The 69,343-nt window shown below is 48.9% G+C and overlaps 3 protein-coding genes across 4 annotated transcripts; 2 read left to right on the forward strand and 1 right to left on the reverse strand.

Annotated features, from left to right (window-relative positions):
• Positions 1 to 9,996: 9,996 nt before the first annotated feature.
• MFAP3 (microfibril associated protein 3) lies at positions 9,997 to 20,746 on the reverse strand. The gene is made up of 3 exons (XM_021552215.2): positions 20,663 to 20,746; positions 15,833 to 16,305; positions 9,997 to 14,494 (listed from the first exon to the last, which is right to left on the reverse strand). The coding sequence occupies exons 2-3, from the start codon at positions 16,110 to 16,112 to the stop codon at positions 13,749 to 13,751; spliced, it is 1,026 nt and encodes a 341-aa protein (XP_021407890.1). The 5' UTR covers positions 16,113 to 16,305; positions 20,663 to 20,746; the 3' UTR covers positions 9,997 to 13,748.
• A 17-nt stretch (positions 20,747 to 20,763) lies between these two features.
• On the forward strand, positions 20,764 to 30,893 carry FAM114A2 (family with sequence similarity 114 member A2). The gene is made up of 14 exons (XM_021552225.2): positions 20,764 to 20,838; positions 21,653 to 21,858; positions 22,072 to 22,168; positions 22,610 to 22,705; positions 23,014 to 23,126; positions 24,078 to 24,212; positions 24,379 to 24,537; positions 24,892 to 25,015; positions 25,978 to 26,057; positions 26,661 to 26,789; positions 27,005 to 27,144; positions 27,872 to 27,944; positions 28,487 to 28,540; positions 29,268 to 30,893. The coding sequence occupies exons 2-14, from the start codon at positions 21,655 to 21,657 to the stop codon at positions 29,364 to 29,366; spliced, it is 1,503 nt and encodes a 500-aa protein (XP_021407900.1). The 5' UTR covers positions 20,764 to 20,838; positions 21,653 to 21,654; the 3' UTR covers positions 29,367 to 30,893.
• A 15,137-nt stretch (positions 30,894 to 46,030) lies between these two features.
• LOC110482747 (LON peptidase N-terminal domain and RING finger protein 1) lies at positions 46,031 to 59,507 on the forward strand. 2 transcript variants are annotated; one of them, XM_021552211.2, is made up of 12 exons: positions 46,031 to 46,457; positions 50,086 to 50,204; positions 50,627 to 50,749; positions 50,958 to 51,083; positions 51,725 to 51,860; positions 52,640 to 52,733; positions 53,868 to 53,982; positions 54,614 to 54,735; positions 55,134 to 55,292; positions 55,770 to 55,932; positions 56,015 to 56,161; positions 57,273 to 59,507. In XM_021552211.2, exons 1-12 carry the CDS (start codon positions 46,094 to 46,096, stop codon positions 57,456 to 57,458), a joined length of 1,854 nt encoding a protein of 617 aa, XP_021407886.1. In that variant the 5' UTR covers positions 46,031 to 46,093; the 3' UTR covers positions 57,459 to 59,507. The 2 variants fall into 2 exon arrangements, with proteins under 2 accessions (XP_021407886.1, XP_021407887.1); XM_021552212.2 differs by having other exon boundaries at positions 56,078 to 56,161.
• Positions 59,508 to 69,343: the final 9,836 nt, after the last annotated feature.

The raw sequence follows: 69,343 nt of genomic DNA on the forward strand, positions 1-69,343 counted from the left end.
CCTTTCTGTTGCAGAATCATATTTTTAAAAAATCCCTTTCTTTTTCCTCTAAAAGCCAGCTGTTCATGCCTTTTTCCTTGTCTTCCAACCTCCCCAGAAATCCTCTGGTTTCAGTTGTGTTCAAGGGGTGCAAGGCTGGCACACAACCAACTCTAAATCAATGCTGATGGGAAAGAGGTGAGAGCAGCCCAATGAGCTGGGGAAAGGTGCAAATTCCAGTCAGCAAAACACAGCTGTTGGGTTCAGTGACCCTTTTGGAGGCAAGCTGCATGCAGGAGTGGAGTTTGCTTCAGCTGCATGTGAACCTGCCAGGGCCTGCACGCTATTTCATGGCTTTTGGAAAAACCGACTGCAATTTTCCATCATAACACAGCAGGGGAAAAGGGAAAAACCACAGACCGTGTGATTTACGAGATGCTTCTCTTGGATTTCCATCTGTGATCTGAAATTACCAAGCAATGTAGAAACCCCAAATTGTTGCTCCAACTGCTCCCATCGTGGGTGCTTTTGCCATGATTTTTCATGCAGCTCTGGCTTCTCCTTCCCCGTGCCCAGCAGTGCTGGCTCTGGCCCCTTGCCCAGCAGCAGGTTGGTTTTGTGGTTCACGATGGTCAGAGCATTTTGGGTTGTTACTGATGGCCAGTGGAGCTGAAACCATCTGCACCCATCAGGGACTCTTGGTCGGTCTTTTTAGAGCTTAGCAGGACCTGGAACATCTGTTGAGTGAAGGCTGTGCTGGAGACCAACATTTTCTGCTCTGGCAAATAGCTCCTTGCAAACTCAGGCTCATTTGGCTGAGCAACAGGGTCTTGGCAATCACTGGAGCTGTGAGTTAGTGCAGGCACCACCCTGGGCTCATCCTCCTGGCCCTGCACACGTGGGCATTGCCTGGCTTGTCATGAATGCAGGCTCAGGGGTGACCACAGAGGGGTCAGGGGGTTTTGTCCAGCTCCCCCATTCCTCCTCTCATCCCTTCTGCTGAGGGGCTAGGCCAAAGCCAGGCTTGTAATGTGGTTTTCTCAGTCTTCCTGGAGGGGCTTGCATTTTCAGCCTGGAGCTAGCTCAGATCAGCAGCCCTGCTCCTGCTGCTGCTGGATTCATTTGGGCTTTTCCAGAGCTCCTGTTTGGCCTCATCTAAGGAAAACCAGAGCCTGCCAGGCATGCACCATCAGGAAACTCCAGCCCTGCTGTGCAGCTCAAACTGTTCCTGGCTTTGGCAGAGCTGGAAATCAGGCTGAGAGCACCTGAGCTGCAGAGGTGGCTGGGCAGGGGCTGGGTGGGGGACAGGCACGGGGCACAGGGTCACTGTGACTCGTGCAGGTGCCTCACTTGGCACCCAGCACCAGGCATTGCCTGCACCTCTGGGATCCAAGAGGCTCATCAGGGGGAAGAACTGTCACTGGGGCATGGAGAAGGGAGGTGGGAGTGGGAAAGCTTGAAAATACCACAGCACCTGCTGGCAGTTCAGCCCAAGAGCTCCTCCCCAGAGAGGGTCTTGCTTGCATTTTCCAGGTGATGGATTGAAATGTGCCCTCCAGTCCTCTGTTTCCAGAGATGCCAGAGGCTGGGGGGAGCCCATGATGAGAGCATGAGAGCAGAAAATCCCTTGTGGGATCCCTGCAGGGTGTGTGAACTGCCCTTGGTCCTCCAAAAAGCACTGTGGGAGTGAGTTGTTGCTCATGCTGCTTCACAGCACTGCAAGGGGTTGGGACAAAAACCTCACAGGAATTGGATTTTAAAGGCAAGTTCAAAGTTCAAAAGTAGCTGTAATAGGAACAGAAATCTGCTCTTTGCAGCCAATTAGCAAGGCTGTGAAAGCAGCAGGAGCATCTCATGTTTTGACAGCATTAAAAAGGCAACAAAACTAAACAGTGTGGATTGAGCGTGGCACCCACAAGAGCTGCTCAGAGCCCATCTGGTGGTGGCTGCAGCAGCACAGCAGGTCCTGGGACCAGCAGGGTCCCAGCAAGGTCCCAGCAAGGTCCCAGCAAGGTCCCAGACTGCCCACCAGAACCAGCACCCCTGCCCTGCCCTGGCCTGCCCTGCCTGGCTGCTGTTGGCAGGAGAAAATAACACATTTTTTGTTGACTCCACCCAGAGCAGTTTTGTGTGCAAGGGTCTGTGTTTGCTCCACGTTGTCACTTCTTTATTCTTTTTGGGTTGGAAAATTTCTTGGGTGGAAAGGACTGGTTTTGGGCTGTCTCTGTGCAGGGCAAGCAGCATAAGGGGATGTTCTGTCTGCCTGGCTGTGCTTGCATGAACAGATGAGTATGCAGCTGTTTCACTGTCCCAGCAGGGTGAATCAATGAGTCTTTAATTAATTTATTAATAAAATAATTTTAATTAGTTTACATTAATTATTTTAGCAGGCTTGGGGAATCACACAGGTCTGGCACAGTATCCAGGGTGTCACCTAGGGAGGACAGAGGAGGGGGATTCTTCCTGAGAGGGGCTTCCCTGTGTGTAGGGTGAGGGATGCTCCATTGTCCTGAGGATGCAGGAGACAGGTCCTCAGGTGATTCCTTTAGGGCCTGTGAGACACTGAGGCTCCCAAAGAGACACATTTTGCTTCTCTCTTGCCTGACAAATAGTGAAAGAGTCCACTTTTGCTGTCTGGGGCTCACACACACAGAGTGCCTCTGGGACCTGCTCATATCAAGAACCTCTAGATGCAATCCTGTGGCAGCCCATTTCTCTCTCTCTCAGGATTTTTTATAGAGGTGCACAGAGAGAAATGAAAGAGAAAACAATTTCTATTTCTGCTCCTTGTTTTTCTTGTGTGGGATGTGTTTGGAGAATTGTTTACCTGGGGTGAGTGCTTGGTTGGATTCTGGTGAGGATTGTTTGAGCCTGGTGGCCAATCCAACCCACCTGGGGCTGGACTTTCAGAGAGGGTCACGAGTTGTGTTAGAGATACAGAGTTAGAGAAAGTAGTGTGCAGTTTTAATATCTTCCTTTATATAGTATATTAATGTATTTTAGCATAGTGATAATAAAGAAATCACTCAGCCTTCTGAATTGAGTCAGACATAGCAATTTCTTCCCATTGGGTTCGCCTTCATTTACAACACAATCCCCTATGTCATTTTTCTGAAAAGGGGCTGATGTGACCACCACCGTGGCCAAGCCAGAGGCTTTGGGAGCGGCACTCGGAGGCAGCTCCGGGGCCAGGCGGAGCCGGGCTGGGAGCGCAGCCCCGCAGCAGCCGCGGCTCCGGGGCGGATGAACGGGGAGCACCGGGAGCGGGCGGGGAGGATGCTCTCGGCGGCTCAGCGACCCGCTCCCTGCCCAGGGCTTCTGTTCTGGAGGTGAGCACTGGAAAGCAGCTCCCTCCTTCCCTCCTTCCCTCCCTCTACCATCCAAGCCAAAAAAAAAAAAAAAAAAAAAAAAAAAAAAAAAAAAAAAAAAAGCGGTGACAGCTTGATTTAGGGCTGGATAATGAGACAATTGTGAGGAGGATGGGTACAGCGGGAGCCGTCGCTTGCCAAATCGTTTGGCTTAATTGATCAAATATTTTTATGCATCGTTTATTCCTTTAAGGTGACCACAAGCCGCTTCTCCTGCAGCTCCGAAATGAAAAGAGCGAGGCTGGAATTCACCCAGGCTGAGCCCGGTGCGACAGGGAGGGCTGGGTGGCCCCGGGGACCCCCCGGCCACCGAGGGCTCGCCTGGCAGCGGAGCTGGGCGAGCGGACCCGGCCTCCCCAGGGCTCCGGGGCAGCTCCGCGGGTACCACCGGCCCGGCAGGGCTTGTGCCAGCCGGGCTGGGGCCGCCCGTGAGCCGTGCCCGCCGCTCCTGCATCCTCCGTGCCAGGGAAACACCCGGCGAGCCGGGGCGGGCACGGAGGAATGGCCAGGAAACGCGTTCCCCCTGCAATTAAGGCGCTGTGATCGCTAAATACTTCAGTCAGAGCTGGAGCGACGGAGGAAAAAAAAAGGACAAATGGAATCCGGTGCTTGGCGGCTGTGAGCTCCCACCCGCCCGGTGCGGGATGCCAGGGTGGGGATTGCTCTCGGTGCGGGCAGGAGGGGGGCACACACACAAATTCCAACCTTCTCCCTCGGGTATCGCTGCTCCCTTCAGCCCCCGGAGCCCCCATGTCCCTGCAACCCCTCCTCCTTCTCCTCCTTCGGGTTCAGGCTGGCTCCCGCGGGGGTTTCTTCGCCCACCCAGGCTTTAACACGCGGGGTGTGGAGAAAAGCGGCTGCTGAGGGTGCCTGGGAGCCCTGAGAGCTGGGCTGTGGCTCCCGGCGGAGGAAGGGCCGGCAGGAGCAGCCCCATCGCTCCGGGCACAGCGCTCGGCTCCGTGCTCGCAGCAAACCAAGAGCTGCCTCTAGCGGGGCTCCAGGCGAGGAGCTCCTGCCCGGCCCGGCCCTGGGGATGTGCCTGGCTGAGGTGTGTCCCCATCACCCAACAACGGCACGGAGAGGGATCCCATCCCCATCCCCATCCCCATCCCCATCCCCATCCCCATCCCCATCCCCATCCCCATCCCATCCCATCCCATCCCATCCCATCCCCATCCCCATCCCCATCCCCATCCCCATCCCCATCCCATCCCATCCCATCCCATCCCATCCCATCCCATCCCATCCCATCCCATCCCATCCCCATCCCCATCCCCATCCCCATCCCCATCCCCATCCCATCCCATCCCATCCCATCCCATCCCATCCCATCCCCATCCCCATCCCCATCCCCATCCCCATCCCATCTCCACCTGCATCTCCCTTTGTTATCCATGTTTCCCTGGTCTCTGGCACGGTGCTGCCCCTCCTGCCACTGTCAGCCCAGATCCTGGCTCCAAGCTCACCTGTGTGTTCTCATGTTTGGATTCTGCATGGCACATAAAAACCTTGGCCCAGGCTCCCTTTCAGCTGAACAAAAGAAAGCCTTGGCTGCTGAGATGAGAGCGGCAGCAAAGGTACACCTGGCACTTTGCTGCGTCACTCCAAGGACAGTCTGAGGGAAGAAAAGCACAGGTGCTCCCAGGAAAAGGAGAGAGCAGCAGGGATGGCTGGCAAAGTATAAACACGTGGAACACGTGTTCTCCTTTCCAGGGGTGGGTTCACTTGGTGGCCTGGGACTGAGGAGAATTGGTCTGTCCAGTTGTCCCCATGCCTGAGGGATCCTGCTCAGCCCTCAGCACTGTCCCCTCACACCCTGTGTCCTGCACTAAGTGTTGCTTGTAGGTAAAACCTTACAAAGAAACCTTCCAAACCTTGTAAAACCATGGCTCAGGCCTGCTGCTTTGGCTAAACAGAAAAGGATTCTGGGAAAGTGGCTCAGCTGAATTAGAGGGAGGAAAACAAGTCACGTAACCATCGTGTGTTCACATCGTGGTGTGTGGTGGTTAGATTAATGATGTTTGTTATGATTTAAAACCATGTAGCTGATAACAGCTAGTTGCTTTAAAGGTGGGTTTTTGCAGTATAGCAGCTCTCCTTTGCACCTGCCTGGGGACCCTGTGTCACTATGGACCCTCACCTCACATCTAAGGACACCTTTCCAAGCCAGGGGATGCTGGAACATGCTCTGGCTGAGGGCTAAGAGATGGGTCAGCTCATGAGTGCAACATCCCCAGGTGCTAATTTGGACTCTCACAGCCACCAAATTTTGTTTTCTCTTAGTCAAAAACCTCCCCATGACAAACCTCCCCTAACTGTCCTCTTGCTTCACCTAGAGAATCAGCAGGCAGAAAACCTCCTTGTCCTTCTGGAGCTCCTGGCCAGGTGAGCTCCACCAGCACCCATGGGAAGCAGAGATGTCCTCTCCCACATGCTGCTGATCCTCTGCACTTCCATCTTTGTTCAGAGCAAGTCAAGTGACATAAGATTGCCTTGATCACACACCCAGGGGTGCTACTCTAAACTTCTGTGCTTGAGGAATGAGCAACTAGACTGTGGGGCTTCAGAAGAAGGCTGGAAATCCTGGAAACATTGGAATTGAAATGCAGGGAAGAAGACAAAGAGATAGAGGTGAATTGGCAGCTGGGGCTGACACTCCCAGCCCAAAATCACAGGAGGAAGAGGAGTTGGCCTGTGCTCCCTGCTGACAGTCAAGGAAGGTCACTGTGGTTGAGGCATGTCAAGAGAGTTGCCATCCTCTATGACCACTAATGGTATTTGCAGTTCTGCATTTAAAGATGATGATAAAGGTCATCAAACTGTCAGGAACAAAGACAGATGGGGAGCTCCCTGGAGGCAGGGAGGGATTCCCTGCTTCCAGTGAGCAGCAGTCATTTATATTTCACTTGCACTATGGACTCAGAGCAAGGAGCAGAGCAGAAGTCCTTTGCAAAAACACAGTAGGAAGGAGCACAAAGATGTGCTCCGACTGAATTCAGAGACTGAATTTGTCTCTGTTTGAGCTTCTAGACCTTTTAATGCCATCTTTAGACATCACCAGGAGGTATTGCAGGGGTTATAAACTTTTCCCAGAAATTATTTTGATGAGCAGAAGTCTCTGATGGGATAACAACAGGTAACTTCCTGCAGCCAGGTGCATTCTTCCCTTCCTTGTCCTCCCTCTCAAGGCTTTGATGAGGTCCTTGCCAGCAGCAACTTTAGATCTATCTGAGCTACAAGGTTCAAGGTTCTTTCAGAAATACAGTCTGCAACAGCAGTGATGGAGATGAAGGAAGGGGGGAGAGGTGTGAGGACTCCCAGGTGCAGAGCCATTGACCTTGGCTTGCCAGCCAGATCCACAGCTCAGGTCTTTGATCCAGGCTGTGGATCCAGAGCTGTAGAGTGGAGACCTCTCTTGCTATTCTCTGAATTCTCCCTTTGTCACAGCTATGGCACCCCTCCTGTCTTCTGCCTTCAGATGTTGTCTCTTTTCTCCTCTTACTTTTGTGTGCTGTCACGCTGGCAGCAGGGACAGCTGGCAGTGGGGACAGCTGGCAGCCTTTCTTCCTCTGTGACACAGAGTGATCCAGCATGGGGCTGTGTCTGTGCTGATACCACATCCATGCAACCCTGTGTTTGCTTTATTTCTGTGGATTTAAAAAAAAAAAACCAAGATGCAGTAAGAAAACAGCCTTGCTCAGAAGAGTTCTAGCAGTTAATTAGTTTCAGCATTGCAAGGCCCACTGCCCAGCAGCTAAAAATCATCGTGTTTGAATGGTGAATTAAGTCAGCCAAGCAATAAATCAGAGCAACAAAACAGTCCCTTTAGCTCAGAGAAGTTCTCTTTCCCCAAAACACTGAGAAATGGCTTTTTCTGAGAGCTCACAAGGTCATCGAATTAATAAAGCATTTCAAGTAATCTGTGGAAGTGAAGTGACACCCTGCTGCAAAAGATTTGCTGTTAAGGCCAACTTTCTGTAACAGAGTGTGATGCATATAGGATTTCCAAAGCAAACCTGTCCTCTAATTTAGGACAGTTGTCCAAACTCCTTCATGTCTGTTCTGGTCCATCGTCTCCCTCCCTAGTCATTATTAGGAGAGTTAAGCTTGAGAAAAACTCAGAAGAGAAAAGAAAACTTGGGATTCTCCCATTGACCAGGCAGGATACTCTGAATATTTTTGTGCATTAAAGTGAAGACACCAAGGAGAGAAAGTGAATGAAATGCTAAGAATCTCTTGAGATAATGGTGGGACAGGCTCATGTGCTTTGCAGTGGCTGCTTTCCATTCCCCTACCACATATAAATACAAAGCTGCACCCAGAATACTGGAGCTACTCCTTTGATATGAACAGCTCTGGTGCCAGGGACATTTCCATCACCCAGCACAGACAGCAAGAAAGTCCAAAGCCCAAGAAGCATCACTCAGACATCCAGGTATTAAATAAACAAAAGGAGTTTGACTTTCAGTTAAATTCTGCCAGCTTAGGCTGAACACAGAAGGATCTCTCCAGGCAAGGCAGGCACATGGAGCCAAGTATGATTTGTGCTGCCCTCCAATTCCTTTCCTGCATGTTTGGGGTGGCCCTGATTTGGGCTGCAGATGTAGCAGCAGTAGGCATGGAAATGATGAGATGGATGATGCATTAAGAGATGCTTTGTGGCAGATATTAGGGAAATCTTTCCAGTAGTCTGGAGGGTTTAGCAGAACAGATTGCCTGGGACATGCCAGCAGCTGTTTTTAAGCCAGGATGGACATCTGTGGCTGAGAACATGTCCTAGGTGGCCTCTCATGCTCCCTTCAAACCCAGGGCTGTTCTCAGTGTCCTGATCTTTAGAGCAAGAGAAAGTAGGACAGGACAGAATTTTCACTTTCAGCTGTCACAGATTGCCCATAACAGGTCTTACAGGAGAGCAGGGAGCTCTCCTCATAGGAAGGCAGGAGCAAGGCAGGTTATCTCCAACCCCTTCAGTGTAAGTTTGTGTAATGGCAGCCTCTGCCTTGCACTTAGAGCCGAGTATGTCCCTTCACTTTCCACTGAAATGGCTTTTTGCACATTTGTAGAACCATTTAACATGAAATATATACTTAATAATATGGTAGCACAAAGAGGCACTGAATAGGACAAACATAAAGAAGAGATAGCAATAGCCCCTGCAATGTTGTGTCCACTGGGTCCCTTCTCCACGAAACCCTAGCTCAGGTTCCATTTGCCTTGGATCCACTCAGTACAAACCCCTCCAGAGAGTGGCCAGTGGCAGAGCTCTGCCCTCCCAGCACCACAGCTCACAATGCCCTGCAGGCAGCTGAAATCTGAGGGATGCTCATCCCTTCATCCTGACAGCGCTGGCATCCAAACCCTGCAGCAGCAGGACGTGGCTGCAGCCTCTGCACGCTCGTTGCCATGCAGCAGGACCCCAGTCCCATCTGGCTGCAGATGGATGGACACACGTGCATGTGCTCACATCTCCACTGATGGAGACATCCTCACTGATGGAGACATCCCCACTGATGGAGACGTCCCCACTGATGGAGACATTCTCACTGATGGAGACATCCCCACTGATGGAGACATCCTCACTGATGGAGACATCCTCACTGATGGAGACATCCCCACTGATGGAGACATCCCCACTGATGGAGACATCCCCACTGATGGAGACATCCTCACTGATGGAGACGTCCCCCAGCAGCCCTGACGCTCGAGTGTGTGCTCCGCGTTTGGGGCAACAGAGGATTTTTCTCCCATTAAATAAATAAAAGACGTTCAGTGCAACTTGGGATAAAGCCATTCTAATCCTTTTATTCTTTCCAAAAGGAAAATGATTCCATATTCAGGGCACTGTGCAAACAATTAATTAGCCTAACGCAAATGAAAGGCCTAATTGCTTGGCATTATTGCGCTCATTGGCAGCCAGGCATGACCAAAGAATAGGTACTGTTTTACCAGGGATAAAGAACAACTTCCCAGCTTTTAGGGCTTTTTTGAAATTTCAACATCTAGCAGAACCATTTTTATTTTTTTTTTTTTTGAATGATGGTGTAATTCTCACTTCCACATGCAAAAAAGCTGGCAGTATTTGGAGACATCTGAATGAGCTGCTATCCAATTAAAAAAACAGAAGAGAAAAGAGACTCAGCTGGTGTGAAATGACCTGGCTGAAGGGAAGTCGATAAAGCTGTAACTTGCCTGAGTTGAATGACACCATGGCGTCTCCAGCTGGAGACTTCACTCATAGAAATGCTGTAACATTGAGAAAAAAACCCGTGTTTTTTAAGGCGTGCACCTAAAATTAAAGTACAATCATCCTTAATGCAGTTCCCTTTGCAATGATCTGTTGTTACCAGATGGAAAAGTGCTCTAAATGGATGCAGATGAATTTGTTCACTGTGGATAGGATCATGAAGGATCAGATTACAGGAGCTTTAAAAAACTGAACTGTTATCATTAATGCATCTCTCACAACAAGGAGATAGAAAGCAGATGCTGACTGAGTACTGACCTAGTCTGAGGAGTATGGGTCCAATAATTCTTCCTTTAGGCAGCTGATTCTCATGGGAAAATCCCCAAATATTCAGCTGTAATGCCATTCTCTGCCCTGTGCAGAGACTGGCAACCAGAGGGTCTTCTTTAAAAGCAATCTGGGTGAATTCTACTCTCATTCACATTTGCACACCCCCATGGAAGGCACTTCAGAGAGCTCCTCAGCAAGGTGGATTTTTGGAGTTTGGGGTGAGGGATTACAAAAAGAAAGGTGCTTACAATATGGAATAGTACGAGCATGTGAAAAAGGTAAAAACAAGTAAAACAGATTTCTGGTTGAAGGTCACACACACAATGTGAAACAAAGAAGTAAAGGTTTGAGGGCCTTCCTGAAACCATTTCAGGTTTGTACCTGTTTGTATATGCAGCTGGGAACAATTATTAGATGCTGTTGAAGACTGTGAGACAAAAAAAAAAAAAAAAAAAAAAAAAATCCAAAGATGTCATAGCAGGAATGGTCCATGGTCCTTCAGATGACTGAATATCCCAATAACCTCTGTCAGGCTGATTAACAACATTCTGCTGAGCTCAATACAGCTGCTATGTAATCTTAGGGAGACAGGCACTCCTCACTTGTAAAACAGAAAATTCCAGCAGAACAATTTTTTTTTTTTCAGTTTATTTTGTAAATCTACCAATTCATTTTATGAAAGTATGAAATCCCATGTGGTTACATTAAACAGTTACATTACAATCCAGGTAATACAAACAATCACTACAAAGTTAGTTTTGAGTACTCTTGGATAACAAGTAGATTTTATATTTTTTAAAATAAGTCACAAAGAAGAGATAGACTAGCCTTGTGATTGTCAGAGACTTTAGTTTAAAGCAAGGAAACCACTGTAGATTCTCCTCATCCTACAAAAAGCCAAGAAACACTTTCAATGTTAATGTTCAATTAAATTCATCAAAGACATTAAGTGCACACATCTACTCTCAGGGTAACAAGAATAGTTCACAACTTGTTTGGAAACTGGTGTCAAATTTCATTCTCTGGAAATCACTTTTACCATTTAACATCACCTTCGTCCTTGCTTTCAGGTCCATAAAAATCCTGTAAAATGCACAGAGCCCCAAATCCTCCCTAATTGAATTCAGTGGGAGTAGGATCAGTTCCTCCATTCAGAAAGTATTCCTGATATACTGAAATCCTTACAAAACAACCTCCTTCCCAGGAATGAAATTCATGTAAGGAACAAAACACTGTGGTAATTTAGGAAAACTTTCAGCTTTGCCATCCAGCAATTGGCACTGCAACTGCATTTCTGAGGACTTTATGCATGGTCACTCTTTCCTCTCAGCCAGCAATAGGATGTATGAAGACACCAGGTAACTGTGCTCAGTAAGAACTTGGAGCTACGTAAATAAAGTATAAAATCAAAAAAGAGGTCAAATCAAGTCTTGAAACTGCTCTCCTGGCACTCATCTGACACACCTCCAGTGTCATTCTGCTGCCTGTAAGCTGCCACTTCTGATGTGACATCTGTCAATCACAACGGCTTCTTAGGAAGCAATTAAATACTTTAGATATTGTAGTGGCATCTCACACTCTGTGTGTATTTAGGGGTAACACATCCATATGTTGCATATCATGCAACAGTTCCAGAAGCAAGGAGAGCTGTTTATAGGGAAATAAGGCAGGTGCAGCTACATTCTGATGGTCTGTGGCACAAAGGAGATTGAAGCAGATCATTCTCTCTTGTAGCCTTCACCTCTTTGGACCAGCGCATCCTAAAGGGTGCAGCCTCCCAAATCTCCCCTCACACATGTGCAACAAACCTGCAGAACCCACTGCAGCACAGAAGTGAAGCCAGCAGCTTCCTTCTTCTAAGAGAAATAGATATTTATCCACAGAGTATCTTTTAACACTGATAACATCAAAAAACTTTAAAGAAACCAGACAGGTTGCACAAAACAACAAAATTTTCACCCGGGCATAAAGTGCCATCAAACTATGGAAGCAAAAAAAAGAAGTCACTGTTGAGGCAGCTACTCGAAGTATGTACAGAAGGTTTTATTCCCCTGAAACAAAGTTTGCTACAGTCTTGTAAATGGCACCAAGCTGGTGGGAATGTTACTGTAATAAAGGCTAGCAATTTCCTTCCTGACTAACACTACTCTTACCTGACAGGCCAAAGGCAACTAGGGTGATTTAACTGGTGGCTGACTGCAGGAATTTCCCCAGAAGGTAGTTTAGAATGGTAATAGATGCTGTCATTTCCCTGTCTCTGATATGGTAACTATAATTCATTCAGCCCCTTCTTTCTGGGCATGTATTACCACAGACAGCCCCACCCTGCTATTACCACTGTGCCTGCTTGTTTTCCACCTCTACTCATGTAAATGTAATGTCAAATCCTCTTAATCCTGAGCAGTTCTCCAGAATCACTTGTTAAACTGACATTTCCGTAATAATAAGGAAAGAAAAAAGAGTTGTGTGAAATTAAATGGCACTCCTGTTGCCAAGCTGTTAAAATTATATGGCAATATGCTTCCAGTAGTTGTAAGAAATTAATATGTGGAGTGCTTACAAGCTTTACATCTACTAAATCTCAACAGGATATAAAATGCTATTTAAGTCATACAAATGTTAAGGAGGAAAAAAACACAGCACCAAAGAGTGGAAGAAGAAAGTAGATTCTTGTCTGCACTCTGATTCCTGAAGGCTGGATCTCTACAGCTGAGGAAGCCAGGTGGGAGATCCTTGGTGAAGTACTTGTGTACATATGCCAGCAGCTGCAGCTCTCCCTTCTGCCACCTCTGCAGCCACCAGGCTGGGCTCCATCAGTGAGTCACTCCCCTCCTGCAAACAGTGGCTGCCAACAGCTCAGCCAGCCCCCACTCTGCCACTGCCTTCTGACAGGACCAGCTGGAGCAGAGCGACTCAGTGTCACTGCTTTTCACCTGCTTTATTATAATGCTGTTCAGGAAGATGTGCCTGAGACACCTGTCTGTAGATGATGAATTCATTTCTTAGTTTTGCCACGATGTGATTACTGTCATCCTTTTCTCACCACAACGTCAAATACAATATAAAACTTTGGATTTTCTACAGTGACTGAAATCAGCATAATGAAAAGCCAGGCAGTGCCAGAAGTGCTGTCACTGCTCCTTTCTGTGGGACAGGACCAGGGTAAGGCGCTTTGGCAATCAGCACCAAGTTTAAGCAACAAGTTTTTAAAATACCCACAAGTTTCCTGTAGATGCACAGAAAACTGAGACCTCCTGGTTGTTCTCTAAGCTGCTTTGAAACTACAACAATTCATTTAATCCAGCAGCAGATCCTGGTACTATTTTTTTCTAAGTACAGTACATTTTGATAGCAACACAAGCATGTGACACAAAACAGATTTGTTCAAGCTCACTGTGGTTCTGATGAGCTACACGCACCAAGAGGCAACTCAAAAAGAGCACAGAACTCAATTCATCAGGACAACAACACCGACTCAAAGGAATTTCAGCACAACTTTGTGAAGAAAGAGGGAGCTCACAAAAGAAAAGTTCTTATTGCAAGTTGTACTTACTGCTCAGCTTGGTCACTTCTCACTCAGATCTGAAGTATCAAAAGCTACCAAGGAGCCAAGGACAAAGAATTCCTGTTTTGCAACTATTTTAAATATAGCAAACCTGCTTTAGAAAGAAAAGCCCCTGCACAATATTCCAAAGGGCTTTTTCTAAGCAGACTGGAATTGTTAAATCAACACTGACAGAAAATACACACTTCAGAACTACTTCTGGCACCTTGCAATTTGGAAAACTCTTGTGCACACGGGATGAGGCAGCTTGTTTGCAGACCCTTTTCCCACAGTACCCTCGGATCCCCCGAGCTTCCTTCCCCCGCTCCGTGCATCACCGGGCTCAGCAGGCGCCTTCCTCAGCAGGCACAGAGTGGCAGCTGCCGTGAGACACGGTGTCGATGCTCTGCCCCTGGGACTGGGGGTGGATGGAGACCTGCACGGCGATCTCCTGGCCCTGCTCGCTCAGGGAGCCATCGTCCGAGTCCGCGGCCGGGGAATCGCTGCGCTTCATCTCGGCGCTGCCGGGGAACAGCGCGGCCTGGGCCCCGCAGCCGGGCGGCTGCTTCTCCTCCTTGCCCACCTCGTCGGGGTCGTCCACCCGCACGGCCTCGAAGATCTCCTCCATGAACGCCCTGCAGTTAAGGATCAGAGGCGGCAGGGGAATGCTCCTGGCGAGCTCTTCGATGTAGCGAGCAAACTCCATGGTTTTAAACTGAGTGACTTTGGCCAGCTCGAGCGTTTTGGCAGACGTGATGATGGGGATACGCTTGGCTATCTCGAAAGCCTTCTGCAGCTTCTCAGCCCCTTCTGTCCGGAAGAACTCGTTGATGGCCTTCTCCGTTTTGCGGAGGTGGCTGCTCATCATGCACAGGCGGGTGATGTTCAAAATGAGGGTGATGGCAAAGGCAACGAGGCACACAATCATGTAGTAGATGCTCATGTCCCCCGAGGTGAAGATAACCCTCAGGGTGACTGTGTAGTGCAAGGTCTCGTTATGATTAATGCCTGCACACGTGTACCGGCCCCGGTCAGCAAAGCTGACCTTTGTGATGTTGAGGGAATTATCAGCAATCCTCCACCGGTCATCTGCAGAGGGGCAAGAAATAAACAGAGCTCATGAAACAAAAATCCCAGGGTAAACATCATCAGGAGTCAAAGCTTGGCAGCGAGCAGTCCACTTCTAGCATAGTAACAGTACACCAAGGACTGAAATGTCCTTTTCACGCTTGTGACACAGAAGTCATAACCCACTTACCCATCCTACTGCTTAATGGTAAATTATTCTGCATGCTTGCTACACTGCTTTTACTTCCTTCTCTCATTTGCACTTTCCAGTGTGCTTCTGTTTTTTTCTGATAGGGATCCTAATTCTTAACTAGGGCTTCTAGCCCTATGTTGAAAGACTGTCCTCCATAAAGTCTAATTTTCCATACGTTCAGAGTCAAAAGTCAAGTGACCCATGAAAAAAATCAGTCTGTAAATGGCTCTGTTGGCAAAAGAATCCAGAATTTTCTTGAGACAGTTTTCTGCTGAGCATGCAGTGCTGACATGCAAAACCCAAGTAAAAGAGAAATCAATACAAGAAGCTTTATACAGCATTTGCTGTGCATTTATAACTTAGGGGGAAAACTGTTTTCATAACTCATTTCTTCTAATTACTCTGAACTGTTTTCATAACTTATTCTTCTAATTACTCTACTTTGAACTAATCTCTAGATGGTATTATAACTACAAAAAGGTTACTGAATACTTAAGGCAGAAAGATGGCCTCCAACAAGATCCTATCAATTAGTTCGATGACCTTCATTAATACTAATAGAGAAAACCACAAGTATCTCTAAAACATTTTTTTAAATTAAAAACTGCAGGGATAAAACTGTAAGAGCCAATAGCTAGGAAAATATATTCCCCTTCAGTTCAAAAGGGTTAAATAGCATGAATTCCATGCTATTGGCCATTATATATTGTGTTACTTTCCACAATCTCACTGGTGCATAAACCAAAAAATACATGTATTAAGTATGTTTTAAAACATATCCTGTAACAAAATTAAAGCACAACTGCCAGCTCAAAAAGGTCAAAAGCAAGTTGTGGAGAATTGTGCTTAATTTGTGCATTTGGAAAAATATAATTTCAACCAGAGCAATAATAAATAAACCCATCAGTTAGTATTGGGTAAGATGAAGACTCATTTCTTCTGTACACTGTGAACACTGGGATGACTCTTGAACAACATCATTCTGTGGGGCACCAAAGCAGGGTGGATGGGCTGGAAAAGAAGTACTCAGGTGTAATTCCCATGCAACATTTCAGAGGGCAAAGGACTTTGTTTTGCTCTCTCCTTATCTCCCAATTGTCAAAATGGTTTTCCAATACTGTTTAAAAGGGGAATAGTGATGGATAGAAAACAGCAGGAAAACTCACCTTCATCTTTTTGTTCAAGCAGGTGTCCTCTGGAGTTATACCAAAGGATATGTTCATACTGGCTGATGTTCAGTTTACATTCAATTAAAACACTGCTCCCCTCTTTGGCTATGATATCATGGTGTGCTGGAGAACTTATTAAAGCTTGAGACACTGCATGAAGTGATGCATTGAAAGACCTAAAAGCAACTGTCCTGTTAAAAGCTACATTTTCCACTGTGAATCCAACTGAAAGACCAGCACTAACAGTCAAAATTAACAGGCAATAGCTGAGCTTCATGGAAGGCTAGTGAAAATTCTTCTTTCATTTAATTTGAAGAAATGAGGTCGTACGATATTAAGCTGTCTGTATTGCCCTGAGATAGGAGAGGAGCTCTTGATTTGTTCTGTGATGGAAAATGTCTGGGATCCAAATGCACTTTCAAGACCAGCAATATTTGAAGTGGAAACTGGAAGTAAAACTGGAAGTAAAACTGGGAAAAAAAAAAAAAAAAGTCAGTAAGTTTATTAACGACAGCAAGGTTACCATGTATTTAAATTTAATTTCCAGTAAACAGATTTCAAATATCATAATATAAACTGTCAGCTGAGAGGTTCCAAATCAGAGCTTTGCTCAGAACACAGTGATAAAATGAGGGTAAGAAGGCATTAGCACAACCTCCGGTCCACTAGATGTTCATCTTCCCAACCAAATAATCTCTGGAACAATAATCATTAAGGGGGAAAAGGTTTTACAAAAAGAACAAATTGTTCAGACTACTCGAAATGCACAATTATCTTTAAAAGTGGATTCTGCATTTGTTACCAGAGAAAAAGTGCTTTCTTAATAGAGGAAGAAAAGCAAGAAAGAGGATGTAATTTCTGCCTCCCTCTCCACCAACATCTAAGTGCTTTTAAGCCCTGGTTTTCTAAAGCCAGTCTTTCATTTACTACCCAGAGAAAAAACAAAGGATACACACACACATCTGATTTTCAGCATTTACATCTATGATGTAGGGGCACAACTGGTATTAGATGTCTAAATACTACATAATATGATTTAATTACTTGGGAAAAGTCTCCTGGTTGTTATCTTATTGCCAGAAGAGGAAGTCCCTTTCTGAACAGCAGGACACTGATGTCTACACATATTTCCTTTTTAGCAATATCTCTTGCTGCTGCTGCATTTTCTAAGTCTGCTCTCTGTTATTCTTGTTTGTTTTACAATGAGCTCCTGTTGAAAATCTTATCGGCCACTTCATCCCAGCAGCCATACATTCTTCACTGTCTTCTCTACCCAAACTTCATAAACTGTGAAAAGATTGTTTTGTCTAGGGACTCTTCAAATTAATGTGCACAAAAGATATTTTAAGACATTAGGATACAGCCTTTATTTTACTGTCTTTTGCATGCAAGCCAGAATAAAACCAACTTGCAACAAAATGAGATGACACTGATAAGAGACAATCTGTAATCAATTTTCCTGGAAGCCTGATTCAAGAAAATTTCTAATCCAATATATGTTCCCTGAAGTTATGATTCCATCTAGACAGCTCCAGAGCCTTAAAAAACATTTACAAAGTACAGAAGCCACAAGCTTAAATATTATCCTAAAAAATATCTCACTTCATACCACTGACTGTGTGACTTCAAATTTATCATCTTTTCTTTTACAAATAACAGATGTTAGTGGAAGGGAATTTCAAAAATATCACAACACAAAGGGACCCATTTACTTAATAAATAATGCAGACACTTTTCATCCTTCTAGAATTACCAGTTAACACTAGCCAAAGCACTTCTGAGAAATAATGTAACATGCATAAAACTAGGTGATTTCTAGTAATTGTCTTTCATCAGAGACAAACTAAGCATATTCAAAAGGGGAATTCTGCTGATGCTATCCAGACTGGGAATTTTTTTCAGTGAAAGTTAATTTGTCGAAGGTCAAACCAGATTCCAGACTTGACATCTGATGAGAAATGTGTTATCTGACCCATTTCCATTTCTGTTGCAGCTATTGCCAAAACCAGTTTAACAAAGAAGGCAAAGAAGACAGCTGCGTCCAACTCTCCTTCAAGCTTGACTAACCAACTCACCCACTGAATCCTGCAAGAGAAACTGGAAAACAGGCTCCCTACTTGTTTCTCTGTAAACAGCAATCCCTTCATCTGCTGCCTCCTTCTTTTTTTTTTTAATCATTGGCCCCACTCTGTTTTCTATCATGCCTCTTGTTCTTTCATTTAAGATGAGACTAGTGCAGAGAACTCAATTATACCATTGTGCTGGAGGAGCTACTTTCCCACAGCTAAACAGTTAAAACCACTACCAAGGCCTCTTTCATTCCTGTTTTTCACCAGCTACAATTTAGGGAAAGTGTTACTGAGTCCTGCTGCCTCTGAAGAAGAGCATCCCATCCACAGCAACAGCACAGGTCTGAAAAAAAAAAATACTAAGGCTGCTGTTGATCAGCAACTATTCTTCTGTTTGAGGGAGTGGTTTTAACCTTCCATTTTTCAACCCCTGGTATTTTCAGAGTGTTTCAGAGCCTGCAAAAGGCTATCGACACTGACCTGCTTGTTTTATGCAGGCCCCACAGAGACAGGCTGTGGACTGGTAGTGGTTTGTGGACCACTGACATCTGGGTTGCTTTAAAGGTCTGTCACAGCTTGTGGTGGCAAGTGAGGTGCTGTGGTCCCAGACCTTCAGCAGACACCACCCTGTGACCCAGCTGCCTTCAGGCAAAAATGCACTTTTGCATGTAACAGACTTCACAGAGCCTGATGCAGTTAAAATTGACCACAGTCCTGCAGCAAACACAAACCCTCATCTTCACCCTTGAATCACAGGCACATTGTAACTTTCAGTCTTCTAAAACAATAACATCCCAACTCATACTTTAGATTTATTAGAGAATAATCCCAGTGCCTCTTGTACTTTGCCTGTGCTATTGTAATTTTAAATTATTAAATTTGAATTGTTAAGGTTTCCAAGCGTCTGTGACGTCTGTTCCTAAATGACATTAGGAATTTCACTCATTTATTTAACACAAGAAATACTCAGCAACATTTTCCCTCATAAGAATAATTATCTTCAGTAATTGCATATGCTCTCCACTATACTTGCACTGAGCCTGCATAATGCATAAAACATTGGTGACGGGTCATTTAATTTTACTATTAAATTCTTCGAGGTCTGATTTATTAGAAATTGTTTGTCTTTTGGAAAAGCCATTATTGCTAAGCAGACAATGATCTCTCACTGCCGAGTGCTGGGAACAATAAAATGATTTGCAAAATCCATATCCTTCATCCATTGCACTTATGCAAAACAGCTGCTAAAGGACCCAAAAAGGATAAAGCGTGATCAGTGCCAACATCACAATTCTTCAACAAAGTGTTAAGCTCAATCAAGATGAAATGTGCCAGAATAGAAACTGGCTGTTTTACAACTGAACTTGAAGCTGAACTCAACACATTTAACCTTTATTAAACCATAAGTTGCAACAACAAATATCAGTGGAAAGATAAAAATCTGTAATGCATGTGCTTGTATGAGTCATCCTTGGCTCCTACCCTGAAGAAGTGTATTTGTGTCCAACTTAGAGCACTCTAAGTAGTCCCACTGAGGTCACTGGAAGCACTGATAGTACTTAAAATTACACACATTTATATGGCACAGCAAAACTGGGGCCCAAGAGGTTGCAAGTTATATGGTTTTACATTCACTGCTTATAACATCACTTCATACCTGGAGGAACATGAGGCAATAAACCGAGACACACCTGACAGAGCACAGGCTGCTGATGTCTTGCAGAAATACCATTTGCAAGCCCCCTCTGACCCTCTGTCAAACCAGGGAGGCGCATTTTGGCAGAGCCCTGCAAACAGGAACTCTTGGGAAGTTTATGAACACAGACAGCATACAAGAGCCATTCCAGGTGCTCCCAGCATGGGAGAAGCTGCAGGGAGGACTCACCCATGGCCCAAAAACCAACCTAAGGGGCAAATCCACAGCACCCCAGGGCCAGCCTCGCCGCTGTCTGATGGGGTTTGTTGTTTTCCCTTGGCTGCGCGACAGGACACAGTGTTTTGCTGTGCTTATCCCTTGGCTGACACCTGTCACGGGCTAACTTGCCACGACATGGCATCAACTGTGCACCAAAACAGGCTTTTTTGTCTGGTCAGCTAAAAACGACCAGGCACAAAGTTTCACTTAACATTACCCTGTCCTCACAGCCCCTGAATGCTCCAAGTTCCCTGGTGGAAAAGCCCTGGTCGCACCTGGTGGCAGTGGGGCACAAGACACGCGACATGAGCGCACTGCAGCCGAGGGCACCACGAAGGGTGTGGTGCCACTGGGGCACGACGTCATGCCAGAAACACAAACAATATTCTGAATTGGAAGAAAAGCACAGGGATCATCCAGTCCAACTCCTGGCCCTGCTCAGGACACCCCTACAGTCCCACCCCGTGCTGGCAGCGCTGTCCAAACGCTCTGGCAGCCTCGGGCCCGGCCCGTTCCCTGGGCACTGCCAGCACCCTTTGGGGAAAACCTCTTCCCGATCGCCAATCTAACCCCCTGGCACAGCCCCAGCCGCTCCCAGGGCCGCACGAGCAGGGCTCGGAGCTGTCTCTCCGCTGCCCCTCGGGAGGAGCCGCAGACCCGCCGAGCTCTGCCCGCAGTCTCCGTCCTCCGGCCTGCCCAGAGTAACCGACCTCAGCCCGTGGCTTCCCCTCGAGACCCCCACGCCCTCGCTGCCCTCCAAACCTTCCCCTATTTCCAGGCCAAAACAGCGAGGCAGGCCGCGGCCCCGCGGCCTCCCCCTCCGCCCCGCCCTTGCCGGCGAACCTGGCGGTACCGCCGCTCTCCCCGGGACGAGGGCGCCCGGCCCGGCCCGCCGCTCCGCCGCCGGCCCCGCCGCCCGGACGCGCTTCCCCGAGCCGAGCCGCTTCCGGGGCAGCGCCGGGGCCGCTCTGCGCCGGCCTGGCTCGGCCCGGAGCGCGGGGCCGCGCCGAGCGCCGCCGGTGAGGGGCGGCGCGGGGACACGGCGGGGGGCTGTGGGCACCCGGCGGGTGCGGCAGGAGCCCCCGGGGAGGCTCAGAGAGCTTGGGGTGCCAGAGGGGCGGCCTCAGGGGGCTGTGGGGCGTCCCGGGGAGGCGGAGGCACAGAGGGGAGGTGGGGAGGGTGCCGGGGGTCGCGGCGCAGGGGCACGGCCCGCTCCCGGAGCTGTCGCGTTCCTTCCTTCCCTCGAGGCCATGGCACCCCTGAGCGCCCGGCCGGGCACACAGCGGTGCCACCCCGGCGTGCTCCCGGCGACCCTGCGCTTCTCGGCTCGGCCCTGCAGGTCGCTGAGCCGCAGGTGCCGCCGAGGCCGCTGGAGCTCATCGCAGCTCCCGGGGTGCCCTGCTCATCCCCACGTTCAGGAGTGACCCCGGCGCTGCCTCCCTGCCCGCTCAGCTCTCTGATGCTGGCCCCTACACTCCTCACACCAGCCATGCCAAGCGATGTGTTTTCACTTTTATTTTGGTGGGGCATGTAATGGATTTAATTATCTGAGGCCTTTTCTACCGTCTATTAGTTTTTCAGGGTTAGCAAACTGGTTTATTTTCCTGTGGAGAGGGTGTGTCAGTCAGATAAAGCCACGTGTTCCTGTGGGACTTTAAACTTCCAACTGTGCCATTTTGGAGTCAGACGTAATTTGGTGTACACACATGTGGGTACATATGGCAACATTGTTGTGTTTAATTATTTAAATCACCAACGTGATGCTCTTGAACTAACGTCAAAGTGCGAGGGAGTGATTATTTTATATACTTTGCTTTCTATGAATGTTTGTAGTCATGTCTGAGAAAGACAGTTGTGAAAATCTGAAAGATGAAACCTCTTACGAAGCTGAAAATGAACAGAAGACAGAAGAGCTTGGCTGCTCTGAGAGCAATGAAGGGAGAGAACAAGAGACTGTGCCTGTGACTCGGAAAAGACCTGAACCCAAGCCCCAAAGCCAACCTGCTGCCACAGAAAAGCCTGCAGGTGAAACCATCAAGGTATGTTCCTGTGCTTGCTCAGAGAAATGGGACTTCACATTTCATGGCTCTGAGCACAGGAGATCTCTGAGCATAAGCCCCACTCTTTTCTTAAAATTCACATTGCTGTTCTCTGAAATGAAAAAGCTGCACAAAAGTCACATGTCACAGATTGCTTGTGTTCCTTTCCTCACCATAATGCCTGCATCACTCTTCTGTTTTTCTTCATTAAAGGTCTCAGATCCTCCTGCAGTTCAGACAGGGTGGGGCTACTGGGGAAGCTGGGGGAAATCTCTTCTGTCAACTGCGTCTGCTACCGTAGCTACTGTAGGTAAGGCTCTTTCTGGTATTTGATAAATATTTTAATCATGTTTTGTGTCTCAAGCTGGTGCTTTAGAACTTGTTTGTAGAGAAGAGGATTTCAGTTATAGCAGCCATTATTGGAAAAATGTCAAGAGAATTGTTCAAGTAATGGGAAAAGCTTGTACCAAAAGGTACAGTGAGATTGAGGAGATATGCAGAGACAGAATTACTTTCAGGTTTTTAAGGTGTTTGTGTAATTTTCACCTGGTGTTTTAAACTAGTATTCTGCCAGTATTTACAGCCTTATTTAAAAGCTAAGATGAAATCTAGGTTCATTACATTGGTAGGTGAGCTTGATAGAAGGAGGTTTTAGTGCTGGTTAAACTGTTTTGAACAGAAGGAATCTGGAATAATAAAAAAGAATATGCAGTTCTAATCCTGTTTTTGTTCTGATTTCTCTCTTCTCTAGGTCAAGGTATTTCAAATGTCATAGAAAAAGCAGAAACAACCCTTGGGATCCCCAGTCCTAGTGAAATCTCATCAGAGTCTAAAGATGCTGCAAGAGGTCAGTTTTGTACTGCATAAGAGCAACCCTGGAATGTTTTTCACAACATAATGAGCCCCAAAATAACATCACCTTACTCTGCACTTTGCACCTTGAAACTGATAATAAAATCAGTTAAATAATACTCTCTTTATTAGTTCTGTTAGCTCTGAAAAGTAGAGAGGAAAATAATCTGAATTGTAGGTTGTAGGCTTGCTCCTAACTGATATTTGGTGTCTGTTGATATTCTTCACTCTGTGGCTGACAGGAGCTTTTTTTTTTGTTTGTTTTGTGAAGTCAGGAAGTTAATTTTCTACCTTCTACTGCAGGTAGTGAGAATCCTGCTGCCAGCAATGCTGATGCAGCTGATGACGGCAGCTCTTTCCCTATTGCTGGGGCACTTGAAGTTTTATCAACCATCTCTACTGCTGTCCAAAGCACAGTGAGTGAGTTGGGAATGCAGGAGAAAATGAGTTTAAGGGAGCTTTGGGGTTTTGGCCTTTGATCTGAAACATTGCAAGAAGAAACTTAATTTTGGCATTTGTGGGATGCATGGTGATTAACTCTTTCAGCCTTCAGACAACCATTATCCTGGGCCTTGCTTCTAACTGGCTCCCAATGTGCAGGATATTATGAATTTTGATATGTTGGTACCTACAAAATGAATGTTGGTACCTAACAAAAAAATCCTAACAGTGGATTGTGCAGAGCATGCATTTCTGTACGTGTCACCTCTGTACTCTGTCTTTCCTTTGGCATAGTCAGCTAAATGCAGGGTCAGACTCATTCCTGGAGTATTTCCACTGATTTCCACAGAACTAGAGGTGAAATCCATTCTCCTCTTCAAAAAACCTATGTGAAACTGGCTCAGTTCACTTGGAAATCAGCTTGCTCCTGTGACCATGAGAAATGCACTTCAAAGGAAGCCATTACCCTTAGAAACTGCTTTTGTGATCTGCTGTCTTGTCAGTTTGCCTGGGAATCTGAAAGAGCTGCAGATGGAAAGCTGGCTTCTGTTTCTGCTTTTAAGGCTCGAACAAAAGTTAGCAGTCAAAATCCACAGGTTTTTTCATTGGAAGGATGAGAACTGAATACTGCAATGTGCTGAGACACAGCTTGTTCACAAACTAAAAAAATGTATTTCCCATCAGATTGCTGCAGCTGTCTGGGTGCTGTAATAAGCTGTTGGGTGATAATGTGTTGTGGCTCTTTCCATGTCCTGCTGCTCTCTTTGTGACGATTAGGGTTGAATTTAGGGTGACAAGGACCAGTTTGGCTTTTATGTGAGTGCCCAGCGTAAGATTGCTGATAAAACCCTCCCAATTCAATTTCTTCCATTGTGTAATCTTCTCTGAGTTTTTATATGCTGTCTTTATCCAAATCTGATTCCTAGGGTAAAAGTGTTATTAGTGGAGGTCTGGATGCTTTGGAATTCATCGGGAAAAAGACAATGGATGTAATAGCTGAGGGAGACCCTGGATTCAAAAAAACAAAGGGGTTAATAAACAGAACCTCTACATTATCTCAGGTACAGCACTTCCCTATCAGCACCTCATTGATTTCTCTCATCTCTTCTCCCTTCTTTTGTGGTCCTGTCATTAAGCAACCATTTTTTTGCTATTGAGCCAAAAGCCTTCTCCTCCTGTATTCTCTATCTCCTGGCACTGTCACGAGGCCTCTGCTTTCTTTTTCAGGTCTTACGAGAGGCAAAGGAGAAAGAAGAGCAGCAGACAGCTACCGAGGTTACCATGGCTACTGAGAAGAAAGCCCATTATGGGTTACTGTTTGATGAGTTTCAGGGTCTTTCGCATCTGGAGGCCTTAGAGATGCTTTCCAGAGAGAGTGAATCAAAGGTAATGGCCTTGAGCATTTTGCTTTCTATTTTGAGTTCAGCTGAGCAGGGGGAAAAAGATTAGAAGTGTATGTGTATACGTGTAAAATCAAGTGCTCAGAACTTGCTGTAAAATGATTACAGACCTTCACTTTGATCCTTGTATTAGGATCTGGTGTTTACCTTGGGAGCAGTTCGTCCTGTCCTCAGCTCCTAAAGCCATTCCCTTTACTTCAGCCAGTCTCAGTTTCTGTAGCTCTCCAACTTCTCAAAAGTTACTCTCCTCACACCTGCTGGTTTGCTACCTTGGCCTGCATTTTCCATCCTGTTGGATGGATTTATTGATTCTCTCTTTGGCTGTACTGTCCCTAACCAGGTGAAAGCAGTTCTGAATGCCCTCTCTGGAGAGGAGTTGGACACACTGAAGGAGGAAATGGAACAACTCAAAGAAGCATTTTCTTTACCTGAATTCTTTGAAGAAGAAGAGGAAGAAAAGAAGGGTAAGAGAGCCCCAGATTTTGAGAAGAGATGCTGGTCCTTAGTGCAGAACCAGCCAGCCCTGATCAGTAGCAATGGGCATGAGGCCAAATTGAAATTATTCTTTAGCTGGGTGTTTAATCCTAAAGCCATTTCTGTCCAAGGGCATGACAGCAGCACCCTTCATCTCTGAGAAGCTGTGCAGTAATTCTGTAGCAGGAATGATTTCTTGCCAGACTAGGGTTAGAGTTGTTTGACTCATGGGCAGTTCATACAACTGACCCTGAGTCAAGATGCTAATTTAGAGAGAGAGTGGGTTTCCTTTACCAGGAAGGGAAAACTCTGAACAGAGTTGTCCAACATGTGGGAGAGCAAAAAGCCTTTTTATTTGTTTTTTAAATGAGAGTTAGCCACACAGAGCAAAAGATTCAAAGATACCTTTGCACACAAGAGCCCTGATTCTTGAGAATTACATGGATTTAAATGTAAATTTCTTGCATTGCTTTTACCTAAATGCTCATCAGGGAGGGCTTACACACCTGCACTTGCTATCATTCAACATTTAATGTATCTTTTATATTTGCACGTAATGGATCTCACATCTGCTGTGCCATATATAATAGGAGAACCATAGGCTCTAAGTGATATTTCAGACTCTCCAAGGTGATGTGCAAGTTGGTTGTAAAAGGCTGCCTCTAAAAAAATAAAAAATAAAAAATAGAAAAAGGCGGTACCTTAGCTACAAAACCAGAATTGAGAAAGCAGGAACTAACCTTCAGGCACTGATGTCTCCACCTTTGCAGAACTTACCTTAGAAATTGTGTTTGAAAAGACTGGGTTTGATGCATTCTTGCCTGAGGTGATGATTCAAAGAGAAATAAAGGAAACAGTTGACAGACTGGTGCAGAACTAGTTGTGCACTGAAGTGCTGCTTATTCCTGAATCTGTCGTTTGTGTGGATTCTTTAACCTTTCCTGTCCTTTAGGAGATGAAGAGTTCACAAAAGAAGTAACAGGGCTGTTTTCAGAACTGCACATCTCCTCCACACCAGACAAAGTGATCACGGTGAGTTATTTTCCATTTTCTAAAAGCTGGAGAGTTTCCTCACAGGAAGAGCTTCTCATCACCTGCTTTGCTTGTGAAAATATAAAATGCATGAAAACAAGTCATATTTTGCCTACCATTTTGGCAATGGTAGGCAAAAGAGATGGGCCTTTATGGGGCAGCATCATGTGAGCCTTCAGTTGCCACAGTGAAGAAACCTACAGTCATGAACTGAAGGCCTGCTCTTGGTACAAAGCACCTCATTTTACTATGTTCAGGAGCTGGTATGAGGAAGAGTCATCCTTTTTGCCATCATTTCACTACCCTTCAGATCCAGCAAGTGGCAGCAGCATTCTGCAGACACGTTTTTAAAGCACCTCTGGTAGTTCAGTCTTGTTGGTAAACTCCAGTCCCTGGTGCTAGAGCCTTCAACTACATCAGCCAAACTTCTGCAAAATTCTGAAGGCATTGGGATCGTTTGTCCTGGTTCTTCTCAGAAGCTCAAAAGGAGTTGTAGCTGCTTCTTTCCTCTGTAGCTTCTTCTTTCTGCTTCTTTCCATTGTCTTGGCGTGTGCATGGGGGCTTCATTTCAGTTATTAAATATTATGGCACATCTTGCTTCAGGTGAGGACATCTGCTCATGAGTGGATAGCACGATTCAACAGCAGTCTTGCTAAAGAGGAAAAAGAAAATGAAGAAAACCAAGAAGTAGAATCCAGAGATGGTGACCAGGATGCTAAGAAATCAGTAGAGGTAACTGGGTAATCAAGGAAAATAACATCTGCCTGCAGAGTGTTTTATCTGGCTGCTAAGTTACAGTTGTGACTCACAGGGTTTATGGGTTTCTATTTTTGTGTGGGTTCTGAGGTCTGAAAGGGCAGTGATAGTATGTTGTGTGATTGACTTGTTTTAAATAATAAAAGCTACTAGTTTTTGTGTTGTATGCAGAATTTTTGTCACTCTTGCAGGATATTCATGCATTTGCCATAAGAAGCCTGGCAGAACTGACAGCCTGCTCCATTGAAATGTTTCACAAAACTGCAGCCTTGTTTCTCTACGGTCAGAAACAGGAGGTGACAGTCACAGACAGAGCCAAGTCCCTGTCACAGTGAGTGCATCTCTCAGTCAATGGATAGCATATAATTACTGATTAAACTGTCTTATAATTCTTTGGAAATCCTTACAATGCAGGGCTCTTGAATTCTGCATAGGTGTTTAAATTTGGGAATTGGGCAAATCTGTGAATTTTTGATGGGTGGCATCATTATGTTCCAACAGAACTCAGCTGTCTCTTTGCAGCTTAAAGGCATTTCTTGATAAGAAAGAGGAAAGTCTTCTTGAAAGCTTTGTGTAGCCTAGAAGAACATTTGCATTAAGCTTGTGCTAGTCAGTAGGCAGAGATTTAAAGCATGACAAAACAGTTGTACAAAAGTGATTCCTGATTACCTCTTTAATAATTTAGTATGCTTGGTACAGGAGATGGCAAAATTACTACACAGGAGACAGTTGGCATGTATCTGAAATGTGCAGTACTTTCTAATTCAGAAAATGACACTTGCCAGTAAAAAAAGGCAAGTTAGTACTGTTCCTTCTGGAATGGATGTGTGTCCTCTGAGTGCTCTTTAAGATCTTCTGCTTTAATTATTTATTTCCCCACCTTTTCCCTCTCAGTTTTATTTGGGGAACTTCTGAATCTTCATACACGGTTTATATAAATTTTGGTTTAATTTAACTTAGTAAGCATAGAAGTAGAGTATTTATGTGTTAGAGGAATGCTGAAAGAAATTTAATCTTGAGGATTGTCTTTACTTCGTTGTTTTCCCTTTCTTCCACAGACTGACGATCATGCTCTGCAAAGAACTGTCAGCTTTCTCTAAAGAGTTCACGACATGCTTAACGACTGCAGGGGTAAGAGTTACACCACAGTTCTTAGGAATGAGATGTGGTTATTTGCTAACAGCCTTGGGATCTTTGCCAGGAACTGCTTTTTGTTTTTGCAAGTTTATATATGCAGTTTTTAACTTGTGAACTGATCTTTTAGGCCAGGGTTCTTCAAACTGTGGCATCTGAGCTTTTGAGAGCCTGGCACAGAGTAGGGGTGGGAATTGATGCTTACAGTGCTGAGGAGACAGAGGCAAATAAAGTTTGTGAGCCTTTTGTGGATTTTCCAAAGCACTCTGTTCCTGAAGATGCTATCTTCATCTCTGGATTCCTCACTTGTTCCCAGTTCATTTGAAGATGTGATGTGTACTCATACCTGACCTGTGGTGGGCATGTGCAGGTTACTTTGTTCTTATTTGCATGTTACAAGGCTGCTAAGCTTGTGGCTTAGCTTTCCTCTAGTTAAGGGAGCAGTGGTGGTTTTAAACTTGCTGAGGGTTTAGCTTTATTTTGCTTGAAGAAATGTGATCAAATTTTCAATCAGGATAATATATGTCTGATCTCTGCAGGTCAAAGAGAAAGCAGATGTGCTTAATCCCTTAATCACTGGAGTGTTTTTGGAGGTCAGTTATGCTAATGTTAAAACTTTAAGCTAATACTTTAAAAATAGATGTGTTGGTTCTTCCCACTTTAGGATCCTTATGCATGCCAAGTTCTCTAACCCATGGTCTAAAATTGTGCTTACCTATCTTAATAACTTGAAAGTTTTGATAAATGTCTGTAGATTTGCACAAAAGATGAGTTACGTAGTGAGGAGTTAGTGTCAGCTCACAGTTATGATGGGTCAGGAGACACATATTAAATTCAACAGTCTGCATTTTTAGAATTCAAACGTCCAAAGTCAAATCTTAGACAAGTTCAGAAATTGGCATACAAGAGTCCCAACACTTCCTTACTGTTAAATTGGTTCTCAAGCTTGCAGAGCTTGGAGGTGTGGTAGGAAGGGGGTGTTTCATGTTCATTTGTTCTTCCTTCCTGCCACAGCATGCTTCACTTAGAAGTAAACACTTTTCTTCTCTTGCTGAGAACAGTATCCTGCATTTGGATTGCAACTGATCTTGTTTGGCAGTCTTTAAGCTATTTGCTTTTTTTTTTTTGCCTACTGGCATAAAGCCCCTCAAAAACTTGACATAAAATTGATTTCTAGAATGAAGCCTTTAAAATCCAGCAAGCACTAGGCTTTTGTTTTTTCTGTGCAATAATCAATGCTGTTCGAAATGAGTATGTGGTGAGCAAAGCTGATTGGTAGCATGGCTATTTATGTGTGTATTCTGATTTTTGTTTTCACAGGCTTCAAACAGTGCTTCCTATATCCAAGATGCCTTCCAGCTCTTGCTGCCTGTACTGCAGATCTCTCTTATTGAGGCTAGAACGGAACTATCACAGTAATAAAAATCCTTCTAATTAAGAACTTTTTGACCTTCCCACTTCGTAGTTTCCATGCTGGAGAATGATGTAATGGCTCTTATTAAAGGGAAAAAGATGAACTCTGCTCACTGCTGCTGCAAGAATGGTGATTAAGTGCAGTCTGGCAATGACAGCTCTTACAGCACACTGAGAGATGTGATTAGCATAGTCCAGGCTGGTGGACAACGTGACAGACTTAAAGTGCAGATTGCTTCTCTGTTTCGTGGACTGTCTGTGTCTTTTCACTGAAATCTCTCTGCTGTATGTGTTAACAAGCTCTTTGTGTTCACAGTCCAGAGAGCTTCTCCATTGCTGAAGAGAGGAGTAGCAGCTGGCTAGTTAGTTAGCTAAAATCATGGTGTGATTTTTAAGTCAGACATAATTGGGTTCCTGATAGCTCTGCATTCGTGTTGGAGTGAATATTAGATAGGAGGTGTAAGAAAAGGTAAATTTTTGTGATTATGAACCTTGCAATTCCTAGACTGGGCAGAATAGAGCAGAGAGGATTCCTGATCCAGCTGGTGCTAAAGAGAAGCTCAGCTTCCTGAAGATGTCTGTACTGACTCAGGGATGTGGGACAGGGACTCTCACCAGGGTGCTGTTTCTCATTCTCTCACACTGTGCTTGCTTCAGCACGAGCTGGGAAAATGCTGATCTGGCCCTGAGAATGCAGGTACTTGCCTTTATAGCAATAAATGAGAACTGACTAAAAGGGATTGATTTGTCTTTGGGCACTTTAATGAGAGAATTCAGCAGGAGGATTCCAGTTTTTGAGTGCAGCTTGACATGTCAGCCACAGCCTGTTCACAGACTCGCATACTGCTTGTCTTCTCTTTCTGTGGAAAAACACTATAATGCAATGCTCCTTCTTGGAAGGTATCTATTAAAGTAGGGAGAGAGGCAGCAATTTGGTTCTGTTAGTAGGAGTCCTAATTTGCCTCAGAAGCTGCTCCACGTATGTTAACTGTTTCTTTGTGCTGTGCAAGTTCCCTGCTTTGTTCCTTTATCTTTTGAGCCTGCCCATGGGGAGGCAGCAGCCTCTGTTGGAATCACAAGAGCAGAAATGCACAGCTAAAATGGAATTTCAAGAAGTCCATAATAGCTAATCAGAGGTGACTGAGTGTCACACCTGCCTCTGCACTTGCTCATTGATAACAATGATGCTCAAATCCCCTTTTGAAAATCCTCTGGGTTTTAGCAGGTCTTGCACATCTCTGCTATACTGAAGGCTTAGAACATTCCTCTGCTCTAGTTGTGCAGTAGAGAAGCATTTTTTTTGTATTAGAATACCTTTTGGCTAATGCTCTGATTTTATATATATATGGAAAAAAATCTGCCTTAGTCATGGTTAGACTGATCAGATCTCAAAAGGGAAAGCTTTTTCTGGCATCTTAAAACTGGACTTGTAAGGAGTGTGTCCGGGCTAAAAAAATCTGCACTAAAATAAAATCTGTATTTTTTTCTTCTTTTGGTTGATAGCATTATTAAATAAAGGATTTGTTTTGACAACTGTTTCAGTTAAAAGCTATCAAGGTAGCAGTGGGCACAAATTAAATAAGAGAACTGTGGGTTTTTTTCCTCAGCCCTGATTGTGTGTTTTGGGACAGAGCTGGGTGCAGCTCTAGGGGCGGGACAGCTGGGATGTTTCTCATGGCAGCAAACAGTGCTCTGAACCCAGGCTGGGGAGTGAGAGCTCCCAAGATGAGCTCCCAGTTCCTGTGTCAGTGCAAAAAGGCATCTTTGCTCCTGCCAAAAAGCCAAAATGTACAGGAATGTCAGAAGAGAAGAAATAAAGGTAATAGAGTTTTATGAAGCAGCAGCTGCTTTTTTGCAGATAAATTCTACTGACCTGCAGTGCTTTAGTGTAGAGTAGTTTAATAATTAAAGGAAATGAGGTGATTTTTTTAAAGATGCAGACAGTAATTCCTTCAGTCATGTGCCCACCTGGATTTTGTTACAGCAGCCAATAATCAAACATGCACCAGCTTCATTTGTGTGCCAGTGTGAGGACTGCAATAGATGGACAACAAAAACAGTTCCATAGTTGCTGAAATCTTTCTACCCAAAGGATTCATCAGAATTCAGCATCCAGCTGTCTGGAGGTTTTCCTGCTTGGCCTTGCCTTCCATGTGAATCTAATGAGAGCTGACAGTAATTTGAACACTTCTGGTAGTGTTTGGGGAGGTGAGAGGTGGCTGAGAATAGATAAGAGTCAGCTAAGATGCTGGCAGTGACTTGGGCGAAAAACAAAAGCTTTCCACAATTGTTTTCTTTCCTTTGGAGTGATTTAGTTGCAGCTGTAAAAGCTGCTTCCTGGCAGCTGCTGTGGAAAGGTTCAAAACATAAAAAAGACTTGGGCTTCCCAATGGGCTTTGGGATGTGCTCTCAGGCCTTGCCAACCACCTTCCCAGGGACTCCATTTCCATTGTTAAAATGCTGGTCAGTAGCAGCAGACCCCCTGGCAATTGTCCTGGTGTGGAAGAAGCAGCAGCTATGCTGCCACTGGTGGCCCTGACTAAAGGGACACCTGTCCCATGTCACCCACAGGACAAATTAAAGGGTCTGACTCAGAGGCAGGAACAGGGGAGCTCATGGCAGGAGGAGGAGGGCTCTGGTATTTCCTTCTAGGGTGTGTTCATTGAATCCAAAATAAAGAGTGGTCTGTGAGGATGTGACCTAAGCAGAGATGGGTGTTCTGTACTCAAGGGCTCCTTGGCACAGAAACAGGACAAAAGTGGCCTGTACTGTGCTAGTCCATGTTTTTTGGGAGTCTCCTGTGACAGTAGGTCGAGGCTACCATGCACTGGTGCTTTGGGTGCTGGCTAGCAGGCTGCTTTCCCTCCTTCAAGGCCAGCTTTGTGCCTGCTGCAGGGTGAGAGCAGAGCCTGTGCAGTCTGTGGTCTGGGATCTAGAAGTGTCCCTGGCTGTCCTGCAGCAGGGAGATGCTGGTGGCTGCAGCCTGGCCTGCTGGTCAGGATGGTCCTGGTTCCCTGGGTGACACTTTGTGTCCCCGTGTCCAGAGAGCAATGGCAGGGCTGTCCCCTGGGCTGTTCTCACTGGAGGATGCTGGAGGCATCAGAGACTGAGAGCCCAGCTGGGGCTGGCAGGGAGTGAGCAGTTAAAATAAGTTAAAAATGAGTTTGAGTTTGGTGTTTTTTGGGGAGAATCCTCCTAAGGTGGCAGGAGCTGCTCAGAGGTGTTGGCTGCCTGTGCTGTTGCTTAGGGTTGAATGCCTGTGCTGGTCCCAACACCAAACAGATCCCAAACCCCTGGATCTGTTTTCAGGGTGCTCCATGTGTACATCTCCACCAAATTCCCTGGCTGCACCGACCTGGCAGCTGTGCCATGCTGGCACAGATGGGATTGCTGCCAGCATTTATCCCAAGACCAAGTGCTGGCAGCAGGAGTTCCCTGAGTGATTTGTGTGTGAGCTGAAGCATCTCTGTAAGAGACCAGGGCTACTGATTGTAAACTGGGCAGCAACAGAGACTCTGCTACCAGCTTGGCTGAGCTGCTCCAGGGTTTATCTGCCCTGGACGTTGAAACCCGTCCCTCATTTCTGACCTAGACCTGCCTTGCTCTGGGTTTGGGGCCAGTGCAGGCTGAGGTGGAGCAGGTCTGGGGCAGAAGCAGCCAGGTTGTTGGGACAAGTGACTCCTGCAGAGCTGCTTGCTCCCTGCATGGGTTACCCAGAGTTAGGTTCACGCTGTCGAGGGGGCTCCACACACCCTGCAATTACTCAAAAGGAAAGTCAAGTGATTGTGGGAGCAGCCTTGTTGTAGAGTTGAAGGCGTTAAATGGGACAAATCGCATGGGAGAGCTAATTCCTTTTATTTGGTATGGAAAACAAATTAGCTGGGTACACAAGCCCTTTCTGACACTATTGTTACTGTTATTATCCCTTACTGGTGCTGTTAGAAATGAGGGCATTGCATTAGAGGGAAGGCACATTATGCACGTGTTTAGATGTGCTGGTAACTGCTCTCTTCTGACAGGTATTTACTTAATGATATGTTGGAGTGAAAGCCAGCAGCAAGGACAAGATTTGGAGGGAGCTGGGAGTGCTGAGCTCTGCCTGGTCCAGCCTTGCCTGGACCTCCTGGAACTGCCTAACACCTCCCACTCACAGTAGACATCTCCCAAAGCCCCTTTTCTGTACTTCCAGCAGGGTCCTGACCAGACCACGTTCCCAGACTGCATCCTCAGTGCTCTCCCTGGTCCCAGGCCTGATTCCCATGGATGTCTGCAACCTCCAGAGCTGCCCTGACTTGCTTGCAAAAGGTCTTTCTGCTCCTGCCTGTGCTGGAGGCAATGCCTCCTGTGGGTTCCAGTGGGACTGGTCACGTTTCCGGTGTCATGTGCTGTCCATGACGGATGGCAGAGCCAGTTTTTCTGCTCCAAAAGTGGGACTGGGGAGGAGACCGCAACACTCAAAAACCCAGAGCCCTGGCTGCTGCCAGCTGTCGAGGAGATTGCTTCTTTTTCAGCTCCAGGTAAGGCTCTTCCCTATATCCCTTATGCCATGCAGGGAATTTTCAGACTCACCTGTGTGTTTTACAGGCTGGAGAAGCAGAGCAGGAGAGCAGGGTGAATGAGGGTGCAGCAGGAGCATCTCTGGGACAGCTCGTGCTCCATGTGGTCTTGGGGATGGCAGTGGGGGCCTGAGCTTTGTGGGAAGGACTTCAGTTCCCTGGCTGAGATGGGAGTGGGCTCACTGTGAGCCTGTTGTGCTTGGGAGGGTAAGGTCACACTAGAAGGGTGTGAATTCACAGGTTTGCTCCCTGATCCAGCTGCACCTCATGCCCAGCTTGGCTATGGACAATTGCAGCTGCTCCGTGGGGACCATCAGCTGGTCTCTGGGTTTTGCTGGTTTGTCTGCCTGGGCTTTAGGAAACCAGCTCATCTGGGGCAGGCAAACCTGCCTGTGTGAAATGCCAGGCTCCAGAGGAACAGGCAAAACCAGATCTGCTGCTCCGGGCTGGGATGGAAGGGGAGAAGCTGAGCCTTGGCAGCCATCAGGAGGCAGCACCATGGCAGGGGCTGCACAGGGTGCTGGGTGGCACCCCCAGACAGGAGCTTGGCAGAGCCCGCCCCATGTCTTGTAAATCAGCAGGGATAGAGGTTGCAGTGCAGGGGGGGCTTAAAGGGGTTTAACCCCCCATAGAGGCATTTCTTGGCATGGGTTGAGGTGGAGCTGTCCCTTCCCAGCCCTGGCTGCTGGACTTTGGTCTGGTTGTCCATCTCCTCGTGCAAAGCTCGATGTCCACCTCTGTGCCTTCCCTATCTGTACCCATCTGTACCTTGAGCCTTCCCTAACTGCTCCGCTCTGGCAGTGAAGACACAAGGCAGGGGGATCCTCATGGATTCGGGGCTGGGCACACCATGGGAGCCATGGGGCAGCTTTGGTGAGCAGGACCTGGGGCCAGAGCGTCACCTGCACCTTCTCCTATCCCTTCCCAGGGCTGCCTTTTCTTTTGTTAATGTTTGATTATTTTTAACGATTTTAGATTAAAATGTGATTATTTTCAATTAGTAGTTGCACTTCTTAATTACGGAGATGAATTAGATTGCTGTTCATTATTAATTAGATTTTAACTTTGCACTGATTACATCTTCTATCAATCACTTCCCACACTCCTTTCCTTCCCATCCAAACTCCCTCCCCTCCTGCTACCCCAAAACCCACTGCTTCCTGCTCCCTTGCAGCATCCTGGGGGTTTAAAAACCTTCCTAGAAAATACAAATCAATAATATCGGCTCAGAGGCTGCAATTGTCTCCTTCAGAAGGGCCAATAACACCAACCAGATGATGTCATTTTGTGGCTAAAAACCATTAAAAGGAAGCATTAATATTCTGCTTCTCTCCAACACTTGCTGGAAGAGAAACTATTTCCTAATTACCTGCTGCCACAGGGGCAGATCTGCTCTTTCCAGTGAGCAGAAGGGACCTGATCCCCTCACCCTTGCTGCCCTGTTTGTGTATGAGAGGGAGGGTTTGACCTGCCCAAGCTATTTCTTAGGCTTTGTTTGGGCCTCCTGTTTTTAAAGCAAGCTGTTTCCTTTCCTTTCTTTTCATCTGTCACCTTTCAGGCACCTAATCAATGCTTGGGAGTTTTCTTAACCTTGCTCTTGGCTTCTTTGCTTGCTGCTGTCTCCATCTCCCTCTCTGCCATCACCCTATCCCTCCGGGAAGGTGTCCTTTCTACTGGGGATTCTTAGGAGCCTGCTCTCTATTGTTTCTTCCTCATTTAATTTGAAATACTTCTGTAATTTGCACCTGCTCATGGTGGGAGGTTATGACATCTCCCTGCACATTTGCCCTGCAATTTCTCTGCCTCCATCCCTCTCTACTTGTTGCTGTCCTGGGCAGAGGGGGCTGCCTGGGTGGGCACAAAGTCTGGTCTTTCTGGTTTTTGTGTCGTCCACAGATTGTCCCTGCTGTTTGCGGGGGTAAGAATTACACAGGGAGGCATTTTCATCCCTGAAAAACTCATCTTCCTGCACTCTCTTGTTGCTCCTTCAGGTCCTCTCTGCTCCATAGGTGTGACTGTCTCGTGCCCCAGAGCTCTTTGGCTTTGGTGACATGTCGACAATCCTGAAATGTGAGTGTTTGGTGTGGGCCCAGGGCACCTGCAGGGTTTGTGTGTGCTGGATGCTCCACGCTGGCAATGAACCTTCCTCTGTGCCCTGCTGTAGGGTTTGGACGGGAAGATAAGGAGAGAGAGGAGGACAAAAAAGAGAAGGAAGAAAAGGAGAAGACTGAGGGAGAAAAAGAGAAGGAGAAGCAGAAGAGGAGGAAGAAGGAAGAAGAAAAGGTGGGGGAATGATGAAGTTTTCTGCAGAACCATTTACATCCTGGCTGTAAAGGGAGGCCAAATCTGACCCATGGCAAACCCACACCTGTAGTAGATGGAGCTATGCTGCCCACAGCCTAGAAATCACAGTGTCCATGGCTTTTCCACAAAGAGACAGCTGTCTCTTTGCTCCCAGCATTTCTAGTTAGATCTCCCTCCTTTTTCTCTCCAGATGGGATGCTGGTGTGGCAGCAATGCTGCCTGCACTGCACACACCATGCAATCCTTGCCCTTGGCTCTGGAAAACTCTGTGGTGCTGTGGTCACACGTGGCTCCACTGCAGCACCAGTGGTGCCAAGCCTGGCTCTAGATACCCACAGGACCAGGAGCCTTTCTGCCTCCTGACTCTGAACTGCCAGGGTTCCCAGGATTCCCAGTGATGCTTCTCCCTCTCTCTTCACCCCAGCAGGGAGATGGGGAAGAGGACAGGAGCAGCAGCAGCTCTGACAGTGACTTGGAGGAGGTAACCTCACCCCAGCTCCGTGCTGGGGCCTGGCTCCCCCTTGCACCCCACCCCTGTGGGGTTTGCACTACAAACCCTAGCATGGATGCTACCAAATACCTGGGATGGGACACTCAGCACTCCCCCCACATGCTGTCCCTTTTATTTCTGTTTCAGGACCAAGGCATTGCCAAGGATGATGAGAAGGAAGACAAGGATTAGTCTTTCCATGCTGGAGCAGCAGCACTCACCCTGGGCACACCAAGGAGGTGGAGATGGAAATAGCAGCTTGGGCTGGAGGGCAACTGGGCCACTCTTAGCCAAATAAAGATGTTGTGATCTCCAAAGAGAACTGCTATTCATTCACCCAGTCACACTGCCTACCCAATGCTATCTGTCCTTCTGCAAAAGGAAACACTCAAGGAAAGGCAATAATAGGTGGGGAGCTGGGACCTGGGTGAGCAGGTTTTGTACAAGACCGTCGGAGAGAAATGCAGGGGCTCTGTCTGCCTGGCTCTGCAGAGTCCCTCCAGATTTGGCATCACCAACATCCTCCTGTGCCCTCCACGCTGTTCGTTGTGGGATGGAGCAGCGTGAGCAGGGACAGACACCTGGAGCTGTGCTGATCTGCTAAAACAGATTTCAAATTTATCGAAAACAAACGAAAAGCAGTTCTAGGGGGAAAACCCCCGACAAAGCTCTCTTTCTTTGCAGCGCTGACCCAGCGCAGGGGCCGCGCCTGTTCATCCCCAGCCCCGCCGCAGCCGCCGAGGGCTGGCATCGGGCGCGGCGCCAGGAAAAAATAAGTGGGGAAAAATTAGGAAAAATGAGCTGGCACTGCCATCTACCGGGAATGAGACGTCTGGCAGCGGGGCCATGGGTTTCATAACCGCTCGGCTGTTTTATAAGGCTCCCGCAGCGCTTCGGGGGCAGGGAGAGCATCGGGGACAGGGAGAGAATCAGGGACAGGGAGACAGCATCGGGACAAGGAGAGCATCGGGGACAGGGAAAGAGCATTGGGGACATGGATAGCTCCGGGGACAGGGAGAGCATCAGGGACAGGGAGAGGGCACCGGGGAAAGGGAGAAAGCATCAGGGACAGGGAGAGCATCGGGGACAGGGAGAGGGCATTGGGGACAGGGAGAGCATCAGGGACAGGGAGCACTCCGGGGACAGGGAGTGCTCCGCGAGCCTTGGATGCTGGCAGGGTCCAGCCGGCAGCAAAAGGGACCTCAGAAGGTGACACAGGGCCAGCACCCTGACCCACTGCTTCTGCTGGCAGTTTTAGGACAAGCCCAGAAGTCTCACCATCAATAAAAACTTCAATGCAAACTTGAGCATAAGCTCTCCCAGCTGTGTTGCTGCCTTGTTTTCTTTTCCTTAAGGAGTCTATTTTTATCAGTATTTTCTTGAGTAATGCAGATTTCAGGCAAACCCAAGATTAAAAGTCAACACCGCGGAGGATTTTACTTGAAACCACAGAATGTGGCTTTGGATGTTCTTTCCGTGGAACAAATGCAGCCGGCTCTTGTATAAGCACAACAAACAGCAGGAAAGATGCTGAGGAATGTTGTCTTAATTATCCAGCACAAAGATTAAAGGGAAAACACGAAGATGGGAAAAAGCAAACAACCCCAAAAGCTAAACTCGGTTTCAGTGAGCTGGTTTGGCTTCAGCAGGAAAGGATTGATTTTAACTGCCTTATTGCTTCATAAACCCTTGGGTGCATTAATGTAAAATAATCCTGTGTGGGGTTATCTTACATATTTTACTTTTCCCTCAGTGCAAGTACACAGAACTCTTGCACAAGACACACACTACTTCCAAATAGTTAGATGGAGTTGCAGAATTTTACAGTCGCCTCAGGCCATGCTACTAAAGGATGGGAATATCTTGGAATAAATTCTGTGTTTGCACATGAAAAGGAGAGGCCTTGCCTTTGCTTTTCAAGATAAAGGTTGGAAACCTTTCAAGTATGGTGTGCCAGACTCTGAGGTGAAGCCTGTCCCTAGATGCTCAGCTGGAGCTGAGAGATGCTGCATCTCACTGGAGTGGGATTCTGCTTTCCAGCTGTCAGGTATTTAATCTAAAAGCCCTGAAATTGTCCTCTGTACCTTTTGCTCCAGCTCCCAAAATGTGTGGAGCCTGCAAATGTCTGTCTGCAGCTGACCCCACAGCCATGTCCTCACCCTGCCCCAAATCTCAGCATCTTCATGTGCTCAGGGCCAGCGCTGGGCACTCCCTGCAGTGCTGGGTGATGGTGAGCACCAAGCCAGGTGAAATCTTCCTGTTTGCTGCTCGTGTTTTACAGGCCCTGCTTCAGGCCACTGCACCAAGCTCTCTGCAAATACAGCTTGTGCAGCCAGATCCCTGTGGCACAAGGGCAAAGAGCCAAACACACGCAGGGACTGGTTGTGTGAACATCCAGCTGTCTCCTCCAGCAGCTGAGCTCCTCCATCCTGCCTTCAGCACTTTGCCCTGCACTTAGCTCTCTCCCCTCTGCACCCTTGTCCTACCTTCATAGAACTGGCCAAATTTGCCCAAAAAGCTGTGGAGGTGAAAACCATTTCAAGTTCCCTGGTGTCCCTAATTCCTCATTGCATCTCAACCCTGCCTTGAAGCCAGCTGACAAGAATGGGCATAGAGCACAAACATTCGTGCCAGCCACGGGGATTATGGCTCTAAAAACACTTAGTGGAGAAGACAAAAGGCAGGTGGAGCATCTGGCTTTTGGGGACGCTGAGGACCTTCAGTCACAGCAGTTCAGTAGCTGTCCTGAGGGACACGTCCCCCAGCATGACCTCGGTGCTGAGTGTTTGCCCTCAGACGTGCCAGCCAGCAGCTGCCCAAGTGCTGCTGGGCCTGAGCTCTGACTTCACCAGCCTGTTTTAACCACCTCCTTTGCTTGGAGCATCTGCAAGGTTCAACCAGGGGTTCCTTGGAGCTGCTGTGTCCTCAGCTGGCTGGGAGAAGAGCATGGAGCACAGAGCTGGGCCAAATGCCCATCATACCAGGTTCTGGAGGGGCGGAGTAGAAAAAGAAGACCAGCAAGAGGAACTGGCAGCAGTGGAGTTACTTAAGCAAGTCTTGTTTACACAAATTTATATAATAACAAAGTTATTATATAAATATGTACATAAATATTTACATATTGTAAAATATGTATTGCTGGTCCTGAAGGAGCAGGAGGGGTTGTGCTGCCCCTGCTCACAGCATCTGGGGGTGCCTGCAGGGATCCTGTACATCATGTGGCTGTCTGGGGTGACAAGAGGTGCCAAGAGAATTTAGATGTGGAGAAAGAATTTTTTCCTATACCATTTCATTCAGATATGCCCCCAAATTAAGGCATTTTTCTATAAATGCCAAAAATTTCAGAACTGAAAGGCTGGGCCTTTCTTTTGTGATGAGACTTTTCATCTTGCATCTAGGGGCTTTATTATATAAAGTGTCCTATTAGGGAAACAAGGCTCTCTAAGGTAGAGATCAAAAAGAAATCTTTCCTCTGTTCCCAAGTGACCTTCTTCGGGGAAAATTTCATGCTGCTTTTTCATTCCACTAAAAAATGGGAACAGTTAAAAATCCTCACTTTCCCTGAAAAGCTGATTCCTGCAGTCCTGCTTATGATCTGCTAATCTCTGCAGAGTGCTGGGCAGAGGTTTCCTATGAAACCACTCTTCTATTTTTGAACTGAATAAAAAGAAAAGAAAAATTCAAATGGAACTGGAGTCATGCAAGTGAAGGCTGTTTTGGAAGGTGAAATCCCTGCTCCTGCTTCCTGCACAGCACTCAGACTTGCTCCTCTCTGCACTGCATCCTTCTACAACTTATCCCTTCATTCTGAATATCTGTAAACTAAGACTCTTTGCTATGTTAATTAGCAGCTAAAAATTATAGCAGAGCTTTAGCAATGGGATTCGTTTTAATGAAAATGATGCTAAAGATACACATCTTTCCCAGCACCTTTCCCTCCCTTGCAAACCTCTCTAGGATTCTGCATTTCTCTTTCAGAAGAGCAGAGCAGGCTCCTTACTCCCCAAACCTTCCTGCAATAGCTTCCTAAAACCCACAGTGGAATGGTGCCAGGCTTCTTGCGAAGGGAAACCTTCAATTTGCTCTGGCAGATTCACCAGGCCAGGTTTCTGGGTGACAAATGTTCCGAGCAGTAACAACTTGACCTCTTTAAAAGCCGTGACGTCTGTGCGTTATGAAAGGAGGAGCTGGTGACGGGCTTACCCAAACATGATTCACCTGCTGTTCAAAGTGCAGCAGAGGTGGAGGCCAGCCAGCCTGTGGAACAAGAAGGCACAGACAGAAATATTTGTCTGCTCCTTGAGCAGAAAGCTCTTCCCAGGCCACCACTGCTGTGAACAGGCCAGGGGCCCACAGCAGCTGCCCACAGCAGCTATTTATAAATGTGGGAGAGACACAAGCCTGCTCCTCCTGCCTGAAATCCAGCCCAGAGTGTGTTTAGGGCTTCATTCTGTCTGGCTGAGGGGAAGGGAAACTGCAGGGACACCCTGAGAGCTCTCTGCATTTCTCCTTGAGACTTCAAGGTGCTTCCTTCTCCACATGGTCAGACACAGCTGCTGGAGGGAACTGAGCCACTGGCTTTGCAAGAGCTCTTCTGTCCTCACCAAGGAGGACACACAGGGATGGTGGAGATGCTGGAGCTGAAGGAACAAGGGGCAGGGCAGAGGATGAGGAAGTCAGCCCCTGGATCTGGCCTGACAGCCCGGAGGCATCCCTGCGGAGCAGGCTGTGCCACCGGCAGAGCTGGCAGCCTCCCCTGGCAGAGCGAAAAGGCAGCGCTGGGTGCCCGCCAGCCCTGCTGGCATCTCTGCCAGGCGGGTGGGAGCTGCACAGGAAAAGTGGAAAAAGGAAGAAATGAGGGAGGCGGCACGTACTCACTTCTTTCTGAGGCAGGGAGCCAAGGCCACGAGAGCTGGTGAGGGAGAGGGGCAGGGCAGCTGGTGGGTCCCCAGCTGCAGTGCTGGGCCACCATGGTGTCACCCCGGGCCACGGGTCAGGCACACGGACACACAGCAGCTCGTGAAGTGGGCAGCTTCTGTCTGCCCTGCAGGAAAGGCTGATTATGAATCTGCTCTCCCCATCCAGAAGATAAAGAGGGTGATGTGACCTCCAGGTCTGGCCCATGGGGATGCAGCTCCTCTGGACATCAATCTACTTGGAAGTGGTGGACATTGCTGCAATGTAGGGGTGTCCTCAGGGAGTTGTGTTGTTATGACTTTTCCTCCTTTAATCACTTTGTTATGTTATCCATAACATACTTTAGGTGCTGAACGAGCGCTGCTGACTTCAGACGCCTCCTTGGGAGCTCCTATAGATGGAGGATCTTCAGCTTCAATAAAAATACCAATAAAACAATTGTAAGGCGTTGAGGCAAGCTTACAGCACCCTGCACCACAGCCCATGGTCTTGTCACCCATCCCAGGGATTCCCCCCAGGATAATGGGGACAGTTCTGGTTTGGTTTTGTATTCTGTCCTCAGGGGTATGTGGTTTGGACATGACTGCCCTGACTGTGGAAAAAGACATCTCCATCTATTGTATGTGGGACTTGCTTCCAAGGCTGACTGATAATGTTCTGCCAACCTCTTTGCCAAGATGTTTGGCTCGAGAGACTGAAATGAGCCAGATAGGAATCTGGGCTGTCCTGCTGTGACTCTCCAGTTTCCAGGAGTACAGGCATAAGCCTAGTTACATGAACAATGAGATAATGCTCCTTTGCAGCTCTCTGTCCCACCAATACATGTGAAAGTCAACTCATTTCTCTAGGAATGATGCTGCCTCAGGCAAAGCCTGTATGAGTCAGAAGGAAAAAATATTAAAGTCTTCTTAATCCCCCGACCCTATTTACAGCTGATCCTCTGTACTGAGCGTCAGGACTCCTCTGAGCACTGAAGCTGCAGAGTTTCAGGACTTGGGAACAATACCATGGAATTTATATGATTGCTTCCTTCCCAGTTCTGGTCAGCACAGTGCAGAACTTGAATCCCAGCCCTCACGGAGCACTGTGGCAGTCTGCCTGCCTCCACCAAGAGAAAACCAGCAGCAGCTCCCCAACTACTCACAGAGACCTGAGAGCAAAGATGCAGGTTATAAAAGATGAGCTCAGGACAAAGAGTCTCCCACACCACCTGCTTCCACTTCCCTTTGCTCCACTTCCCAGGAAAGGCTTTGAACCACATGTAGCAAATGGGGAAATGTGGTGGTTGAATAACATCCTGGATCTAGAAATACTATGATGGAAAGAAAGAAAGAAAAATTCCAGGAAGCTGATGTGTTTGTTGACAGGTTTGGGGAGGGGGTGGGGAGGGGAAGGGGGGGATGATGCAAATAACTCCCTGCATGTTACAGGCACGTACTGAGGAGTAAAAATAATTCCTTAGGTTAACTCTCAAGGCTTGCAGACAGCCAGGATCCAGGTGCAGCACTGCTGGGGCACAAGTGTGCCTGCACAGGTGCTGAGGCCCTTTGCCTGATCACCCAGCAGGCTGCCTGGCACTTGGACATGCCACTGTGAGCCCAGTGCTGGCCCTTGTTGATAGCAACACTCCCCCTCCTTGGCTGGGATTCTGACGCTTTCCTCCTTGTGTGGGTTTAGAAATGGCAGAACTTGTTTCACCTCTGTGCAACAGGACTTTCAGGTCTGATGGTGCTGGAGGAAACTGGTGGGTAGAGCAGGGATAGCAGTGTGGAAAAGGGGTCATGACATTCAGGGTGCATGTTCCTGTTTACAAGTGCTTGTGGTGCCTTTGAAGACACCCTCAGGAGCACGCAGGCCTCCTCTCTGAACAAAAAAAAGGCAACACTGGGAAGGTGCTGTCACCTCAGAGCCACTCCTTAAACCCTAATGTGTCAAAAACAAATGTCAATGCTTGCAACAAATATTTATGCACTAAAAATGAGCAAACACAGCTGGTGTGCAATCCCTGATCCCAATGCTGGGCTGTCAGCAGTCTGGACCACATTAATGAGGCTGTGCTGGAGCCGGAGCACAAGCGGACGTGTGGCTGGGAGCCAGAGGAGGAGCTGCAGCAGCACCTGGAACTCCTCATCCTGCACTGACCCTGGGATATTTCCCACATCTAAAGTGAAAAAAAAAAAAAATCCAGCTGTGCTTTGCAAATAGTTCCTACATACAATGTGGTCTGTCCTGTGTTATGCAACATGCGAAGTTCTCATCTGGCCAGCTGAATGGTTAGCACTAAGCATTTAAAGCTTTTTTTTTTCCTTATTCAGCTATGTAGTGAGTCAGCACAAACAGGGCAGTGACAAGAGAAAGCATTCAGAGTTCTGAACCAGCTCAGCTCTGGACAGATTGAAGAAAACAAAATGTTCTTGCACACTGGTGCTAATGAAGCCTGGTTTGCTATGGCCTCGTGTGTCGTGGTTGATTGATTTTAAACTGTATTATGCAAAGCAGCAGCACTTCTGCTCTGCTTGTGAGGCGCTGGAGAGCCCACACATGGCTGTGGAGTGAATCAGGAGGTGAGGTAAAGAATGAGGCAGGCTCCAGGTGAACAGCCTGGTGTCTCCCACAGGAACTGGCTGGGGTGATGAAAGATGCTGTGCTCCTCACCTGAGAGCAGCTGCCCCTGGCAAAGGGCTGCTGCTCCCAGGCTGAGCCACACAAACAGGTTATTGTACACTTTGCTCCAATGTTGGCTGTGGAAGCTAAAATCACCCTAATTTCATGACTCACGAGGCAGGAACGTGCCCTTTTTGAGGGTGAAACCCTCCTGGTGGCAATCTTTTTTTTAGTCAATAGCCAGGTTTTGGTGGAAAAACAAACCATGGTGAGAACCAAACCACGAAAGGAGAGTGTGTGGTGTGAATGAGCTTTGGCCCATGGGAGAACTGCTGGGGGAAGGGATGTGCAAGGTCCTCTGAGGCAGGGGGGAGGGGGGAGCTAAAGGTTGACCCTGCAGATGGGGACATGGAAAATGTCCCCTGCTGGGCAGAGTCCCAGACAGACTCCAATGCTCCCGGGGTGACCACTGTCCCTAATGCCATGCTCAGCTTTTCAGGGCAATGTCACCTGAGATTTCTCCAGTCTGGAGGGATCACTTAAAAAGATAACGGAGAAAGCAATGAAGCCTATCAAACCCATTTCAAATGCTTAGTTGTTGAGCTTTTAAAACCACTTACGAGCCGTTTAATGTAATTGCAATAGATTTGGAAACAAAACCTGCTCTACAGGCCAAACCTCCCCCAGCCACTCCCTCAGTGGGGCATGGGTTTCACCAGCACTGACGTCCCACTGGTGATCTCCCTCCCTGAGCAGCCCTGCCAGTGTGTGCATGGGTTTGGGTTGTTTTTGGGGACACACAAACGAGCCCTTGGGGAATGTGTGTAATCCTTATATAAATTCTGATCTACTAAGCTCCAGAAGTGACAGATTTCAGCTGTTTTTCTCACCACCTGCTGGCTTTTTGCTGTATGACTGTGTGGTGAGGGGATGCATCTCCCTTGTGACACCGAGCCCATCCTGGGGGTCTGTGAGTGGGAAGAGGATTGTCCACACACAGGGTCTGAATTCATTCAGTTCTGTGTGAGCAGAGCATCTAAGGGAGATGCAGTTTCGCGTGTACGTTGGAAGAGTGCTGCTTTGCACCCAAACGCGATGAGTTTCCATGGAGAGTAAATGCAAAGAGGCACCGGGTGCAAGCCAGCCTCACCAGCCTGCCCTGCTCTGGAGCACCGCAACAGCCGGCACCCCACTCCCACTCTGGAGAGCCTCAGACAGCTGAGGGACCGCACGTATCCTGTGCCAGCCACTCTGCAGCATCCCACCCTCCTGTCCCCATCACAGAGCACCCCCACAGGACTTGAGCCCCAGCCCTGCTCCACAGCATCTCGGATACCCCAGGCTGGCTCCAAATTGCCATGGCCCCACTCTGGGGCACCCCGAAACACTCCCAGCACTCTGCACCTCGGTCCGGCTTCGGGGTGCCCCAGATCCCCTGGGCGCCCGTGCCCATCTGGCGCGGAGCTCTCCTCGCCCGGCTCGCGGTGTCCGGCTCGTACCCGCGCCCCGGCTGCTCCGGAACGCCCCAGCATCGCCGCCTCCCGGGAACCGGCAGCGGAGACCCCCGCAGCCCGGCTCGGGGGACGGCGCCACCCGCGCACCGAGCCCCGCCGGGCCCCGGTCCCCGGTCCCCCGCCCCGCGGCGCCCCCGGTACCGCGGGCTCCGTTACGAAACGCGGCCGGGGCGGGGCGGCCGGGCGGCGGCGGCCAATGGTGGCCCGGGCAGCCCCGCCACCGGCGCCTGCCCCGGGTCCCTCCGGCGGCCGGGCCGGGCCGGCAGCCGCAGCCCCGGGCCGGCCGGGGCGGAGCGGGGCGATGCGCGGGCAGCGCCGGCTCTAGGGACAGCTGCCCCGACCGCCGCCATGAGCCGCCCCTCCAGCCGCGGCTCCTCTCCGCCCGCGGAGAGCCCGTCCGGGCCGCCGCTCGGGCTGGACCTGCTGCGCTGCCCCTGCTGCCGCCTGCTCCTCTGGGAGCCGGTGACCGCGTCCTGCGGTCACTCCTTCTGCAAGCCGTGCCTCGGCGGGTCCCGCTGCCCGCTGTGCCAGGAGCGGCTGGAGCTGCCGGGCATCGGGGCGGCGCGGTGCAGCGTGGTGCTGTGCGGGGTCCTGGAGCGGTGCGTGCCGCGGCAGCGGCGGCTGGCCGCGCTGGCGGAGCGCGTCCGGGACCGCCTCGCCCGCGGGGACGCGCGGGAGGCGCTGCGGATGGCGCAGAGAGGGGTCGAGCTGGGTAAGGACACCGGGCTCGGGGCTGGGAGTGAGGATGGTGGGTGCGGGCTGCGAGGGGCCAGCCCAGCAGCCCCAGAGACGGGGATGCACGGGATGGGCTTTACAGCAGGCGAGTGCCGGTGTGGGTAACAATGTAGGTCAGCGTGTCCCTGCAGCTCTGCACGGTCCAGAGCTGGAAGACGTGGGAATCTGGAAGTGTTGTAAGGCAGGGCTGGTGGGGATGGGGATGGGAAGGGGGGATGCTGAATTCTTCCATATCCGTGGATGTCCCGAGGTGCTGGGAGCGATGGGGTGCCCGACAAACCGCGGTGCTCGTCCCCTGCCTGTGTCCCATCGGCCACGTGCTTGTGGAGGGGGAAGAGCAGCAGATACTCACATCTTGCAGCCCGGCAGTATTTCAGGGTCAGAGAAAGAGCTCTGCCCAGGAGGTGACCATTATGTAAAGTGGTTGGGACTTGTCCAGTCGGGGATGGACACGTCCTCTCCCCCAGAGCCTGGCGAGGACACAGCCTTGGCAGAGCTCCTGTGCCAGCCCCATCGTGCAGGTCAGCGCCCGGCCCGGCCCCTTCTGCAGCCAGCTCTGGCCAGACATCTGCCTGCTGGGCCAGGACCTGGCCCGCGGCGGGGGGGTGGGGGTGTGGGGTTTGATCTGCTTTAATGTGTGGCTCTAAGTGGATTTCTTGGAAAGTAAATAAAAGGGGTTATACAATGCGTCTGGAACAGGGGGCTGGGGCGACGGAGGCAGAATTTCCTTTCTGCGCGTCGTTTCTATGACAGCACTGAGCTCTCCTCCCGCAGCGAAGGCTCTTATTCATCGCCTGCTGCGAGACAAGTGCCAGAGGTGCAGGTAAGCCTGGAAACGAAGCGCTAAGCGGACCGGTCGATCCTGGTGTTGGCAGCAGAGAACAGGTCCTTTTATGCAACCTCCAGAGGCATCCGTGTCTCCCTGCACACCCTCCTTCGGAGGAAAGGCACATGCACACTCCTCTAGTACTCATTTGCCAGGCTTTTGCCTGGTTGGGGTGTACAGTTACACTTTCCTTTAAAAATCCTTTGCTAGCATAACGAGGAAACATTGCAAACTCTGTCCTCACTCTTCCCCGCACGTTCTGTTCCCCGAAAGACAGGAAAAGTCTGGCTGAGGGCAACGAGGAAATTGCAGTCACAGCCTCAGCTCCAGTGAACCTGCGCTTGCTGGGGCTGCCAGGCTCAGCCACGTGGGTGGTGCTTTCAGGATGTGTTTTCCAACTCCTGCAGCCAGCTTTCAGCTGCACATTTTTTACGGGCTGCCTTTCACTTTGAAACAGAACCGCTGATAAATGTTTGACCCATGGGCATGTTTTATTTGTGGTTCAGTGCGGTGTGATGGGTCACTTTGCAGTGCCCTGCTCAGCCCAGTTTATAGAGCAGCTCGATTTGCTTGGATGGAAATAAACTGTGAACTTTTAATCTTCATTCTTTCTGAGTGAACAACAGAAAAATGCAGTGTAATGTGTAGCACAGGAGGCCTCTGACATGCCTGGAGCGTGGAGGCTGGTGAGTCTCTGAGGCTGCCAGCTGGCTGATGGCCCCGGTGTGTAATGATATCATAGATCAAAAATAGCTGCAGCAGCAGAGAAATGCAGAATTCACTGCCCTGTTTTACACATCTGGGGTGGTGGGTTTTTTGTTTTTTTTTTTCAAATCAGTTGCTTTATTGCTGGGCTGTGCAAATGTTTGAATGGGTTTGCCCACATGGAACATAATCCTCTAGACTTTGTACCTATTTCTTCATCCCTACCCATTGTCAGGGGCTGGGATATTCCATCTCTGAATGGGTGCTTGTGGGATGGGGTACTGAGCAGCAAGTTCCCATGTTTTCTCACTTGAGGAAAAGTGTTGGCTAATATTACAAAGGCAAACAAGCTCCCAGGGACCATGCTCTGCTGCACAGCCCAGCATGGCCAGTGCAGCTTGTGGTGCAGGAGTGGCTGTGCCTGGCTCTGCTGCTCTCTGGGTTAGGCAGGGAGCAAAGTCTTGCTGTGCTCCATCCTGGGCATGGGGATGAAGAGGCAATAGCCATGGCAGAGTTTGCTCCTCTGTGATAAGAAGTGGTGGGTGCCTGGGCAGGGTGACAGCAGAGGCAGGCAGGGAAATGGGCAGATGCTTCCTGCAGTTGGCTGTCATGGAGCTGCCAGTCCTGACCTGCAGTTTGCTGGCAGAGCTGCATCAGCACTGTGGTTGAACCGGGCCAGGAGGAAATGCTGCTGGGTTTGGAAGTGCAGGAGAGACATCACCAACAGTGATGTTTCCTGATGATTGCTGATCAGCTGCCAGCCAGCAGGGACACAGCTTGCCCCTGAGAGAGCTCCTGGCCCTTCAGCAAGGTGATGTTGCCCAGACCACATTTGCCACAGCAAATGCAGCAGCAGTGCCTGCAAATGGTGCTTAATTTATGATACGAGGCTGGCCTCAGTGCCAGCATCCTGCAGGCCACCACAAGTTACCTGTTCTGGACCTACCATCATCCCACAGGGAACTGGGAGCCAGTGGGGGGGACCTGCATGACCTTCATTAAGGCCTCCCCAAATGCACCAGGAAGCAACAAGTCCCCAGCCCCAACCCTCAGCAGCTTTGAGCTGATGCTCAGAGCTGGGGGATGCAGGGCTGGATGCACAGACCTGTTACCTGAGCTGAACACCAGCACTGCCCTGGATGTAGGTCACCTCCACGAGCTGTGATATAACGGGGTGGGTCTGGGCATCTCTGCATTTCAAACCCACAAACATTACCACACCTGGTTACTCCATGAGTGTGGGCTCCTGGGGTGCTGCTTCCTCGTTCTCCCCAGCATCCCCCAACCCAATTCTGCCACTGGCAGTGCTGATAGGAAGGAAGGTCTTTATGTGCTTTGCTGAGGCAGGAAAGAAAATGATCTCACTTCCTGTTTTTTAGTAAAAGGCAGGAGCATGTAATGCTTGGTGTCATGACTTGCAATGTCCATGGGGCCTGTGCCCCCCCCAGCACCTTAACGTCCCATCAGTGACATCTTGCTGACAAGGAACTGGATCTTCAGTTCTCTTCTTCATTTTTGGGAAATCTCAGCCTTTTCTCATACTTGGGAGCCCCAGGTCATGTGCTGCAGGCAGATTCTTACACGCCTTTGGCTTCTCATCTGCTCCAGGAGAGCAGTGACAGTCAGGTGGGTCTGGAAATTCAGGTATCCAGCAGTGCAGTCCTGTTTGGTAACATGTTATTGTGACTCTGCTGGCTGAGTCACATCACAGAGCCTGCTCTGGCCACAGCCCTGTATGTGTAGGGTAGAGCTTTTTTGATACATCCCAAAAAGATGGATGAAAGCCCAGATCCCAGCATGGCTGAGCCCTGAGGCAGTGGTGGGGCCTTTTGGCTGAGGCTATTTAGGGGGAGAAAACAAAGGGAAGAGCCTTAATCAATTTAAAACTGGCTATTTAGGGGAAATAACTTCCTTGCAGAGGCTTAGAGAGCCAGTGTCTCCTGATGAAGAGCACTGCAGGCTGTGCTCTTCCTGAGGCAGTGGCACATGGACTGTCCCACTGTGGTGGCCTCTCCACGGGCTCACCCAGCCCCCCTGGCCCACCAGGGCTGATGTCACACGTTTCTCTTTGCAGCCCTGGACTGCAGCTCCCTGCGGCTGTGCCGGGCAGAGGCCCTGGTGGCCCTGGGGCAGTACCCACAGGCACTGCAGGACCTGGATGCTGTGTGCAGGGCTGAGCCTGGAGAGCACGAGGTGAGTGAGGGCCACACGGGCTGGAGCCAAACCTGACTGCACAGGAGCAGCTTCCCCCTCTCCTCAATTCTCCATTAGATTCATCCTGCTCAGAAATGCACTTTGCAGACCCATTGGGCTGCTAATCAAGGTGGCAGGTGCTGTGCTGCTCTCACAGGAGAGGTCTGGCACTGTGTCTATCCTTCACTCCTCATCCAACTCTCCCTAGGCTTGGCTTTTGCAACTGCTGCACTTTGGAGAGTGCTGGTTTTCTTTAGGCAGATCTAATCAGGGGAGCAGCGACATGTCCAGGTGCTTTGGCTTGGGATGGGAGCAGGCAGGGGGCAAAGGGACATTTACTTGGGGCTGGCATAGGAGCTGATGGGGCACATGCTGAGCTGGTCACTGTGTCATAGCCACGACATGTATTTTCTGCTCTGCAGGCCTTCTTCAGGAAAGGGAAGGTGCTTCTGGAGATGGGGCAGAGAGCTGAAGCCCTGCTGGCGTGGGAGCACTGCCTGACACTCAGTCCCCATTTCCAGCTGGCTCAGAGAGAGATGGAGAAGGTGTGTGGGCTCTGCCATGTTCCTGTGCTCTCACATCACACAGGGAGATGTCCTTGTCCTCTGAGGGACTCAACAGTGTGCTCAGCCAGCACAGACACCTCCTGCAGTGAGCAGAAGGGTGCTTTGGGGAAAAAGAGGGAGCCTGGAAGCCCCCCACCTCCTTGCTTTTTCCTCCTAGCATCCGCCAGCCCTTGCTTTGTCTTTGCAGATCATCATGGAAGCTGATGCTCCTCAGCCATGCATGGCTGCACACCTGGGTGATGCTCACCTGAGCTCAGCTGCTTCCCAGGCTGATGGAGGGAGCCCAGTGCTCCCATCTGCCACACAAGCTCAGGTAAGAGCCTGCAATATCTGAGTCTTCAAGGAGATTTCATGTCCCTCTGGGACATCCCAGTTGCCCAGGGATGGGAAAAGAGGTGTGATGAGAGGAGGCTGTGCAGGACATGTAGCCTGGTTGTGTGCTGGGATGAGAATCTGCAGCTGGTGGAGGGTGGGAGAGCAGTGCCATCAGGGCTGATGCTGTGGGGACTCAGAAAACAGAGGAGACTTTATCTCTCTATTCATCTCACTACACTCAAGGAAAAAAAAAAAGGAAAAAAGTGAGTTTCAATTTTTTTTCATCTAAAAGACACATTTGAGAATAGTTCAGACCATTAGCAGCCGTTAAGGAAGTTTTTATGTTCCTCTTTGCCTTCTAAAAAATAATTTAGCAGTCTTGGAGAGAGGAGGGAATTCAGAAGATGGGCTCAGATACACCCAAACAGCAGTTGGCATGTCTGGTCAGAGTGAACCCATGTTTTAACCGTGTGATGGGCAGCAATGTCTGAGGGCCACTCTCCTGCTGTCCTGCAGATGCAAGATGTAGATGTACAGCGACACAGCAGAAAACCTCCCATCGGGGTTGGTGGGACAGATGGGGCTGTGCATTCAGAGAGAGAAGAGGGTTTGGGCTTAATTTCATCTTGCTGTGCCTAGGATCAGCAGGGAGAGCCTGCAGATGGCCGAGGGGGTGCTGGGTCTGAGCACAGGCAGGACACAGCCGTCCTTTCCCAGCCAGGACAGGAGCCAGAACCGGAGACTTCGGCAGAGACTCAGGGCCAGGGCTTGTTGGGTGAGTGTCATCACAGGTACCACAACGTTGTGTCATGCAAAATACTTGTTTGAAATCCATTTTGGCACTGAAAATGTGGTGTTTGCATTGTGTCCAGCTCAACAAACAAATATCTCAGGGGCATATGATGGGGCAGCTCTGGCTGGGGCATTCACTGCTTCTCATGCACGTGGGGAGGATCCGCCTGATCCTCCTGTGTGAGCAGGTGAACTTACACCAAACTTTTGCCTGCAGCTTGCTGACAAATTCTTGCTAAAGCCAGCCATTGCTTGTTCCCTGTGTGGTCAGGGAGAGGTTTTCTTTGGTTCCCATGTGTTCAGATGGGTTTTAGTTTATATTAAATTTCCATGTGGGGGCAGGACATGCTATGAACTGGGGAAGCAGCACCTCCATCAGCATTAATTTGCCATCAGTTCCAGCCAGGTGGCTGCCACCTGCCTGGGTTTGCATAAAGCAGTGATGGCTCATGGCAGGTTTCCAGAGATTTCCATCCTGGAGCTTTTTGGGCCACTTTGCTGCCCAGTGCTTCAGTTTCCCTGCCTGCAAAAGGAGGAGATATCACCTTCCCCTGCCAAGTACCATGAGACCCACTGACACATCAGCTATGGATGAACACAGATGGCTTAATAGAGGGGTTTATGTTGCATTTCCTAGTGGTTTTGTTTTTCTTTGACCCTTTGAAAGCACTTTGTGGGGCTGTTATGCCTCAGAATGAGGTCAGAAAGCAAAGATCAATTTCCTATATTGAAATGGGGGATTGTCTTCTCTTTTACCACTAGATAACAAGGAGGAAACAGCAGCAGCAAAGTGTACCCAGCCATGCCTTGGAGAGTCACTGAGCATATCTGACTTGGAGTGCTCCCTCTGCATACGGTGAGTTCTCCTGCAGGAGAGCTTTTAGGACAAAGAATTGGCACCTGCTGGGTTTTCTTCACTGATGTGCATCTTTCTTCACATCTTAATAGCAAGCTCAGTCCTGAGGACTGCTGAGATGTAGATTTTGGTAGAGATAAGGGGGGAAGGCAGGGCCATGGGACACCCTGCCAGGCTGCAGGAGCACACCCTGTCTCAGGGTGCAGCATCACTGGGGCTGCATCCCTTGGGACAGAGATGTGGAGGTGGGGATGTTCAGTGGGGCCAAAGACCAAAAGCAGTGGTTGCCCTTTGTACCTGCAGGCTGGAACAGGAAAGTGTTGCCCAGGGAAACTCCCTCCGTGCTGGGGATATTGCAGACCTAGAGGGGAGCATTTCAGAGCTCTTTGCCTGGTGCAGGTGGAAAAGGGAACGGGATAGAGCCTGTGTTTGTCTGCTGGCTCAGATGGGGAGGGACTGGTGTTGCACTGCCACAGGGCATGCTGAAGCCAGGCTGTTACTCCTGCTGTGTCCCAGGACGTGGAGCAGTTGTGCAAGCAGCTGCTGGCAGAGAGCTGCGTGGGTGTTGCACTGCCAGACATGCAGGTTGGTCAAGGTCCTGCATGGCAGCTTTTTCCAGCTCTGTGCATGGGGGAGGGAGATTTGAGGCTGCATCTGATCTGAATTATGTGAATTTGGGTCTCTTTTGGAAGACAGAAACAGTGTTTAGGAGGAGTCAGGGCTTTCTTGAGACGTTAATTTAATTTCTGATCCTGGAGCTACCTGTGAGCAACTTGAGTACTTGCTGCTGGCTCTGCTCCTGGAGCAGGGGAGCAGGAGGAGGTTTCCTGTCACTGCCCTTTGGATTACACACCACTGTGGGTGTCTGGGGAACCACAAACCTGGCAGGATCAAGGGGTGCTATGTGTGTACTGATGGGGTCTGCTGGGGCTCCATGGAGACCCTGCAGAGAGGTGGAGGGAGCAGAGCTCAGGCTTGGAACAGTTCTCATCTTACATCATTGTGCAAGCCCAGCAGTCTGAGCCCTGACTTCCTAATTAAAGGGCTAATTAAAGTCTCTCTGTGCCAGACTTATCTGTGCTCCTTTCCCTTTGTTGCTCTCTGCAGTCCATTGACTCTGATCATCTTTTGCAGGATGTTCTTCGAGCCGGTGACGACGCCCTGTGGCCACACCTTCTGCAAGGAGTGCCTGGAACGCTGCCTGGACCACCGGCCCAACTGCCCCCTCTGCAAACAGAGCCTGAGAGAGGTGAGGGCACGAGTGCCACGGGATGGAGCCCGAGGGGGAGCTGGGAACCAGCTCCAGCTGCTGGCTGTGTGCCCAGGGCTGGGTGGGAAGGTGCAGTGCTCTTGAGCAGCTCCCTGGCACGGCAGTGTCAGCTCCACTCACATGGGAATGACCAGACAGTTGATAATTAAGACCAAGAGATTCATTTCTACAAGATGCCACAGTGATTTAGTGAGATTGTAAACAGGAGAGGAGATAGAGAGAGAGAGAGAAGAAAATGCTAATGACTTTAAAAAATGGAAATGGATGGAAAACCTGTTAGCCTGGAGATTTGATTTAATCTTTAATGAAAAGGGATTTGGATGAGGCCATCAGGGAAATTAGGTTGTCATACAAGGGCTGCATCACTGTCAGAGACAGGATGCTGTGTTGGACGGGCCCTGGCTCAGAGCTGTGTCTGGAGGTCTCAGTGGAGCTGACATCCCATCCTGCTCAGTGGCTCAACATCCCCTGATAGGTTTTATCCTTGACTTTCTCTGGTCTAAAATTATCTTCAGTTCCAATAAAAGTGAGTGTGATTCAGGGTCCAGCAGGGCCTCAGGGCTTCCTCCCTGCTCTTCTCCAACCTATTTTTGGGTCTAATTCCTTTCAGTACCTGAAGGCTGGGAGGTACAGCCCCACAGTGCTGCTGCAGGACATCCTGCTGGCCACCTTCCCCACACAGCTGGCTGAGCGCCGGGAGCTGCACCGGGCGGAGATGGCAGAGCTCTCCAAGTAAGCAGGGACTGCTTCTGTGTGTGGGGGTGCACATGGGGACTGGAAGGGGTCTGATAGGGCTCTCCACACCCCATACCATTGCTGTGGCTTGGTTCTGCTCAAGTGATGTCTGTCCCACCTCCAGGACCACGTTGCAGCTGTGCTGTGTGGGTGTGGACATGCCCCATGAGGCACCTGGGCGTGAGGGACCATCTTTGCAAGGAGCTGTTTTGTGGGCAGAATCTGTCCTTGGTCTCTTGGTGAGCCAAGTGGGAGCTTTAGTGTTGCTCTGTGCTGGAGCGTCACTTCTTGTGTGGTTAAGGACACAGCTGGTTTAGGGGAGCAGCTGATGCAGAGTCATTGGGATGGGATTTGCTTGGGGAGGTGTCACAGTGGTTTCTCCTTCTGTCCCTCAGCCTGACCAAGAACATCCCCATCTTTGTGTGCACGATGTCCTTCCCTGGCATCCCCTGCCCTCTGCACGTCTTTGAGCCTCGCTACCGCCTGATGATCCGGCGGTGCCAGGAGAGCGGCACCAGGAGGTTTGGCATGTGCATATATGAGAACGGGAAAAGGTGAGCTCCTGGGCACGCTTCCCCCTGCCCCAGATGATTTGCCTCTTTCTGCTCCAGCCCCGAATGTCTAAAATACTGAGCAGTTCTGAAAGATTTCCTGTCAGTGCCATCTCGCAGATAAAATCAGCAGGGAGGTGGTGTGTTCCCCACAGTGCAGGGTGAAATGGGATCAAGGAATGAGGCCAGCACTGGAGCTGGACAGAGCCAGTGGTAGCTGTCAAATACAGTTCAGTACAATTCTTCAAACAGCTTCTGACTCAGGATGTCTTTGAGCTCCATGTTTCTCTGGCTGTGACCTTCAGCTCCTCTTGGTGAGCACTGGGAGGAGACTTGATTGAATGTTTGAATTTACCCCTGCCCTGACATCTTGTTCCTGGGCCTTTTCCTGCTTTGCAGACGGTACCTTTAGGAAAAGCAGTTCTCTTACCACCCATTACCCCAGCTCAGCCCCTGTTTTCTGTCCCTGTGTCCCTGCAGCTTTGCTGACTACGGCTGCCTGCTGGAGATCCGTCAGGTGGAGCTGCTGGCCGACGGGAGGTCCCTGGTGGACACCATCGGCCGGCAGCGGTTCCGGGTGCTGAGCCGCGGGCACAGGGACGGCTACCACACCGCTGACATCGAGTACCTGGAGGACAAGAAGGTGAGGGCAGGGCTGGGCAAAATCCTGGGCTGCAGTGGGACAGATCCCCACAGACACCTTTGTCCCTCTTGCCGGGGTTCAGGTGTCTGGGGAGGAGCTGCAGGAGCTGCAGTGCCTGCATGAGAGCACCTATCGCCTGGCCCAGCGGTTCTGTGAGCACGGAGACCTCACCTCCAGGCACATTCTGATGCAGCATGGACCACTGCCAGAGAAGGAAGAGGACATCCAGGTAATGCCCAGAGGGAAGGGATGCACCAAACAGAGCCTCTGAAGCAGTGCTGTTCCTGCACTAACCACCCTGCTTCCCTACTCGGCTTCCCCTGCAGGATGAACAAAAAAAATCCAGTTTTTCACCCCTATTACTGCATATCTCATTCAGAGAGTTAGTAGGGCTTGTTTTGCAAAACTGCTTGATGTTTCTTTATGGTTTTAAACTGTTCTTGGAAACTGAGCACTGAGTTCTAAAAATCTTTCCTAGAGTCTTTTTCTAAATGAGAACTGAGAAACTGAACTGTGTGTGTTTGAAAACACTTCAGGAAAAAGAAATCAAACAAATTGGCAAAGAGTTGAATCTTGCAGCTTGTTGAGTCTGCAGTCCCCTTTCTCACTGTGATCCTTTGAGATTGTCATAGCTGGCCAGAGGTAAGGAGTTGAGAGGACAGGATCCAATTTGCTTATTATACTGCTCTGACAAATTTAGATTCTGAAGGAAAAAAAAAATCCCCAAATTTAAATTTCACTCCTTTAAGAAAGCATTTCCTCTCTGGATCGTTATAAATATACTCTTGCTGGCTTGTCCCAGGCTAAGGCTGTCCGGGCCAGAAGTCAGGTTAATGATGTGCTCAGGAATTACAAAACAACTCACCCTCCTTCAGCTGAATCAAGCTTTTCCCTCTTCGTTTGGCTCAGGTTATAGAAAAGCCACTTTACAACAGCAGTGCCCAACAGCTGTGCCTGCCTGGCCTGCACCTCACCTCTTCAAGTGATGGCCAATGTCCCAAAAACATTGGCCATGCAGGATTTGGCCTGTGTTTGCAAAAAGCACCGGCTTAAGCAAGGAAATGCACAAGATATTTCATTGTCTCTTTAGTATAGACTTTTTACCAGCTACATCTGCATCTGCAGGCTCCCTGGGGAATGCTTGTCTGGAAATTGAATTAGTTTGTCCAGCAGTTTTGAGCTTGGACCACAAAAGGGCTGTTCAGATGAGTACCTCGGCCGAAGCCAGTGTTGCTGTCCTGACAAGAACAACTGTTTGCCATCAGCGATGCTGCTGAAGGCCACCCCTGCATCCCCCTCGCAGCTCCTGACGTGGGGGTCTCTCCCTCTCTCCTCTCCAGGCTTCGGCAGACGGCCCGACGTGGTGCTGGTGGCTCATCTCCATCCTGCCCCTGGACCCGTCCTACCAGCTGAGCCTGTTGTCCTGCACGTCGCTGCGCGCCCGCCTGTCGCAGCTGCAGCGCATCCTCACGGCCCTGCTGCAGCAGCCCCCGCCGCGCCACCTCCTGCCCCAGGGCCGCGTCTGAGCCCACCCTGCCCTGCCCTGCCCTCCCTGGAATTCCACCCTCGCCATTCTCTGTGTGCTCCTCCACGCTCTGCGTGTGGTTTGAGCCCCCCCGCTGCATCCCCCAAAAAAGTGACCTGGGCGATGAGCTGGGCGCGCTCTGCCCAGTGCTGGCAGCGACACTGTGCCGTCCGTGCCACCCCGGGAGCTGCTTGGTGCCACCAGAGGGAACCTGGATCCTTCAGGGGGACACTGGGCTGCACAGCTGGGTTGTGTCTCCAGAGCCAGAATTGCTCGCTGAGTGGCTTCTGCACTGAGGAGGATTCTCCTTAGGGAGAGGACTGAGGGCAGGGATTGCCTCGGTTTTGGTTTTCCTCTTTGAAGGACACCTTTGGGGTTTTGGTAGATGATCCTGATTCACACAGGAAATTTAAAGGCTGGGGAGAGGTGGCACTGGGAAGCAAAATTCCAAAGGCTTCCCCCAGCCTTGGGAGGTGACGGCTCTGCCACTGCTTACAGCTTTGACTCAGTTTGTGTTTGAACAAGAAGACAGGTTAAATTAAACAATCTGAAACTCATGGTCTTGCTCCCAACCACCTCCATGGCCACATGGTGAGGAGATGGTTCTCTTTGAAAGCTCTCAGGTCTAGACAACCCCTTCCCACTGCCCTGCTCGGTGCTGTGCTTGCCAGACCCTCCCCTGGGACCCTGCCAGCCATTCCCCTCACTGCCAGCTCCAATGCTGTGAAGTGCCCTGGGAGGGGGGATTCTGTCAGCTTTGGTGCTTTTCCCCCTACCCAAAGGCTGCTGTTCCCCACCCTGGCTGGGTTCAGGTTACAGGGTTGGCCTGGGGGCTGGGAGGAGCTGATAGCACAAGGGAGTTGTCTGGAAGTTTTGTTGTGAGGCTTTCTGCTCCTTCACTAATGAAATTTTCCCCTGTTCAGTATTTCTTGTGAACTTTCTGCCTCCTCAGGAGAAAATCAGGATCTCAGCCGAGGCTGGACCCTTGCACTTGGGATCCAGAATAGTTCAGGATCCCCCAAAAGAGCACAGAGAAGTCAAAGGGATCCAAATCTCTGGAGAGGCAGGGATCAGTGACCCAGGCCACAAACCACATGTCAGGGGAGCAAGTGCTTGGCTGCTGCTTGTTTCTAGACACAAGGCAAAGACTCTCTGGACAGACTAGGAGAAATCCTGAAGATCTGGGACTTTTGTCTTTCATCCATCATTTCAGTGGCTTTGGGTTCAACTGTAGGAGTGACATCCACTTAGTTGTTGGATTAACGTTGCTTCTGGAATTTTATCCCTGCATTTCTCAAAGGCAGCACACCCCCTCAGAGAGCTGTTGGATGTGTGTGTGGGAGAGAAAATCAGGGCACTTATCCTTACTGCAGTTGTTTCTGGGTGAGCCTGGGTGGGCATAGCTCCAGAGAGGTCCCTGCTCAGGGTCACCACCTTTCCCTGTCCTTCTGTCTCCAGGAATGAGAAGTCCCTGTCCCTCCTCTCCATCAAAGTGCCTCCCTGGAGCAGCAGCCAGGAGCAGAGGGCTCCCCAGGAACCTCTGTGAGCACAGGGCAGCTGAAGACAGCTCAGAGCTGGGTTTGCTCCTCTACCTTTGAGCCATGGTGCTGGCCCAGGAGCACCAGGACTCCCAAGGAGCCATATCCCTGGGATGTCAGATTGGGCTGGGGTGGGTGATGAAGGGATGCTTTGCCGTCCCAGGGCAGGTGGCAGGATGACACTGAAGTTTGGGAAGTGCCTTTCTTTTCCCCAGGCTCAGTGGGGGCTCACCCTGTGCCATCCCCACCCCAAGCCCCTCACCTGCCCCCTGAGCTGCTGTTTCCCCAGGGCTGAGAGGTCCCTGTGGCAGGGGGGTGATGCAGGGAGAAGTGTGGCTCTGTCACACTGGGGAGGAGCCAGGGGCCAGAGCCACCTCTGCCTGGCTGCTCTGGGAAGGATCTGTGCAAATCGCTCCAGTTTGCTTGGAGCATCTTTGTGGTTTTTATTACTGTCTTTGCTCTTGGAATTACATTTTCTTTCAGGTCATTGAAATAAAGACATTTGTTGTTGTTATTGTTGTTTGGTTGCTGGTGTTTAACTTTAAGCTGCTCATTAATAAAAGTGCTTGGGCATCCCCAGGGAGATTTGGGGACATGTGGAGAGGTGACACCCTGGTCTTCAAACAGCAAGGTAGGCCCAGTGACCATGGTCCAGCAAAGGCAATGGCAACAAGGGGAAATAAAAAGGTGTTTTTGCTCTCAGAATGTGTGTGAAACAAGACAGGAGGAATGAGGTGAGGACTGAGGAATGAGCTGACCAATCTGCCTGTCATTGCAGCTAAAGGCTGTGGGGAAGGATGGGATGGGAGATGAGCCCAGCAGAAATGCTGGCCAGTGTGGGATGACCCTGGAGGCAATGTCCCCAAATGCTGTGGCCAGCACCTGCCCCTGTCCTGCCTTTGCAGCCATGGGCAGAGGGCTGTGAGCTGGGAGTAGGTTAGCTTCTGACAGCTGCCATTAGGGATGAGAGATGATCCAGGGAGATGTGCATGGGGTCTAAAATGAGAGGGTGGTCCTGCATGGAATGTGGTGTCCTGCTGGGACAGCTCTCACCTGTCTCTGGCTCCCATCTCCTCTTCCCTCTGCTTCCCAAAGGTGCCATCCAGAACAAGGACAAGAAAACTGCCCAGCTGTTCTGTGCACCTTTGCTGGGAACATGGAAGAGCTGCAGCAGAGAGGGGGACGGCTCAAGTTCTCTGAGAGGGACGATAACCCTAAACAGATGCCATGCCTCAGAGCAGTGCTCCTGCTTTGCCAATAACAACTGCCTCCATGAGGAATTACACCTTGAATTCCTCCCCAGCAGTGCTCTGCAGGAGCAGCTGTGCCCTGCTGAGGCCCAGCTGTGAGCTGTGGCTGGTGCCAGCCCACTTGGTGGCTCTGGCAGCCCATCCTGGTGTGTGCCCCGGAGCCTGGAGCTGCCAGGATCCCTTTGCCGTGTTGCCCTGCTCCCACTAGATGTCAGGAAGAGGCTGAGTGCGGGTGAGGAGGAAGGCACAGCAGAAGGGATGAGCAGCATTTGCTGTTGCCAGAGCCTTGGTTTCTCTCTCTCAGCTCCAAAGTCAGCCCTACTCCCAGCCCTGGCCCCAACCCTGAGCTCTCCATTAGCCCTGTGCAGGTCACTTTGAGTCCATCTCTCCAAGCACCCCAGGTCTGTGCTGCAGGCTCCTCTCCCCACTCCAGCCAGTTTGCTCTGCTGGGACTGGAGCAGGCACTGGGACATTTGGGGGTGTCCTGCTCCCCGTCATCAGTGCCCAGGCAGAAAAGGACCTGGGGGTGGTGGTCAGCAGCCCACAGACCATGAGCCAGCAGTGTGCCATGGTGGCCAAGGCCAATGGCTCCTGGCCTGGATGAGGAATAGTGTATCCTCTGTATCAGGAACAGTGTGGCCAGCAGGAGCAGGAGCTCATCCTTGCCCTGTACTCAGCACTGGTGAGGCCACACCTCAAGTGCTGTGTCCAGTTCTGGGCCCTCAGTTTGGGAAGGACGCTGAGACCCTTGAGGAGCAGCGAGGGATGATCAGGGGCTTGGAACAAACACACACCCTGTGAGGAATGGCTGAGGAACACTGGGGGTGTTCAGCCTGGAGAAAAGGAGACTCAGGGGTGACCTCATCACTCTCTACAGCTCCTGAAAGGTGGCTGTGCTCAGGTGGGGTTTATCTTTTTCACCATGCAACACTGACAGAACCAGAGGACACAGTCTTAACTTGAGCCAAGAGAAATATAGGTTGGATATTAGGAAAAAGTTTTGCACATAAAGAGTGATAAAGAATGGTGGAGGTGGTGGAGTCACCATCCCTGGATGTGTTTAAAAAGAGACTGGATGTGGCACTTGGTGCCATGGTTTAGTTCAGGTGTAAACCAGTTCTAGCACTTGTCCCACTTCCATCACCCCAAAACGTGACCTCCCCAACAGCACCATTTCCTCCCTTCCTGTTCAACACCTTCAAATGGAGACATGGGTGACAACTTCCTTCATCTAACAGCATAGGCAGGCAATTAGATAAAGAAGTAAATAATTAATACAGCAGGTGTCAGACTGTGCCTCCTCTTTCTTTAACAAATGGTGCATTTCCAAACTAATTAGACCAGCCGGTACTTGAGAGAATGGAAAATCAACACAAGATTGTTCAAGCTAAGATTTTCTTCTCTAGCAATGCTACGTTCGTGCTGGAAGAGGAGCACAGTACATGTTAAAGTTAATGAAGGTGGGAAGAAAAAGGAAAAAAAAACAGCACCTAATTTTTTCTACCCTTTAGCAATACCAGTTGGTGCAACGAAAGATGGGTTGTATTGTTCCTGCTTTTTCAGAAGAAAAAAAAAAGCAAAGGAAAGCAATGAAGACAGATGTGCCGTCGCTTTCAAAAAACTCACCCACGGGATGTATTCAAAGCTGGAAAATGACAAGTGATGAAAAAAAAGTGACTCAAAGTCACTGCTGAAGCAGTTAGAGTGGGACCTGCCTATTCACCTGGAGAAACATTGAATATCCTTAGTTAGAAGGGACCCACGAGGAACATCAAGTCCAACTCCTGGCCCTGCACAGGACAGCCCCAAAAATCACACCATGACAGTGTTTGGGATCTCATGATGGTGCTGTCCCTTCCTCTGGCCAGGCTGCATGAGGGGGAAAATTCACCCCTGTCCTGTACAGGGCAAAGCGTGGTGATGCCAGGCATGTGCTGAAGGTGATCCAGGGCAGAGATCAAATGGCAGCTGGACAAATGCCTTTGTCTCCTCTGCAGTGGCATTTTGGAGGTGCTGCTCTGGCATTCCCTGGCTGTGCTGCACGTGGGAGCTGTGCAAAGCCAAGCCCTGATTCAAGCAGGAGCAGGAGATCTGGGATGATGCATCAGGCGGAGCTGCCTTAGCAGGATGGTTGGCAATTTTCTCCATTAATAAACTGATTTACAGTGACAGCCTTTTTCCAAAGGCTTTTCCAAACCCATTTAGCTCCCTCACACCAGCAATGCTAGCAACTTGCAACTGAGAAGCTCTGGATTTGGGACAGTAACGAGGAGCTGCCTCCCAGGCCTCCACAGCTCCTGATTCAGGGCCACCTTTCAGCCCCCAGGAGCACCTGGAGGAGGGATTAACCCCCGAGTCTCTGCCCACAGCCACATCCATCCCAAGTGCCCACTGGTGATTTGGGCTTTCCCTGCTGATTCCTGATTTCACAAACCCCTTTGAGCCCAGGCAAAATATTTACAGGACTGATTAAATATTGAGGGAGTGGGAAACTTGTTAAGACTGTGGAACTTCTACAAATACAGCATTACTAAAATAAAATGTGACTTTTAGCAAGGACAGCTCTCTCAGCTGGGCTGTGTTTACCTTAATTGTTTCTCCCCATTAATTACAGTCTGAGAGGAAGACTTGTGCAAATTGAAATAAATTAATCAAATTTGTTTAGAGTTTTGTGTGTCTGGCTTATGGGGATTGCAATTAAGCTGGTATGTTTGGTGTATTAAATTATATTGCCTAGATCTATTCTTCCCTTTTCAAGCACCATGAACGTGAAAAGGCAGAAGTCAGTGACAATTAGAAGGTAAACAGGCAGTGTGAGTGATGGTTATTTTAGCTCCTGTGCCTCAAGAAGTTCACTCTTTGCAAGTATTGAGGCTCATTCCATAAGAAATAGATTGCCAGCACTGTGCCATGAAAGATAAAGGGGAGATGGTGGAGCAGAGACCAAGGCACATCCCAGCTCTGCCCTGGCAGTGGGAACAGTGACGTGGGTGGGAGTTTAGTCCATTTCTCCAGGAAAATCAGGCTCCGTGACTCAGCACCTTGAGTTTGTGTGTTCCTGCTCGTTCCCAACAGCAGCTGCCCAGTACCACCCACATCTGACACAGGGGAAGAGGATTCCAGATATACTGAGGTCCTGGCAAGATCTGTGAATCTGAGAAATGAATGGATAAAAAAATGCATCTTCCTAATGGGAAGGGGATGCTCAGCCAGCAGAGAATCTACACCACAGTTTTATTTTCAGGATGAGTATTAAAGAGGAAACCCTGCTTCACTGGTCTCATCTATGACTCAATCTTATCTGGTCTTGTCCCAAACCAGCCACAGGAGCAGGCTGAGTGTCAGCTTGCTCCAAGACCCTCTAGCCCCACAGAGAAGTGCAGACAAACTTCAGGAGGGATTCCAGCTCAGACTAAGGAGAATGGTGCAGTTTCCTCTCTAGAGTAAAAGGAACTCTGGGAAGAGGAAAAAGAAAAAAGGGACTGCAAATTTCAGTTGGTGGATCTGTGCTGTTCACCCAAGGAGGGTGCTGGGGGATGATTCTTGCAGCACTGACTCAGGCAATGGGGCCAGGCAAGAGGTGAGGAGGCTGCCCCCAGAGCTGGGGGGCACACAGACACCCAGGGAACTGCTCTCAGACACATGGCCAGGGTGTAAGGTGCTTCACTCCCTCTCTCGTGACTCATCTGTGAAACCACAGAGGATTCAAAACTCGCCCCCTGTCACTTCCCTGCTGTCCCTCTCCCTCCACTGCTACCCCAAACCATGCTCAGTCCAGAAGACCCTTTGCTTTTGTTTGTGCTCCTAGTAAAGCCCCTCCATCATGCCCCAACAGGAGCAAATTCCCCTGGGAATTCCCACTGGCATCACTGTGCAGAGCAACCCTACACTATTCTCACCTGCTCCCACTGCACTGGGCTCTGCTGGGAGGGCAGGAGGACACAGCCTCCTCCCTGGCCATAAAGAGAGGGTGAGCAGGGATGCCAGGGCCCAGCAGTTCTGGCAGATATGTTTCCTGCAAGCACACCTCTTCACCTGGCCATCGCCTGAGCCCCGATGATGTATGGAGTGGCTGGGCTGCAATAGGATTTCTACCCAGAATATTGGCTGGATGATAAAGGAGTCTGTCTGCAGTGATAATTGCACCATAAATAGCTCTGGGTTCGGCAGTGAAGAGTGAGGCATTAGAAAACCTCACCCTCTGGATTCCTCCCACTTCCTTCCATCTTCCTTGCTGCTAACAAGCGGGGAGAGCATCTCGTTGGCTTTTACCAGCCTCGAGAGGTTTATTGAGCTCAGACACAGCTGGGCACCTTCCTGCCCGTAAATCTTAATAGCAAGAAAGGAGAGAGAGAGGGGGAAAAACCAGCCCAGTTGGGTGATTACTGAAAAGCAGCAGGTAGGGCTGTGTTGTGGCACAGCTGTCCCTCCTCATTGTCTCCATTGCTGTCTCACTGCCTCCTCCAGGCTTCTCCTGGCTCTTCTGAGCACTCCTGGGCACCTGGGGGTAAACATCCTCCTTACTGCACTGATGGAAACTGAAAACCTTCCAGCCAACCCCAAACACTGAAAAATGAGCTCAAACTGGGGAGTACTGTGAAAGTCAAGGCTGGAAAGATGATAAATATGACCAGATTGGAAGCTCTCTCTGGCTCCTGGCTTTTTGAACCTGCAAGAAAGCACATGGATGCCTTGTCTTCTCTTCCCAAAAAAAAAAAAAAAAAAAAAAAAAAGATGGGAAATGGATTTGACTTCACTAGTACATTTACCTGCTCTTGAATTCCAAAAGATATTGAAAAACAGAGGGTTTAACCCCTCACATTAGGGCTTCTCACTCACATTAAATGCAGGTTCGCCTGATATCTGCCCTCTGCACAGATTTACTCACTGCTCACAGTCAGCCACCAGGTACTTTGGGGAGTGTGGTGGAAATGGAAAAAGTGGTCAGGACTGAATGGAGGCATCTCCTCATCAAATTTTATTCATGGGTCAGTGAATTGCTGTTGTGGTTTTTCTTTTTCTCATGTGTAGTGCCCAGATATGCTGCAAATAGCTAAAGGATGGACTGTGTAGCACAAATCCTTTTTATAAGCTTGGAGAGCCTGCAATGCCCTGGTCAAAAGTTAAACCTTGAGGAGTCAGGTGTGACATATCCCAAATGCTGTGAAATCCCATTCTTCATTCCTGGTCTCAGCTCAAACCGAGGGGTTACAACACCCCATTGTAACTCAGGCACACTGGCATCACTATTGTTTTCTAAGAAAGTGATTAAATATAATTTTTTTAGAATTTTGAAGCATCCAGGAGTGAAGGGGGAAAATGGTTCTCCTTCCTGGACACTTTACAAAGCTCCCACAAATAACTGCGGTAGGAGGAGGGCGAGTTTTATTCTCAGAGAGGAAAAGAGATGCTTAAAAGGCAATTTTTAAAGGCATTGAGTAGAACTGGGGGAAATCCATGCCCAGTGTCCACATTGCAGCAGAATCGTTCAGCAGGGGTGGGGCACTGCTGGTGCTCACACTGGCAGGAACAGGAGCAGCTCTCTCCTTTCTGCACACAGTGCAGTGAAGGCTGCTAAGCAGGCAGAAGCTTTTCAGCTCCTGTACAAACCTATAAGCTCCCCCAAACCTTCCCCTCCTGCACCAAAGACCAAATATAGAACATGATTTTTCTTCTTTATTTTTTATTTTATTGCCATACTGGCATGTTTGAAGCAAAACTTTATCCTGTTAAAGGTTTGGATTTGCAAGTTTAAAGCTTTCACAGTTCCAGGTGCACCCAAAAAGATAAGGGAGCCTGGAGGGACACTGTTGTACCTAGAAATAAATATATAAAGCTGTGATTAATTTGAAGGTAGTTCTTAATGCTCATTATTTCTTCATTATCTACTGCTATTATTACAGTGGCCTCACCTACGCTGATACAGGATAGCACAAACCCCTTAAAGCAAACAGGGGAGAGTTGTAATGAACATTTGAAAATGCCAGAAATCCAAAAAGCTTGGGAGCAGGGAGGGAATGACTGGGCAGAAGAGAGCAGTGTGTTCCTTCCACTGACTGCTCCTCTGCTGGTGCCAAAAGCTGTGGCATGGCCAGCATGGGACGTGCAGAACACCCTGTTGGAGGATGTTACTGGGATTCCTGGCAGGCTGTGTGAAACCTGGATTCATAAAGCACATCCCAACATTTGCTTGGCAGCACACAGAGGGAGGAAGAGAACCAGCCCAGGCTTTAAAAATATAGTGAGCCTGAAGAAGCAGCCTGGGAGCAGAGGGATCTGTGCTCTGGATGACTCAGTGGAGTGAGGCGAGTCAGGGCTTTGTGGAAGAAGCCTTGGGAAAAAGAAGCCAGAGCTGAGATGAGATTAATCAAGTAGCAAGAGCTGCCCAGACATGGCTATTCTTGGCTGTTTTATTAGAAGGGAGATTAGTGCTTATGGTTCCTCAAAACAAGTTTCAAGGCAATTAAACAGGCTTTCCAACGGGTTCCTTCCTTACTCAGCAGTTCTGCTTCATTCAGCCTGTCTGGCACGGGGATGGATTTATGTGAGGTTGGATGCTCTGGGTCTGGAGAAGCAGGAAATGCTCGTGGGGGCTGCCCTGGCCTCCAGTCAGTGCAAACTGCCCCACCCCGAGCTCTGTGCCCAGTTTCTCATGGATTTTCCCTGGCAGCTGCTCTGCCTGTGCCACCTGAACAGGCAGCTCTTCCTCCTCCTGCCTGCTCCAGGCTGGACTTGAAAGTCCTGCTGCCAAGAGGGGGTGAGGTGGGAGATTTGTGCCACCAGATCATCAGCAAGGACACAGGGCTGATGCACCCACAAGCCTGCTCTGGGGTGGGCACAGCAAATACAGCCAATTTTTGGCACAAAAAAAAAGTTAAAACCAGACCCACATAACGTTTCTGTAGAGGCAACAAATGAGTCCCATGTTTTGGAGCTGAAATAAGCTGTCAATGTTTGACTGTCTCTGGGAGTTAAAGCTTTATGCAAATGGTAGTGAGATTTTAGTCCAGGTCAGAAAAAAAGACATCCACTCTGAAAGTTATTAATTTTCTTGTTCTTATTTTTGAAAGTCATTCTCTGCATTTTATTTTGTCAGCTTTCTCTCTCTCTTGAAAGCTCAGTACCACCCACAGCACTGGGTACTGCTGAGCTCTGGCTCTAAGTCAAATCCACTTGCCTTCAGGGAAGTAGAAACTAATCAATGAGCAATATTAAACAATATGAAAGCCTCAATGATTTTTACATTTCCCATAAAGGTCAGAGTCCCCCTGGCAGCTCCATGCTAACACTGAGCTGGAGGTGGCAGAAGGAGATGACATATCAGAAAAAAGCTCTCATTCCCCTGTTTCCTGAAGATGATGTTTTCTTATGGTAAGGAAAAGATCCCACTGCTGAGCAGGCTCAGGCTGGCTGGGCTGCTGGGCTTGTGCTGAACTGAATTTCGATTTTGCAGGTGCTCATGGGGAGCCTGGGCTGTCTCAGGTCTGGGCTTGCAGGGGAATGGGCTCCAGCTGTTTTCCCAGTGTATTTTCCCAGTCTGAGGGGCTCCAGGGTTTTGCTGGGAGCAGGATGATGCATTCAGGCTGGCCCAGGGATGCTCAGCAGAGTTTGCCATTGGGACTGTGGGATCCTTCGATTGACAGGACAGCTCATCTGCCCAACAGCTGCTGCCTCCAGCTGCCTGAGGCTGGGGGTTCCACTGAATACCTGACAGGAGATTTTAGCCCAGATTCAGCCCCGGGTTCAGCCCTTGATTTGGCACATACCTCCCTTTCCAAAGGGGCTGGGATGCAGGGAGGGCTCTCATGATCCACTCTTCAAGGGAGGGTGCTGGATGCAGCCCAGCCCATGGGAGCAGGTACCTATTGACCACAGAAAAGTCACAGAAATAGAAACCCTGAAGTACACCCACGTCTCCATTGTTTTTCTCTGTACAGACCCTCCAATTCTTCTGGCAGCAATAAGAATCTTAATAACTCCAAGGTGAAGATTAAATTTCTGATTTTGCCCTTATTTTTTTTCTGAGCTATCTTAACGAGTCACTTCTCACTGGATCCAGGACTTGTGTCTCTGTTTAAGGATGATGACACATAACTTTCATTTCTACATCCAGTAATATGAAGGGGTTGATAATATTGAGCACCAGTGTGAGAGACTTCCTAAAGGGAGACCAGTAATCAGTTGATCCTTGTTTCCATTCTAATAGCAACCTGGTTAAAATCTAAATCTTTTATTTTGAGCTCTCCTGGCAGGGCTGAAAAGCTGCTGGCACAATAGTTTGATCCAGCTAGAACTGCTCAAGACCCTTTTAAATTTAAGGTTTGTAAAAAACCACTGCAATTAGCAAAACAAGGAGAGGAGAACAGCAGGAGGGACCTTGAATAATGCTAAGCTGCAGCAAGGCAGTGCTCACTGGATGGAAAGCAGAGGATCCAGGACATTCTGGAGATTTCTGGGAACCATTGCATTTTCCATTCCAATTATTTCTCTCAAGTGCATCGTTAATTGACAGAAGTTGGTCCCCTTCAAGTTTCTTGGCAAGAAATATGTTGTTAGAAAAGATGAAAATCAGCAGGTGCTAATTCCATCTCAATGCCCCTCCTCTCCCATCCCAGATCCTTCCATCTTCTTCACTTGCTCCTCTTAATAAGATTTTGTATATTGCTACTGCACCTGGTTACACACCATGGTTATGAACTTAATGTGCAAAGTTGAATGTAAACAGGATTTAGCAATTATAAAGCACTTGAAAGCATTCTCCCTCCTCCACTTTGTTAGCAGACTCTTCACTTTGCCTGTCTTGCATACCTAGCATTGCAGTAATTTTTAGGGATAGCTTAACTCGTTCCAGACATTTCAGTCAAAAAGGAGCATTATTTTCTGTGGTAGAAGTGGCACAAGGAAATGGAAAGTGTTTGCCTTTATTCAGCAGGAATGGAGGAAGGAATGAAAGCAAATTTCATTGAACTAAATTCAAAAATGTGAGGTGAAGTTTCGTCTCCTTAGAACCAAGGACAAACATTTCTTAAAAATTCTATGACTTCAGAGAAATACAAAACCTCAGCTGTAATTGCCTTTACCTGAGCAGAATTTGACTG

Source organism: Lonchura striata, chromosome 15, assembly GCF_046129695.1.
Source record: "Lonchura striata isolate bLonStr1 chromosome 15, bLonStr1.mat, whole genome shotgun sequence".
NCBI lineage: Eukaryota > Metazoa > Chordata > Aves > Passeriformes > Estrildidae > Lonchura > Lonchura striata.

Excerpts from the sequence above, each read along its gene's own strand:
- FAM114A2 (XM_021552225.2), top strand. The coding sequence starts at position 21,655 with ATGTCTGAGAAAGACAGTTGTGAAAATCTGAAAGATGAAACCTCTTAC. Across the intron at positions 21,859-22,071 it reads CTGCAGGTGAAACCATCAAG|GTCTCAGATCCTCCTGCAGT; the intron begins GTATGTTCCTGT and ends TCTTCATTAAAG. Across the intron at positions 22,706-23,013 it reads GTCTAAAGATGCTGCAAGAG|GTAGTGAGAATCCTGCTGCC; the intron begins GTCAGTTTTGTA and ends CTTCTACTGCAG.
- LOC110482747 (XM_021552211.2), top strand. The coding sequence starts at position 46,094 with ATGAGCCGCCCCTCCAGCCGCGGCTCCTCTCCGCCCGCGGAGAGCCCG. Across the intron at positions 50,750-50,957 it reads CTCAGAGAGAGATGGAGAAG|ATCATCATGGAAGCTGATGC; the intron begins GTGTGTGGGCTC and ends TTGTCTTTGCAG. Across the intron at positions 55,293-55,769 it reads ATATATGAGAACGGGAAAAG|CTTTGCTGACTACGGCTGCC; the intron begins GTGAGCTCCTGG and ends GTGTCCCTGCAG.
- MFAP3 (XM_021552215.2), bottom strand. The coding sequence starts at position 16,112 with ATGAAGCTCAGCTATTGCCTGTTAATTTTGACTGTTAGTGCTGGTCTT. Across the intron at positions 14,495-15,832 it reads GCTTGAACAAAAAGATGAAG|ATGACCGGTGGAGGATTGCT; the intron begins GTGAGTTTTCCT and ends GCCCCTCTGCAG.